Here is a 72,089-nt window from a genome sequence, read left to right as displayed (position 1 = left end):
CAAGCTACACATTTGCCCGTTGGTCACATGATCGTACGAATACTCATTAACAGGTTGAAACACGCGTGTTGCACAGTGTCAGGAGTGAACAGTGATTGTGAGCGATTAACTCGCGGCTGAGAAAAGGATCAGTTACATGTTGCAGATAAACATACGGTGGCTCTGAAGGTCACAAAAGTAACAGCACACTCACAGAAATAGAACAACATCAACTCGAACTGTAGTTGGATTTTTCTTCTCTTTTTTTGCAACAAAACCACTCAATTCTCATCATTTTTACACTGGTTGCTCTTGATTTCAATAATAGATTTTACTTTCAAACAAAAATGTCAAAAGTTCAATTAATCCATCAGCAGCAATAAACACTGACATTGGGCGAATTAAATCAAATATTACCACGGCAAACTTGTAATTTGTGTTTGTGCTTTTCTTCTGTCGTCGTATAAGTCACCTCTGTGTCAAACTCATGGCCCGGGGGCCCTGATCTGGCCGGTTAAGTACTCTTATGTGGCCTGTCAATCAAAGTGTTATGTTGATATTATGATGTAAATACATTTAAATGTCTCTGAGCCCCTCTCCTCCTCTTGGTCTTCCTTCACTGCTGTTTCTTTGGGTGATATTTCGGCACTAGTGAACAAGATGAAACCCTCCTCTTGCTGAGATGACGTCATTCCTTGTCAGGGCCGGGTCTAGACAGGCATGTATGAGGGGGCAGCCACAAATCTTGAGGGGGCATTGTGCTGTTACTTACTTACTCATGTAAGTTTGAGGGGGCACAACATTTATTTGAAGGGGCCAGGCCCCCTCTTGTCCCTGCCTAGACCCGGCCCTGTTCCTTGTAGGCTTTTTATCACAAAAAAAAAGGAAAAGGCTTTAAGAATGGTGTTGAATAAGCATCATGTGTGATTCACACTCTTACCAAAATAGAATTAGGCAGTCTAAAAATGTTTTATTTTAATAATTTTCTATTTCCTGATAACTGTCAAAAGTATAAGCGTGTTTTGGCCACTGACCCCCGGCTCTTGGAGCCAACAATTGTTCATTTCACAATGAGTCCCAGAGTTGAGTCTATGAGCGAGAAGTGAAGTGGAAAGTCTCACCTGAGCCCCAGTACCTGACCAATGAACTTCCCCAGCGATATAAAGGTACCGACCGTGACGCCCACCATCCCCCGCAGCTTAGTGGGCGTGCACTCCACCAGGTACAAGGTGTGGGTGGAGATGGCAACCCCTGCATGGAGAGAATCGGTTTGATCTGATTCTCGGAGAGAGGGATCGACCCGAGTCACACCTGGTTCAGCTCACCTGAGTTGATCCCATAGATGAAGCGACCCGCCAGGATCATCTCAAAAGAGTGCGCAGGTTTGCTGGAGAGCATCAGCGCTGCTCCGAAGATGGCGAAAACGTTGTTCCACAGAAGACAGCGTTTTCTGCGGACAGGTTTACAGACATTTTAATAATACGACGATCCGAACAACGGAATTTAGAAGAATAGTTCATCCAATATATAATTCCACTCATTTTCTACTCACAGTCATGTTGAGTAATCCTCATGTGTGAGGATGACCTAGAGACACGCATAAGGTTTACTCAATGTACTTCTTGTCTGTGTAGCACGTTAGCCTTTTAGCATCTGCTACGAACAAGCTTTGAACATACACTTGTTCGCGACCATCATATGAACATACAAAGAAAGGATTTCTCGGAAAATAATTCCAACCCTCAGTCGACATGAGTAGAAAATGAGTGAAATTTAAACGTGGGTGAAGTATTCCGTTAAGTATCCCAAAGTTCTGTTCACCTTCCGTAACCAGCCAGCCAACCAGCCAACAGACTCCCAACCAACCCTCCGACGGGGAAGATGGAGATCATGAAGGACCAGGTGAGATTGAGCTCCCCCTCAGTCAGAAACACGCCATATCTTTGTATCGCAGTTGAGTTGATCAAGTCCTTAATGAACTGTTGAGAATCAAACTCTTCATTTTATTTGTTCTTTTTATCCCCTAATGGAACGTCGATGTACTCACCCCGGACGGGGCCGTCATGACCGACACACAAAATCCATACTGGAATGTTCCTCCGATGCCAGATATGAAGATGGAAGCGATGATGAGAGGACATTGACGCTGTTGAGGACAAGAATAAAGAATTGTGTTACAGATTAAATGTGTAAATGGTTGTCCAGGATGACACAACACATACAGACTCGTCATCTACTGATCAATTCTTAAGTCAAAACCATTCAATTAGGAATATTACTTGGACCTCTATTATATCATCAGTGTGTTTGTGTTTGTACAAAACTCTCTTTATTGAAATATTTACATTACAAATGATCTTAAGCCCCGCCCACTCGAAAACTTTTTCTGAAAGCTGGCTGTAGGAGTGAAGCCATTATTACGTCATAATGGACTCTCATAACCTCTCGAGTTGGGTTTTCACAGTAGCTGCACTTACAGGAAATAACCTCACAACTTGAACTAAAAATATACACACTAATAATTAGCATTTCGTAATTTGATTAAATGTGAATTATATTTAACGTAATAAAATAAATTAAACTGCATTTTGAAAATTACTTTATATGATTGTTTTTCTTTTACATTTAAAATTTTTTTTTTTACAGATTTGTCTTTTTACACCCAGTGCTGAGAAGCGAGACAGAAGAAGAGGCAGTGGACTGAACAGAACACACTGGTACTGATCATTCAAAGATTTTTATTGTAACCCCATTAAGTGTGAATGATGCAAAGTTTCTGAGGCCTATGGTGCAGTGCGGCTGTAATCTAAAGAATGACAAGTCATCGCTCTCTCTCTCTGAAGTTATATAGGTGCAACTGTAAATTATTATTTGAGCTATCTGTAAGGACTGCACCTCTCTGACTTAAAGATCATATATAATCTATAGCGAAAGTATAGAGTACCATGACCTTCTATTCTATGTTGATCTTTTTATCCATTGTCTTTGTTATTTGTCTTCGATCTATGTTCTTTATCTTTAGACTTGGATTGTGTCATCTTGTACTTTCTTTTATAGAAACTTTGTTCTTATTTTTATGAATTATCGTCTGTATTGCTGTGCATTGCTAATTGGAAAAACAATTTCCCGAAGGAGACCTCTGGAGGGATCAATAAAGTTCTATCCATCTATCTACCTAAATTTAAGTTAATTGTTGACTTTGACTCATCACAGAAGAATCGTTGAAGGTAAACCTTCTTGATCTGAATAAGAAATGATAAATTCCCCACGCGTGGATTATCTGAAGGATAAGAAAAACACCTTTGATGGTTCACTTTCTACCCTTTGATTGTTTCTATAAAAGTTAATCAATACAAGAATCCAATGATTTTATTGTCACTGTGAATGAAACAATAGTCGTTTCTGAAGACAGCAAAAAAGTGGCAGATGAAAAACAAAATAAACAATAATGAAAATGCCCTTCAAAGAGGTAACGTTTTTTGAGTAGACAGATTATTTAAAATGAAGAATACTTGCCAGAAGTTTTAATCTCTGCAACGTACTTAGAGTCTGGTTGTTGTTGATGGCAGCTTCTGTGGGAAAAGTGACACATTAAACTGCTGTGAGAAGTTGAAACAAAACTATACGATCATTAACTTTTTTAAAGAATATTTAGAAAAAAATATGAATCGGGCCGATCAATCACTTAGAAAGCTATTTAGTGTTAAAGAAATGCACAGTGTCATTAGAAATACATTTATATTCTTCTTTTATTTTTTTGTTTTCAATCAGATTTTACTCATTTCAAAAGTATGAAAAACAATTCAACCCCTAAATCAAAAGCGGTTCAGCTCGTTCACCAGAAAACAAAAAAACTAATTGATTTCGATCACAAACTTGAGTTTCATGACACTGACCGTCGGGTAACTTGTGCGTCTTCATCTTCTCTGCAGGTGAAACCACACGAGCTGAAGCCAACAAAATCTCTTTCTGCGTTCCTTCAGATTTATCAGCAGATGTTTGACACCCGAGTCGGGCGAGAGTGCCTTAAACTAGAAAATAAAATTACTCATTTACCAGAACTGTTATCCTCACAGTTTAGTCAGGTTTGCTCTGGATTAGAAAACGGTTTATGAGAGGTTGGAACCGCATTGAATGAAATACTCCGAATACAAATATGCCAAAGCTATTCGTTTAAATAACACGCAAACTTGATTCTAACTTGATTCATAAATAATTACAATTTAAAAAACTTTGAAAAAGACTGTTGCAGTACACTGATGTTACCACCAGATGGTTCTAGATCTAGTTACTGGAAGAACATGATAAAAATTGTTTGTTTTTTTACATGTAAATATTGGTGAAAATATATATAAAAAAATATATATATATATTTGTATCACATGTGCCATTAGAGACCGTGGTCAAAGATTAAAATTCCTCATTCTCTGTTAACTCTTTTTATTTTGTGAAAACTTTCTGTCAGTGTTTCTCTCACTGAATCTTGACATTTTAAAAACATACATTGAAGAATGGATCAGAAAATTACAATTAAATCGTTTTTTAAACAAAGAAACCCCAACAATAATATATTAAATAGTGTAGTTATAGTTTATGTAATTTCTGAGGACTAATGAATAAATTTGGATTCTGTTATGAATTACTTTATTATTTTTGCTTAATACTATCTGTGTTTTAAATCACACATATGATGCCAATCTGACCCAGAACTGTTGATTCTAAAATACAGATTTGTTTTCAATTTCACTGGAAGAAAACCTCAAACTCACCACAATGGTTTCAGTCCCAGGAGGAACAATCTTTTGTGACAGATGTGTCTTGAGTTGAGGACAGGTCTGGCTGGACTCACATCACTAACATCAGAGCGGCGTCCTCCTCAGTGCTAGAATGTTTAACCCCCTTGTGAGCTCCAATCTGAAGAGGAGAAGCCCGTCAGAGGTTTGACCCAAATCAACATCTTTTATGACTTTTTTAGATGTTTATTAGATAGTATTAAGTCCATTCTATTTATTTTTTTTATCTCCTTCCTGTTTCCTTTTATAGAACAAGGATGCATTTTTTTTTTTATTATTGATTATTAATTATGTTATTGCTCCTGTTACAAACAGGCATGTTACAAACAGTTAGAAAGAATATCATGGAATGCCCTAAAAACCCTATTTTTGTCACAATGTAATAAGTTAAGTGGTTGAGAAAACCATGGAAAATCCACTGGTCCTTGTCATACTATCAGTAAATAAAGTCTTCCTTTAGGGAAATCACTCCTATACTATTCCACTGATGCCGCGAGAATAAACCAGAATTGAATGTTCTTAAAGTTTAGTTCACCCGAAATTGTGAGAATTTTCAGAGTAAAAGTTTTATTTCTGTAGTAACAGGCAGAAAAGTATGTCCAGTTAACGGTCGCGAACGGAATTCACTTCTCTTCATTCCAAAAAGACACACCAAAAAAAACATCCAAATATCTCCATACTGCCCGTAATGTCCCTCTTGTATTGAAGTCTCACAATGATTTAAGCTTGTTTGTAGCAGATGATTCCCAGGTTTTCGGCGTCAATTTTGTACACCGACCCCTTCACTGTGTTTTAATAAGGATGCACTTGGAATTGGAGGTGAGACACTTGGGTCTTCCGCTATAAATAAGATTAAGTTAAAGATTTTGTATAGAAGTTTTTTCTGAACAATTCCTCATGTCGAGGCTTCAATACAAGATGGTCGTTACAGACGAGTAATACAGAGGTATTTGGATGTTTTTAAGTGTATTTTTGGATTTAGACAAGTGACCATTGGTTGCTACTTTAAAATTAACATACATTTTTGACTATAACACTAAAAATAATCCCAATCCTTAGTCAAAATGAGGTTGAGTAGAAAATGAGTGAAATTAGAATTGTATTCTCATCATTTTGTCCAAACAAACCTTAATACCTTAAGTTGCACTAAAATCAAGAAGGAATAGAAGAAAACGAGGGCCCGAGGGGGTCCCGCGGACGGACAGATGGAGGAAGTGAAAGGAGGTCAGCGTTGGACTTATTGTCAGTATAATGAGGTCCCAGGTGTCGTCAGACGAAAACCACGAGAGGGAACTTCTGCACCAACATCTGCTGCTCTGGTGTGGCTTTCTCAACACAATTAGTTTTCATCAGCCTCTGAAAAGACTCTCGGAAGTTCCTACAGCGCAAGTTTCAGAACAAAGATATCAGTTACAAAGACCTGCGCTCGCTAACCACTGTTTTATAAACTCAGTCATATTTCCCTTTTATTTCCACTTCACAGGAATCTTTTCAACCACTTTGAGCCTGATATGTTGGATGGTGTGCGTCCACGTGTGTTCTGGATCCAACAAGAGTTGTGTGTTTGACACACACACACACACACACACACACACGTGTCTCATCAAAGGTGTATCTCCCTCAGAGGGCCGACTCTTTGTTTCAGGCCACCAGAGAAACACTTGGCAGCAGGAGCCGAGACTCAATGACTCGTGCCAAAGTGGCGAGGTCCTCCCAAGTAGACGGAGAGTCATGGTAACGCTTTACCACGATGAATAATGAAAACCTCACAGGTTCACTTTACAAGGAGCTTTTTCAGGCTCGGGCTCACACTCGCTTTATTCTCATTACGCCCACATTATTGCGGACACACTCGGGCTTATGTGTTTCGTTCTTTTATCACTTCATTTTTTACCGCGATTAAGAAGGATTGGATGAAGAAAAGGGTTAAGATCGTGATATTTAGATCATTTCATTATTTCTCATATGTTGACCAGTGTAGCATGTGTAGCTTTTCATCCACTCAGGTTGTTTTGGTTCATCTTTTTTTAATGTCATCTTTTGTTGCAGAGCAGTTCAACAAGATGATCACACTCTTCTTCTTCTTCTTGTCTAATAAAGGGTCCGGAGTTGCAGTCTTGTCCCTCAAGGAAAATATACCTTTAAATACTGATTGTCTAAGCGCTTTGTGACCCTGGTTTCGAAAAGCGCTATATAAATAAATATTACTTACTTACTTAAATACGCAAAGACATTGCAAAATGTCATATTAAAAAAAAATCTTCCAAATTCACAGTTTTACAATCACATTTCTGCTTAATATTCAGGGTTTAAGCTGCAGTCAAATTTAACTCCAACTTTAATCTTATCGCACATTTCACAAATTAAGAAAGCTCAGAGCATTAACACACTTCTACTCCCCATGAAACCTTTATGAGTCTGAACACTTACTGCCAGATTAGTCTCAAAGAAAAGTTTTTTACTTACATGTATGTAACCATATTTAACCCTTGTGTTAACTCATATGCAGTGGTGAAGGTAGTTTACCTTGACCCAGAGACAACACAAGGGATACCTCAAACACATTTGTTTTCACGCCTCTGGTCACCTTGACCCAGAGACAACACAAGGGATACCTCAACCACGTTTGTTTTCAGGCCTCCGGGTCACCTTGACCCACAGACAACACAAGGGATACCTCAAACATATTTGTTTTCACGCCTCTGGTCACCTTGAGCCAGAGACAACACAAGGGATACCACAAACACATTTGTTTTCACGCCTCGGGTCACCTTGACCCAGAGATAAGACAAGGGATACCACAAACACATTTGTTTGAGGGCCCTTCGTGTCACCTTGACCCAGAGACAACACAAAGGATACCACAAACACATTTGTTTCCAGACCTCCGGGTCACCTTGACCCAAAGACAGCACACGGGTTAAGGGAACCAGCCGCAACATAGAAGAACAAACCAATCCCATCCATTTATAGGTGTAAGAGATTTCTTAATTCTGTCCATAATAAAGAAATAACCTGCTCTTGGGTTAGAAGTCTACATGTTGAACAACTGTTCACATTGCTTTATTTATTTCAGCTGCATTTTCTTCTTTACGTCTCTTTATTCAAACACCCACTTGTTTTATTTTTTTTAATTATGACTTAATAAACTTCAAATGTTGATCATTGTTTTAAAGAGAAGCATCAGTGAATGTAGGTCAGTCGGACACACTCCTCTAAACTGGCAGCCGTCCCACATTATCGATAAGAAACCGTCTTAAAATGAAATAAACATTCAATGTTTCTTAGAAAAAAACGTGTCTTTGAGTTTGAGGTTCGTGCAAAAGGTCGTAAATAATGTTTTTTACTGGAAAGAAAAAGACAAAGGCATCATAACGGGTGATGAAGTGTTTTAAACGTGCATCAATTCATCCTCGAGGTTCGGCATTTTGACGTCTTGTGATGAATAGTTTGTCATTAAGTTGTAAATTCTTAGGTTGCACGACGATAGCACAAGGAAGTGTTTGTTCGTTTTATCAGATCGGTTGATCTTCTGCCCATTAAGGGCGGAGCAGCTCGGAGAGGTCAAGGTTCGGGAGATATATTGCCGTGTAGAAGTTTGTATGTAGTTTTGTTGATAATACTTGGATGTTCTATTAGTGCAGCCTCGTATCATGCTGGTCTTATAATCACTCTGATACTGTGAAGTTGAAATTTTAATTGATTGATATCAATTGATAATTGATTAATGAATATCTCATTGAAAAATAAGACAAAACACATGATATTAGTAAATGAAAATCTAATAAACAAGTCAAATGCTTATGAGGAACAACCGACTCGCAAGTGTGTATTTGATTCTTTACAGAGTAACTTCAACTTCTTTCACATGTTTCATTTAGACCTTCATTTATAAAGTTTAATTTCATTCATTTTGATTTTGAAGTGCACTAACTATTATGAGTGTGTTTGTGCTCAAGCTCGTCCCCTCGACAGCTCCTTGGGTAACAATAGATCAACAATAAAAAAGTTATGCTTGATTCAAGAAGGAAGAACAATATATTTGTGTTTTTAAAAGTGTTGTCACTCTTTTATATTTAAAGTATTCAAAGCCACAATGGTTGACATTAGATCCAGATCATCAGGTCAAACAACCATCAAATCTTTTATAAATAAACATTATTATTAAGTATTTGGAACAGTAAATAATAAACTGTTTATAAGTATATTCTAGATTAGATATATTGTGGAGCGACAGATCAAAAGTGATCAATTACTAACTATAATTTAGACAACTGATGATTTATTTCAGATGATAATCTGTAAAGTCTTCAAGGATGTAATGAAGGAATACCTGTCACTACGAGGAAGTGCAATATTTACTAGATTATATTTCTGGTCACAGGTAGAACCTGAGATACAAGCAACACAACCACACATCTGCGCTGATGTAGAATTAGCTAAGATGGGGCGAGCGGCCACACATCTCTCCCCTCATGCAGATAAACCTGTAAACCGAGCGTAAAGATCACATGCTGTATATCACGACACCGTGCCCTTGAGCCTGAAGCTGAAACCCATCGCCGGTAAATCTAGCGGCCCAACATAAATAGCTGCTCCGTCGGGTGTGACGCCGCTAAAAGCCCAATGAATCCAGGTATCAGTGACATTAGAGGATGAATTGGAGTGAAAACAAGTGTGAGGCAGGAGCAGGTGGTGTCTAACTCTGCGGCGTGATTTGATTTTCACGCACAGAATCATTCAGCTCTCACAAAGAAGTGTGGATTCAGATTTAAATAAAAGTGGATGGAAAGGATCAGGATTTGTATTTAAGAAATAGAGAAAGAAGAAAAAGAAAATGTATAATTGCATTATTTTGATAATGAAGCAAATGAAATGTAAATTAAATTCTGAATTGATTTTGTATTTACATAGACATAGACATGTGATTGAAGTACTTCAGTGCATTTCAATTCATTCAAAAAGAGTTTCAACAAAAGCTTTAATTTAATGTTTTACTGTCCAACAACAAGAGTTCAGTCTTTAACGTTTTATTGCTCCTCCTAATATCTTAAAGAAACTATTTGCAATATATTTCAAATTCTGTTTTTCATTTTAAATATGTTGCTGTAATTATTTGTTTAATTTGTGTCACATGTAGCGACACAATTTGTTGTTTTACTTCAGTGGGTCGGAGTCAGTGTTTTCTTATGAAGTACTGTAAATGAGTAAATGAGAGACTTGAAAAAAAATACTAGGAAGATAAAAGCAGAAACTGACTCAGTAAGAGACTTAATACTATTTTGTGAACTAAAGCACATGCAGTATAGCAACACAGAGGTTGCCACGCCATTGCAGTTACACGGTTATGCCACCAGAGGGAACCAGAAACAATCACTTCAATCTTACCTATTGTGGCATTAATGTTTACTGACGCTATTAATCACCATAGACGCGTTTAAATGTTCATTGTGAGATTGTTTGACTTTGTTTCTAGTGTGATCTGCAATGATTAACATTATGACTACTTCCCTGTGTGTCTTCAGGAACTATTAGGCATGAGAACAAAGTGCAAAGCAGGAGTTACATGTTATTATACTTTTTGTTTGGGTCCTTCGTGCCTCTGATAGACTTGAATCATTCACCGTTTCATTCATTTGTCCTCTGGTCTCCGAGCTCAAATCAGCAGCAATTTGGAAGTATGGATCCAGGATCTGAGGGAAGAAGTCGATTAATACCCACAACCCCTCAGTGCTCATCAGGGGAGTCGCTCAAATACAAACCAGAGCTACCGTCGCTCTGAACCCATGAGTGAGGGATGAAAGAAAAAAGAGATGAGGAGAGAGAAACACAGACAGAGATTTCACGAGTTCACTCTAAGAAACTATAACATTATGACCACCTATGGTCGCCTCATTTATGTCGTGCACACAAACCTGATGGTCAAGTTTCAGCAGTGGATATTAGGGTTTATATGCATAATTTTTAAATTGTTTGCACTTTATGACTCAAAGTCTTTAGCACTTACGGAAGATGATACAACCTGCATGAAAATACTTTTTGCAGTTATTTTTAATGGATACATATCTGTCATTTAATTTGAGTTTGTTTTTATAGCCACTGAAGGTGTTGAGACGTTTTTATATCATGTTCTCAATCTCTGTGATTTCTTCTTTTTTTTATTTTTTATTTTATTGTTCTTATCCAAAATCTCATCTGTGGCGTCTATCATCCGAGACCAGACAGTTATTAAAAAGAGGTCCCCGAGCTAAGAAGCCTCCATGAATTATGTAACGAAAGCAATTTCTCTCCTCGACATCATGGGACCTTAAGAGGGATCGATGTGCTCCGAGGAACCGGAGTTTCCTCTGATGTTATTGTGCTGGAGTTTTGACACATTGTCAATGTAGTGATGAAAGGAACGGGGGACGGAAGGGTCTCACCGACGCCGCGTCGTCATGGAATGTCCATCAGTGATGATAAAGACCCGATGATGTGCCATGAATCTGGGGAAGGCTTCGGTTCACTTTGAGTCGATCAATCACTTCGCGTCGGGGACAAGTTACTGCTGATGTTAGGAAACACGTTTTTTTTTTTATCAAGTGAAGCTTCTCAAATATAAAATATATAGTACATGGTTTAGCTCAGGAAGACAGATGTGAAGCTTCCTGTTGCCCCTGGACTTTAACCAGTTGAATGATCTGGAATATATGGATTGAAAGATCAAAAGTAAAGATACTTCTCCCTTCTATCTATACCTTCATGCTTCCATCCTGTTAGATTAAAACTTATTATACACTATACATATACGCCATACTTAAATTAATGCTAAAAGATAATCAAAATATAAAGTATAAATGACTAGCTTCATCTAAGAGCTTAAACGTTTGAATACACATTCACAATCAACATTCCACTCAGACTGACACACTGTTTTCAAGACAAGCTTGGAACAGAATTAGAAACGTGACACCGATTATTTAAACGTCTGTTTGTCTGCCCTTTTCACACCTTGGGTCGTGGATGAAAAGAACGAAGCACGGACACATCTGTGAGGGGGGGGGGCTAGGAGACAGGAACCCTCACCCAAGAACATTTGAATGATTAGAAAAGGAAACAAAGTAGGAAGAACTCTCCACAGGAGATCGTGACACAGGGGGTTTGAAGGAACCAATAGGGCGATAGGGGGAGGACCTCTCTGCCCGGAAATTTGCCTTAAATATAGCGATGTTTCTACAGTACGAGACCGTCTTTCCAGGAGCTTTCGACCTGAAGAGCTGCCGGCAGAGAGCGCGGCCGATCTATCGTAAAAGCTTGTATTTTGTTTGACTTGAAGTGGCGAATAAACGACACGTTACACTCTGCATTGACCATTTGTCTCCATAAAGCAAAGTATAAGACCCGGATGTGATGGCGTGTTGGAACTCTCGGAACTGACCCGAGTTCTGACCGTTTTAATCCATAATTGATAACTACAAATCTTAATTATTTGAAACAACTTAACTTTTTCATCATCTAATTAAGAAGTACTGGATTCCAAAACACTGACAGCCGTACGCATATATTTTCACTGTCTATGTGTGTAATATAATAATTGAATTATTGGCTAAACACATTTATTCACTATGTAACTACTTCGATTATTCAGCCAAAACTATGGGTTCAAATGAGGTTAAAGTTAATCTTGAAATGGGTTGTAAAATGAGCTGGCTCTCCACCCAGACTAGCAGCGGCGAAAATCTGCTGCCGAAAATCTGCTGCCGAAAATCTGCTGCCGAAAATAGTAGCTTTGAATGAGCCAGATGACATTTGTATCTTATATTTAACCACAATTACATTTTACAACAGCGGTTTCATCCAGCGATTGCGCAAATAGACGATAGTTTCTGCTTTATAAACATAAAAAAAAGCTTTCGTTTGTTAAAATGATTTTTCTTTTATTATTATATTATTATTATTATTTTCTACATGTGCCCTGTGATGGATTGAAAAAACTGGGAATTAACAAAAATTCAAAATGTTTAACATTGCTCTTTAGTGTCATGTGGCTTAAATAGATATAGATTAATACGTTTAAATGATTTATTAAAGGTCGTTTATAATGCATGAGCGTGGCAAATAAAAGAGATTCATAATTTTACACGTTTCATTCATACTCTGCAGGACAGGGAGGGAGGGGGGAGGGGGGTGAAGAACTTCCGCCTTTAGTGGGAGGGTGTGTCACGTGACCGGCGACGCAGCCAATCAGTAGCAAGTGCGCATTGCGATGCTGTGCGGAGAGTTTGTTCCATTGATGCTGATGCTGGGGATCAATGAGCCGCTGTGGCTGCGAACAGGAGCTGGAAGTTGGTTCCGCGCGAGTTCTCAGAACCAGGGACAGATCCACGAACACACGAAGAAACACTGAATGATGATGCATTTGTTTGAGGTTAAAAAGTGCTTCCGTCAGAACCTCTGACGTGTTGTTGCCGCAGCAGCGGGACACGCGGGTTATTGCTTTATGTTTTTGGTTTATGTCTGCACAGCTTTTTCCATTCTTTCTGGTGTTGGTTGAATTTCCTATGGGTGACATAACTCTTCTTCTCCATTTATAACGCTGCCTTCAGCGCATCACATCAATTTGCAGGGGGGGGGGGGGGGGGGGGGGGTACCTGGCGCTCAGCCAATGAAGAGAATGTGAATGAACGTGTTCTTCCAATGAAGTCGATAAATCGGAAATATGTGAGGATCTATTTGCTGACTCAAACTGGTCTGCGTGGATAATCTTGCCAGGATGGAGTGACGTGCTGGAGGACGATGGACATCAACCCTGAGATGCTCAGAAAATAGTCTTGTAGTTCATGTCAAACCTTCCCATTTCATTAAAGTTTAATGATAAATAAAAGCTGAGTCTGGAAGAAGTTGAGATATTCTGGTCCTTCTTGTTGTCCTTCCGGTGTGTCCGTCCATCCATCTATTTATTTAATCAGATATTACATTACAGTATATTATTTATAAGATTAATTCGAGGATTAAGTTATGCGACTCGAGGATGACGACACGAGCTGTAACAGGATCAGATGAAAAAGACGGAGGCTGGGATTTCCTATGATGGAGATTAAATACAGTGAGCTCTGCTCAGAAGGGAAGGTGATAAGAAGATTACAAGATATAGGACGAGATGACATGAGAGCTCTGAGACAGTTGGAACAAGCTGTAGGAGAAGGTCGACACCTTGAAATGGAAGAAAGCAGAATTTTGACCGGGAGGGTGAAAGAGGGTGAAGCTAAACTCCTCCAAAAACAGGAGCATATTGAAGGTAAACTGCTGTTACCTACAGTGATAGTTCGCGTAGAATTCAAAGTTCACTTACCTTCTACTCACCCTCATGTCGACTAAGGGTTAGTGTTTTCAGAGTCACAAACAGTGACCACTTTATATTTTCTTCTCGTCCAAAAACACACAAAAAACACCCAAATACCTCCATACTGCTCGTCTGTAATGTCCCTCTGTGGTACTGAAGCTTCAACTAATTACATTAAAGTTTGACTTTTTGACGTATTAAAGTGAGCACCGGTCGCGACCGTCATTTGGACAAACATGTCTGAAACTACATGGATTAGTCTGAAAATTATCCCAAGTTCAGTTGAAGTAGAAGTTTGAATTTGGGGGAACTATCCCTTTATATATGAAGTTAATGTTGTTTTGTAGAAAATAAAAACTTTAGCCAAACACTTTCTCTTCCTCAAGATATGTGAGGTGACATACAATTTGAATACATTTTTGAGTTTAATTTATAAAATTGTGTCAAACCTTTTAAGTAAAAATTGTGAGGGACACCCTGGAAAGGGTTGTCACTTCTGGCAAACAGACTGATGCCAATTTTTCACATTACAAAAAGAAAGATGGAGCCACAGATAGACGGATATGATGGTAGAGATTGGAATTAGCCAACGCTTTGAAGCTATACAGACTTTATTTTTAATTGCCAAAATGGTGTTTTGATGCACCTGATTACCTGTTTAGCTTTTAAACTTAGCTAGAAAACCACAAAAAAAAAGGTTAAATGTTGTTGTCATAGCGACTACACAAATACAAAATACACTATCATTAAATGTAACCCTTGTGTTGACTCTGGGTCAAGGTGAACGACCTCACTGGCTTCCAGAAGTACATATGTAATGGGGGGTCGGTCTGAGACAACACCAGGGATACCACAAACACATTTGTGTTCGGGCCACAGAGTCCGCACAAAGGTTAATAATTTTTTATTAAAAAAAGAAGAAAAAAGGAATGAAACAGTTCAGACGAAATTTGGAAAGAAAAACCCCAAGACAATTCAACTAAAAAAGTAAAAATATATTCCAACTTCAAAGTCAAGCGACTTTCAAATAAAGCGAAGGACACACCTTTACCTGAGGCTGATAAACACTAAAAATGACCCTAAAATGTCAAATAAAGACATTTTCTAAACTACCTCACAAGTTCGTTTAAACAACACCCAACATGACCTATGGGGCAGGGCCAACCGTGTTTGAGGGGCGAATTGGGGGGGTCAAAGTTCGAGGTCTCGTGACCTCCGACCAATCGTCAGAACCGGCGCCTAAAAAAAAACAAAACTACCGGAGCCGACAATGGCTCCAGCGAACGCCGCGGTCCGTCAGCGCCCCAGAAAAAAAACGCCCTTCGTCGGGGGGCTCGCCGGGTTGTACCCGACTGCTGCTTTAAACGGCAGCACCTGACATGGAAAGCCCATTACATCTGCAGAAGCATTTCTTTCCGGAGCAGCAGCAGCAGCAGCAGCTGAAGCAGCAGCACTACGGCGGGCGGGAGCAGCTGAAGAAGCAGCAGCACTACGGCGGGCACGACCACCGCTGCACCTGCGACACCTGCAGGAACAACCTCGTCTTCCGCGGGACGGGAACTTTTTTTCGGACCCCCTCGGAGACGACGTCCTCCTCCAGACCCGGCGGCCGGTACAGCGAGTTGAGCCCGTCCCCGAGCCACGATGGTTCGTCCCGGCGGCCGGAGCGGCAGCGGCGCGGCGGCAGCAGGAGCACCAGTAGCCCGGGCAGCGGCAGCAGCGGCGGCGGCGGCGGCGGCCGGAGCAGCGGCGGCGGCCGGAGCCACAGCATCACCATGAGCAGCTGCAGATTCAACGGCGGCGTCATGCGGCCGCTCAGCAACTTGAGCTCGTCCCGCAGAAACATACACGAGTTCGATTCCGAGTCGCAGCCGCTGCAGCCCATCTCCGCCGCGGACGCGTCCGAGTCCCGCGGATCCAAGCCGGAGAACAACTCCAGCACCCTGATGCCGTACGCGTCCGGGGACGGAGGAGGAGGCGGAGGAGGAGGACACGGCGGGGGCAAATCTGGGAAGAAGAAGAACCAGAACATCGGGGAGAAGCTGGGACACCGGAGGGCCTTGTTCGAGAAGAGGAAGCGGCTCAGCGACTATGCTTTAATATTTGGGATGTTTGGGATCGTTGTTATGGTTATAGAGACGGAACTGTCCTGGGGAGCCTACGGAAAGGTGCGTATCTACGCCTCTCGCCCCTCTTTCGGGGTGACCCTGGGAAGCTGGGAAAACTTAAGAGCTGAACCTCTATTTTCTATACAAAAAGTCTTTCAAATATTTCCCTCTCACTCGGGTAAGAGAGTTGCTAAGAGTTTGACTGATCAACTTAAGTATTACATTTTGACTCATACTTGTAGAAAACACTACTTTGTGTGTTTGTTAAAAATAACTTGATAAATATCAAGTTGAGTCTTTGAACTGACTTGTTAAGAAGGAACATTTCACTTTACACTTTATCTTATTGGATAAAACACACATTCTGTACAAACACCAACTTAGATAAGACGGTCATATAAGAAAGGTGCAGTTGACGGATGGGTGAATTAAAAAATATACATTTATGACATTGAGATAGTGTACAAAAAATCCCATTTTTTTCACCAAGCTAAAATATCGAAGGACAGCAGGAGTCGCAGCCTATACAAGTTTGATATTATTATGCTCCCATTATCAAATCCACTGACAATAATCAATTAAAATGTCACTTAAGACAGAGATATTTGAAAGTGTGCGTTACTAAATCTCAATTATACACACAGAAAATTAGATATTTACACTTTAATGAATTAAATATAATGCTAAAATGTATTTCTTTGCATGGAGATGATTCTGGAGATTTATGACTCCTGCTGTAACGCACTGGTATCAAGTAGCCCCTTCTCTCCACATCCCCTGAACTTAGTGTGTGCTATTCCTTTACCACGTTTGTTGTTTGTGTGTTTTTCGTTGTTGTGTGTTGTTTGGCTATAGTGTTGTTGCTCTTTTCCAGGAGTCCCTGTATTCATTAGCTCTAAAATGCCTGATAAGCCTTTCTACAATCATCCTCCTGGGGCTGATTATCATCTACCATGCAAGAGAGATACAGGTAATGTTGTTACTCCGCTCTCACTTTTCTTCTGCTGATGTTACCACAGGGAAGAGGCTGTAAATGTCAAGCTGTCACGCCGGCTTAACGGCGCACATGTGGACAGTTGGTCTGAAAAAATGCAGTACTTTCAATTTATCCGGTGTTGAGTTGGATGAGCACAAAACAATTAGAATACTCTGGACATTTCAAAAATGTAAATGTGTTTTTGTCCTGTTTTAAACAAAGTACAAGAAAAATGAACATGCTTCAATAATGATTGAATTATTATCATTAAAATTAGAATAACGGACATCAGTATCGAGGGGTTGATGGTTGTACATTTTATCTTCAATGAGTTTATTGAGAAATAATGTCAAACACAAGGAGCTTACATTAACCTCCGTATAAATGGATTCAACGACCTCAATTACCCCGTATGTATTTATGGAAGCCGGGGAGGTCGTTCACCTTCACCCAGAGACAACACAAGGGATACCACAAACACATTTGTTCGCAGGCCTTCAGGTCACCTTGACCCTGTAATAAAACGAGGGTTAAAAGTACTGAAATAAATGTTGGCGATACAATAGTTGACACGTACATTTTGTTAACTGTTACTTCTAGCAACTGCTGTCTGTATACAATTAAAAAAACAAACAAATCTTTCCTTCTGTAAATTAGTTTTTTATAATAATTTATAATAATTTATTTATTTAACACCCTTTCCACACTTGTTTCACTTTTTTTAAATTTTCAACAACAGTACACATTTGTCTATCTTGGTGTTTAATGTACACGACTTCATTTGGCGAAGCAAACCTTTTTTCACATTTACATTTACATTCAAATTATCATAAAATTCAGTATTTTCTGAAATATGAATCCAACTTTGTGCCTGCATGTGTGTTTGTGTTGTGGATGTCATTCTAACGCATTGAAGCTAATGTTACATTCCTAGACATGTTTGCAGCATATGTGTTTTAAAAAATAAAACATGGTGAGACAAAATAATAATTAAATGGCATATTAGAGTACAACAGGAGTTCTGCAACACATTAGAAAAATACATTTCTTTAAAGCTATGGTTTGATTTTGTCTCCTCTGGCTAAACCAGTGAATCCAGAGTGTAACTTATAAGTATCATTATATTGTCTATTTCTGTATCTATTCCGGCATCACTTTTCTGTCATTAACATAGCTTTTATGGGTTTTTTAATTCACAATGGAGTATATTTTTCTTCCCCATGGTTTCTATAATCCTCAATCACTGGGGAACTAAATTTAAAATGGTATTACTTTATTCTGACCACAAAATAAAGAACAGTATGCATGCGAACAATATCTGGTAGTGGCTGTAGAATCTTTTTCACCAGCCTGGTTTGATATGTTGGCGCTCTGTTATCTAATCCTCCAAGAAGGTGACTGTTTGTGGAAAAAACTGGATCATTGTATTTCCATAAAACTCCCAGGAAATGTTGAAAGTGAGATTAGATTCAGATGATTGCAGCTTGTTGTTGTTTATGGATTACGATTTGGGGGCCATGGATGTTTTAAAGAGTGGCGTAAATGAGTGGGTCGCCCGAGGTTTGCACTCCCAGAGCGCTTTTAAATTTCTCTCATTTGTCCTCAAACATGACATTGATGTAGTTGTTAAGTAATACTGTCAGTTCTTTTAATCCGACTAATTGATTGACAGCCTACGCAGGCATGTTCATTCTTTCCCCAGTGGCTTTAAAAACCCAGATCATGTCGCCGCTTTAATCCACAAAAAACCAAGATAAATCAATGTGGGGACCCGGGGGGTCCTGAATGTTTTACATAAGCTCGGCTCTGAAACTCTCTGCAGCCTTTTGTGGGCATTAGTGGATCTCGATGTCGCTTAAAGTCGCATTAAGTGTTAATTATGCGTTCTGATAAGATTTAAGGACTCTGAAGGGTTCCCTGAATGGATATAGATCGCGGCCCCCCTGAGACGTCCCAGCGGGGGGCGGGGGGGACAGTTTTATGACCTTGACGGGGAGCATTGTTGCGTTACCTACACTTCTCCTTGAGCTCAGCGGTTTTTTTCGCCCCAAAATGAATGTGAGCTCTCTCTCTGGCGTATATTGATAGAACCTCTCATGTGTCCAGCCTTTTCTTTTCTCTCTAACCAAATCAAGCTCAAAGCAGGAAAACCTCCCTCAATAAAATAAAAAAAAAAAGCCGCGTCCCTGCATTTTCGTGCTCCTTGAATTGTGGCGTGTTTAATCACGTTAATGGTTTTTTTTCTTACTTCACTTTGTCAGCCTTAAGCTGAATTGGATGAGCTCTGCGAGGGGGACTTGTTTGATTCCAGTTTTACAATAGGAAGTATTAGATGTGGATGAAGAGGTAGCATTTGTATTAGCGGTGGTGTTAAATCCGTCAGCCTCTGTACTTATAAACGCCGGGATGGGAAAACCTCTCGCTGCCTTCAGCCTGATTGTAAAACCTGTGTTTATGTCTGAGCTCCGCAGACACAATTACCATATTTCAACACAGAAATGAGTTGTTGTTTCCATTTCCCCCTCTGACGCTCCCCTGTAGCTGTTTAGAAATGGGAAAACATATGTTTGCAGGAACGTATCACATTCATCCCCTCGCGACACCTCCACACCCTTTTCTTCTAATCCTGTGTAAATTATTCAATTCATAAAGCCAGCCTTTTCTCCTCCTCCTGCTTATAGATTACTTGGGACGCTAAATAATGTAAGCTGTTATTTGTGAGTAATATCAAACGCTTGTTCAGCAGCTTCCTCTTGTAATTTCCCTTCTCACTGAGTCATATTAGTGATATTTAACGCTTGATTTCTTCAATTTTCTCACGGTTTATGCTCAATGTCTTTTCTTTGTTTGTTCTTTGGACAGTTATTGGATCGTGTCCCTTTTATTGGGTCATAATTGTTTAAGATGGCTTTTAAAAACAAGGTGGTTTATGTTTTATTTAGTAAAGTTCAGAGGAGTTTTGTATTGTATCAGTAGAAAACTGTGGATCAATATCATAAAAACATTGGAGTGGAAATTATCACCGTTTATTGTTTATATGTTTTTCACTCGTATTGTTTTACTAAAATAGCTGGAGGATGTTTTTTGCAGCAACTATGTGTTTCACTGTCATTGGGGACAGTTTTGTCAACTTCAGTCATTATTTTCTTTTGTCTCTTGCCAATATTTTGCTCATAAAACATAGTCGTACGAGGGATTTAACTCGCCTCTCGAGTCATTAAGGTTTAAAATGTCGAAAAAAACTTTCTTAATAGTAACAAAATGTTATACAACTATGATATTATTAAAATAAAATGTACTTGAAAATGTTTTTTGGTCCATATTGGAGGGTATTAGATGCTAAAAAAAAATCATGAAGCCTACAAAAGCTCTTCGTACATACAGTTGTCAAGTTATTTTAAGTACAGCAAATACTTTATCTCTTTGTTATCGTGACCCACGACAAGAATATATTGTTCAATCATTCTCTTTCTCACAAGATTACAAAGAGCAAACATTAAAGTTTACGAATGAGTTTGATGAATCACAGGAAGAAAAATGTGTTAGTATCAAGGATATTTTTTTTAGTCTTGTCGTAGTAGTCTTTCACTTATTGTCTGTTATTGGACAATGGATACCTCACCACAGGATGTTCACAATACTATTATACCCTGTGACTGTTATTTTAGTTTCTTATCCGTTTGTAGCTGGTGAAGTTTTTAAAACATTTTGACCACTTTTGTGATTGAGTTTGCCGCCCTGATTTACATGTACTTTTGAGTAGAGTGGAAGTTGTCAAGAGGGAAAAGTGAAGAAGAAAAAAAGTTTAATTTGTATATTTTATTCTCCATAAATTAAGCGTCTGAGGGATAAAAGACATGGTTCTGCACGGAGAAGAGAACATCTTTATAGTTGTAAATATTCCATTATCTTTGCCCTGATAATGCAAAGAAAGTGCACTTTTGTGAGCTCCTACTTTCTCTGGAGGGAACGCTTCACTGATGAATTATGTAATTCTTTCCCCCCCTTCGCCTCAGCACATAGATTTATTTTGCTCTCTGCTCAGCATTTTTTCGACTTTATGGGAGATGAGGACGAGAAGTAGTAGTTTTGAAACGGCAAATGTATTCGTCCACTATGTAGATGTCGTCCTGGCAACAGGATTAAGCTTATTAAAAAAAAACATTAGTGCAAACGTGTTGTTCCTGCACAGTGTGTGACAAGGATGGTGCGACTGTTGATGATAATTATTCGAGTGGACGTTCTTAATGATCACAAATCTTCTCGCCGCTGCTTCTCTTTCTCTGACCCGAAGAACCAATCTGACCCAAGAGTTGTTTAACTGAAAGCACCTTTCGCCAGAGAGCTCTTCTGCGTATTGATCGTTTTGCAATCCAATAGTTTATTAATGCACAAGATGAGGACTCATCGTCCTGCCTCTTTAGCTCCGCTCGCGAACTCTGATTCTCTCTTAATGTACTTGAAAGGTGATTCAAGCGTTCGCTCCTCTCATCCCTCTCGGTCTCATTCAGAAGAGAAAAGTCAGTCTCATGTACAATTTGGATTCACCTCTCCTCTGTCTTAAGGATTTAACTTGGACTAGTTCAGGAGCCTCCAGAGCCGTGGACGTTCCTCTATTATGACCTGGTTAGTCTTTGCTGCCGCCTGACACGAGCAGTAATCCGAGTGAGATCAAGTGTGGAGGGAAGCACCAGACCTTAGTGCGTGTCATGAAATTACATCTCTTGACTTCATTTTTATTGTCTCGATCATCGTTGCCTCCCTTTACATTGACAAGATGTTTCAAGTGGTAGTTTCACTAGCTGGACTTCTACGTTTGTGAAAACATGATCCATCAAAGGCAAACCATATGTTATACAAAGAATAAAACTAATTTATAATTTCAATGAAATAAATATAATAGTTAAAATATAAAGGAAATAATAAACAAATGTTGTTTCAATCTTCAGGATCTTGTATGTGAAGATGAAATAATCAGAATCGGGGATTGGCAGCATCTGCTCATTGTCATGAACACCTTCTCATAAATACATAATTTAACCCATAATAATACTGACAGAATTTACATAGAGTGACATTTGAAAGCGAAATTAAGGTGTGTAAACATTTCAGAAACATTTTATTTTTGAATTAAATATATAATTGGGAAACAATTGCATTTAATTTTTACACACAGTTAAACTGCTGTTTCAAAAGTACTATTTTTCCACCTAAACAATACCCATCCTGAATCCAAGATACACACAGTCATATAGAAATGATTAAACAACTGTTTTGTTGATTTTAATGTCTGGAACAACTAAAGCTACATGTTGTTTTAACAAATGCAACGTTAAAAAGAAAAAAAAAGATCATTAAGAGTTTAATTAAAGAGCTTATATATACATTTTTTTCCATGTCTTGCAACAATAGACTTGACATTGTGTTGACAAAAACAGCTTTTTCTGTCTATTAGTCGCATGATACTCACCGGTTTTAGGTCTAATGAAACCCTTTCAAGTGGGTAATGTATGACAGATGTTGTTTATACAAAAGAAAAAAATAACCGTTCCTTTTTTAACGCCCCTCCTTGCAGTGTCTAACTGGCACTTTTCAACCGGAGTGTGACACGACTTTTCCTTTAAGTCATTTGACACCAAACGTCTGTTTTTGACTCGAGGCAGAAGAGACTGGTCTCAGGGGATCATATATTTTAAGGTACCATATATCTGTTAACAAATTAATGTGTTTAAAGCTCTTCAGGGTCCACATAAAATGAAATGGCAGGCTTAGTTTGGCCCCCTAGCCATGAGTGACTACTATATTTAATTTAATTTCTATTACTAAGTAGTTTTAGGCAAGAAACTAAAGCATGGATATAAATGATCTTTACATCTAATAACTATCATATTCCTGCTTCTAAATGCTTTGGACCAACAGGCGTGACTTTCTTCCAGCAAACATCAACACGTACACAGAGAACGCTCAAAGCTTCCCCAGTTTTCACTCCAACATTAACAAAAGATCTTTTACGACCACTGCAATGCAGCTATGACTGTAATCAATGTTCGCGAGTGCAAACAATCTCCAAACAGCTGCAACAATTTCTGCCCACTTGTTGATATTTACATTGATTAAAAGTGATGGAATATGAAAGTGCAAGAGAGTTACCCGGGGATGGTCGGGGTGTTTTCTCCGAGCACTCGGCTCTCCTCCCGCAGTGCAAAAAACAAAACCAGGCGCGCAAGTGTAATTGTCTATAAAAGTGAATGTGAGTGAGTGGTTGTCTCTCTGAGCACGGCGCTAGACTGGCAGGCTGTCAAGGGTAAACCCTTTTTCCCTGATGTCAGTCGGGATTTGCTCCAGCATCCTGCGCCACGCCAGGTGCTGGATACGATGAACGGATGACATGCCCTGCACACTAACCCACCGGACATTTGCAGAGGACAAATTCCATTAATACAACTATTCATTTTTCTTAACAGAAAACTATTTAAAAAAAATATATATGTTTTTCCCACCAAAGCAACAGATTCACAATTAGATATGGAGATGGTTCTGTTGCTCATACTGTACAAACAAAAGGTGATTCAATTAATTTTTCATCTAAGAAACAAAGAGACAAACCAGTGGAGTTTCTCAAACAAACTCCACTGGAAACAACTGATGTTTCTTCAGCAGCAGGACTGTGTGTTTTCTCTGCAGGAGCTTCCACTTTCACACTAAATTTGTGTCGGTTGATGACTGTAGCTGATGATGTTTGTCCTGAAGTGACCTCTTCACTGACTCTCTTCTGCAAACTTCTTAGAATCATCACCATTTATATCTTCATTCATTGGCTTGTTTGTGGGCTCTAAAGTTTAAATTAGTGACACAATACTTTCTATTTTATTTAGTGTTATTGATTGGGTCTGTTTTTTTTTTTTTTTGGTTTTGCACAACTTTAAGGTGGTCGATGAGTGCCTCGTGAGGTATGTTGTCCACCTGCATCATTGATCAGGTGTGAACAGGAGATGGAACCAGTAGAACTAGATAAGCTCTGAGATGGCACAAACCTCTGTCAAGGAGCTCATTTAGAATGTAAAAAAAAAAGAAGCAAATAACTACATTAAGAAGTCAACACTAGGAGCTGGAATTAAACCAGGGCCTGAGAAGGCGAAGGAGTGCGATAGTTTTTATTCCTTTATTTAGATATTTAGTTGTTTTTCTACATACAAATTTGATACACAAGAGAAGCCAATGATTTAAAAAAAAAAGCTGTGCAGATGTTGAATTTCTGTATACCATGTGAACATTACAAGGGTTGTCAAGAATTTGTAAAAGTTGCAACTAAGATTCAAGAGATTCTCTCTGAATATCACCCTTAACAAAGTTACTATATGTGTCAAGATGAAAAAAAATGTAATCTGTTAGGTTCTTCTAGTATTTTTCGTGTATCGAGACTGAAGAAGAAAGTTTTAGCAACAGAATTAGCTGAATGCTACATTTGAACATCTACATATATTTGTCTCAAGTCTGAAAATAGACCAAATACCTTTAATTTAATTTAAATCACTTCAAGTGTATTTTTGTCTCAATAAAATATGACGTATAATCTTTTTTTTGGTCTTTAGTTTTACTTTTCCTCCGAATATAAGGACTAATCTTTCATTTTTAATGAAGCAGTAACTGTCACTTCTGAAGAGAAACGGGTGAATTGTAAAAAGGGTTTTGTTATATTAGGTCTTTTTTCTTTTTTTTTCGCTTATCCTCACTATCCAAATTTACTCCTCTGTCATTTGAGGCCAGAATTAGTGTTGAAATAAACAGTGCTAATGAGTTTTAGTTATTTTACTTTAGGTGTTATTCATAGTAGGAGTATATCTATATTAAAATATTATTGTGCTGTGAACCATGAATGCTGCACGATATAGCTGTATTTGAATAAAACGGTAAAAAATATTTTTGTTAAAGAAATGCAAAATTAACATAGAAATAGTATAACGCCTTATAATTAAAAGACAGTTGTATTGTAATTTAACTAATAAATAATGCGTTACAAATTGACATTGTTGTACACACTAGCAGTTGTTCTGGACTCACATCTCTCGTAGTTCTATCATCAAGAAAGAAATATTTTCTAGTTAAATAGTCGCTGCAGAGAGGAAGCTCATTTCATTCGTATGGAGTCTGGGAACTGCCTCGGAATAATGAGGATGAGGGAGAACGAGAACACGTTTATTGCCAGTGTGGTAAACACTACACAGGAATTTATTTTGGTGGTGTTGACAGTACAGAGAAAAACAGTTTAGCTATACATTAAAATATTTTTTTCTTGGTTTTCTGTCACCAGCAGTTTGTTAGTCTCAGTGACGAAGGCTGTCAAAAAAAAAAAAAGGAATAGTTTTTTTTAATGACGTGCAAATAGTACGATTTGTAAACTCATTAAGAGACACATTTTAAAGCCAAATAAAGTCCCAGTCTTCACGTAGAGAAATCTCTGTGTGATGTATAATTGATGTACGTCTCAGTCTTCCCACAGTCGCCTGTCAGATGCAGAGGTCCAAGTCGCCATCATGAAATATTTCCTTCCACTTTTAAACCCTTAAAACGGATTCACTTGTCAAGAACGGTGAAGATCATGAACTGCCTCCTCAGGAGTCGAGCAGGAAGGTTCTCAGGCAGGTCGTCTCACACACACACACACACACACACACACACACCTGCTGTCGCCCACAGCTGCTGCAACAGCAACACTCCCAGGATTCTTCTCCGTGCAAATGTTTTTGTCATCTGCAATTATTAAAACAACATCCGTCCTGCTGATGTGGAGGTTTTTTTTCCTCGTCTCCTTGACACGACTGATGAAGTCCTGCTGCGCGTTGTTGACAGCTGGAGACCGGCCAGAGGAATTTTTAGACTTTTCATTGGGTTTGAGGTCGACGTGTTGGCAGGCGACGACTTATTGTACTAAACAAGTGGAGATGGAGACACCGGAGTTTGTAGCGTGACTTTGACTCGTCATTGTTCGAGTCGGAGCCAAGAGCCGGGACGTGTTCTGCCGCTGTAGGTGGGGATGGTAGGGATGGACTGATCCCACTTTTACTGTCTTGATACCCATACCTGGGTTTTAAGTATAGACAATCCCAACAACTTTCTTTGCCTACAGTGAGCTAACACTGGTCATGCTTTGATCAAAAACAAAAATGAATACATAAGGAAGTGAAAAGTTAATCTTTTTTTTATTTAAGTGTTCAAACTTTGTTTTGGGAGGAACACAGTGCAACCCATGTAGGGGTATAACACTAATGGTATTTATTATCTACAGTACAGACCATAGGTTTGGACACACCAACTGTTCATGACTATTTAGATTGTAGATTATCACTGAAGGCATTAACACTCTGTACTCGACAAACACATTTGAAATAACTGAAAACGTGTCTTATATTCAAGGTTCTTTAAAGTAGTCGGGTGTATTGCCTGCAGTTGGGGCATGAGTTGTGTTGTTGTCAGGTTGAAACGCAGCGACTGTTAGAATAGAACCGATCGGATCGTAATTAAGAGAAATTTGTGAACGTCATTACTTTAAGAAACAAAGGCCAGACCAGATAATTGCTAAAAACTTTGAATTAGCCCATTAGGTGTGTCCAAACTTTTGGCCTGTACTGTGTATAAACTATATTTATGGAAGGGCAGACAATACTGTGTTTCTAAATAGCCGACAAAACCCCTCATTTCGAACCACTTGAAGTACTGTCCGTCCAACTGAAGCACGTTTTCCATTAGTTTTTACGCTTTCATACGTTCTGAAAGATTCTCTTGTTTCTCCAGAATAGTCGGCGAGTTAACATATTTGTTTTGTATTCTTTGGCGTGATGCTTCTTAAGATGCTTCATTAAGTTGTGGCATGATTTCTCTTCCAAACAGTGCAGTGACTCTGATCATTTTAAAATGTCAGCGCTAACGTAGTTACGTCGCCTAGATCGGATCCCTGGAGTGGAACTTTTTCTTTTTTTTACCGATACAAATTCCTAATTTGGGAGACTGGATCGAAACGATATCTAATTCCAGGATCAGATCGCTTCACCCTAGTATATAGTAAATTCTCTGTACTGTTCTTTCTGCTTGTTCAGCACTTAACACTAGGCCAACATATTTACCCACTGGTGGGAGTAGGCTGTGACGCAGTGTGCCGGCTCATCATAGGGAGGCTTCAATGTCTTGCTTGGTGACACAACAACACAAACAGTGGTTGCTTACTTTCCGAAGCAATAATATATCTTAAGTGCTAATTTAGCTTCAATCCTAATATGGTTAAATTGTTTTAGCTAAAAGCTAGTAATGGTTAAAGGTACTTATTGAGCTCTGATATTGCTGAACGGCTAACTTGGCTCAATCAACCAAAGTAGCCGACTTGCTAATTTAGCTGAAGTGCTAACCAGGCTAAAGTGCTAACTTAGACAAAAGAACTAATTGCCGGTGCTCAGGAGGCTCTGCAATAGTGTTGCTGCAGAGGCTCGTGGTGGAGCTCCGGTCGTGTTTGAAGACTCTGCTCCACTTTTCACGTGAAAGTGCTTCTCGCTCTCAGCGTGTCTTTGTTTGATGCGCGGCGCTGAGATAAAAAGCCCTCGCAGATGTTTCTGGATTCTGCTGAAGCGACGGAATCACAACAGAACTTTGCACCAGACGTCGGCGACGCGTCGCAGGTCTGGTGTTACTGCAGGAGACTGCGTTTGTCACAGTGAAATCTTTTACCTGACACCCCAGACGGGAGTCGGATAACCAGCACTGGCTGCTGACCTCAATGTTTTTGCTGAGCATGCAGGCTTTTAAGGGACACTTTAGCTCCCAGTGAGGCCAGACTTATTGATGCCGTTCACCACAAGGAGGAAACCAAACAAGCGCGAGGTTTTAGCTGATTAAAAGAAAGAGTTATTTTCTTTTATTTGCCGGAGTCCGAGAGTGTTTTATGCGTATGTAAGATTTCCAAACACAAAAGCCAAGTCAAGTCAGCGCAGCTCCAGATTTACTCAGCAAAGTGGCCTCTTAGTGGCTCGCTTTGATATCATAAATAAAGCATTGCATTAATGTCTAATTGGGCTAAACCTCTCAACCTAATTGACTAATGAGATTGAGCGATTTCATTCTCAGTGACAAGATATATGTTCCCATCTCCACATTACACAGATTAAATATTGAGCTGGACTCCATTAGTTATATTGAGCTGGCTGAAACCAGTAACCAACCCAGCTGGCTCCACAGGTGAGCTCCTCGGGGAGCCTTCGCTCTGGACCAGGGTCAGCCGTGGGCAGCAGAGTGAACTCAGGACACGGGTAACAGTGTTCGCTTTTTTTTTCCACGATGAGTCATGGCTATAATTAGAACCTTTTGTTCGCTGAGTCCTGCAGTGGAATTAAAATCAATTACAGAAGTACTTAAAGAAGTCTTTAACGCTAATTGTCTCAAGTTTCAAGGCAAGTTTCACCAAATACGTGTAAAGTCAAAACAATATAGTGTGTTAAGACATTTACTTTGAAAACTTGCAATACAGAGTTACCCACCTCAAGCATAAATCAATATGAATGATTAATCATTATTTTATTGTGTCTAGTGTGTCATTTACATAGAGTTGAGGAATTCATCTTAACGGAGAACGGATAATAAGCGCCTAATTTGATACATAATGAATAGAATATTTCAAAACATTAATTTCAAACATCATAATTAAATATTGGGTTGGATATTTCATTCATAGAATTTAGATTCTTATCTTCAAAATATGAAAATATGCAGTGTAATGGGTTAGTAAAAGCTAAGCTAGTAAGTGTAGCATTTAGCTTTGCTGAATTAGCATTACAGTAAAACAAGGGTTTCTGTTAAGTTATGGTAAATACAGAATATCAAATCATGTGGAATCAGAATCAGAATCCTTTATTTGTCCCGCGAGGGGAAATTCGGTTTAAACAGCAATATACAAAAAATTAAAAACACCCAGAAATAAAAATAAAATGAAAAAAATCTAAATAGAATAGAATAAAAATCTGCCCTATATTAAATATATACACTAACATATTTACAAAAATAACAAGAAGAAAAGGTGCTGTTAAATATTATGTGGAAACCTTGTTGCTTAAGGCCTCGGCTCCTGCAAGGCTTTGAGTCATCTGTTGCTTTAACAAAGTCTTGGTTTTAGCCAGAACATGTTGGCGTTACAAGGTTTAAAACTGTTGGACAAATTATGATTTTTCTGTAAGAAATGGCACTTTAAATTTGTATATATATAGTTAAGGATGAAGATAATTTTTTCTTAATTAAATTTATAAAGATTTGGTTAAAAAAAACAACGAGAATTAAGGATGAATATATTTCTAATTCTATCATGAGAAGATTGTTCTTGTCTTTTCTAAAAATGGACTTCAATGATAATGTTTATTGTGTAATTTGTAACAAATACTTAAAAGTTTTGACCCTTTTTAAATTTTAAACCTTATACAGAAAAAGGAACAGGTTTTGTAAATAACCTAAATAATCATGGATGATCGATGCTAAAATGGAAAGAAACCCAAAAAACTAGTTCATTTTTCTATCTCCCTGTTCGTAGCCTCGACCTATTTCAGTGTTGGACATAAAATTTGTCCAAAAAAGTCTTATTTCAGCCTGTAGCTACAACAAGAGGCGAAGAAAACTGAACTATTAATTCAATTTTTGAAGAAATATGAAGACATTTTTTCCCCAGTATTTCCAGGGCAGCGGCACAACTGTCATCTCGGAGCAGTTTTTTGTAAGTAAAGTGCTGCTTGAATTCTTTAAATTTACATGAGTTTGGCCTTGAAAATGGGCTCTGATTGCCCGACCTTCGGCGTCGAGCAGATGTTGCTCCATTTATGATTTCTCTTAAGAATACTTGATGAGGATATTCTGGCTTGAACAACTTTTTGATTCATCTACTGTATTTGAAGTGAAGAAAATCAACCACATCAATCCAATGATTGTGTTTCGTTTTATTCAAAAAACACGTTTTTTTCTAGGAAACTCTTTCATTCAATTCTTTATCTGAGTGGTTTGCGTTGTAACCGACTCGCACACAAACAGTTAAAGTATTAATCGTCTCACCTCGCTGTCATAACCGTGTTGTTTCTGCCGCCGGCCTGGAATATTTGATGCTGTGAGCTAAAGGGCCCTTGAGTGTTGTATTTCAGGTCATCCATTACCATAATTGCCTTTAGCCAACAAGTGGGCTTTCCTTATGCAGGCTACTTTGAATTTTTTATGACATTGTTTTGAGGTAACAAACTCTGTAAACGCCTCTCACGCCACAGTTTTGCCGCCCCAAATCTCCCTTAAAACACAGTTGGTCGGAGGCAGAGTTGAACTTTTCAGGGAGAAACAAAAAGGGATCAGGTGTGGAGCGTGAAGCAGCAGTTGTGTTACATTACACTCACTTGGAAAGGCGGACAAGACAAGCTGTGGTTAGAGTTACACACTTCCCCGACAGATGTCAGTTCGTTCAAAGAGCTCGGTGTCACTCGATTGATATGAACAATTGCCTCTGAAAATTTAATTTGTGGGCTTGTTCTGCGTTTGTGCGACTTTGATTGTGGCCTTTAACTAAATATAGACGACAGCCTTTGTTGGACGGTTTGCTCGCACACACACCTGTGTTTTCGTTTGTTGTGATGATGTTTCAGACGCGTGACAGTTGATATTTAGAGCTCGAATGAGCGAACGCTGTTTGTTGTTGTTGTTGTTGTTGTTGCGAGCGTTTAGCGCTTTTGTGCGCGGAAGTGAAGCGGTGGTGTCGAGAGGCCGAGGAAGCCGTCAGACGTGGCGGAGCATCCGTGTATGTCGGCGAGCAAAAAAGTGGCGTCTAACCTCTGCCGCATTATTGATTTTCTCTTCGTCCTTGAGAGTGACAAAAATATATACAGAGCCTTCATGTTCAAGTGTGGGACAAGTGTGTGACCCACGGTTTAATTTTAGCCTCTCTGCTAAATTTACAGTCGGGGTCCGTGATCCCATTAGCGCTTCACGTTTTTTTTATTACCATAATGAGAATCTTGAAGTGAATTTGGGGGACCAGTGGGAGGCGGCAAGTCTTGAGGTTGGACCCTCAGGTACGAGTTTAATAATTCAGAAGATGTCATTTCTAACCTTTGCACGTGTTTGAACTTAGTTTTGACTGAAGGAAGGTTTTCATCAATTATGTTCATGTTACGATAAATGACTGTAGGGTCAAGGATATCTTACTAGTATTGTCCCAATACTTGACTCTTGTTGCTGAATTTACCACATGACTCTTGACGAAGTCGTAACTACTTTTGATAGTTTTTAAATCGAAATATCTAAACATCAGCTTTAAAAGCTGCTGGAGTCGACTGTATCCTCTCGTGCTCAGTCGATCATCGATGGGAAAATGGCAGGATGCAAGTGTTCCTTTAGCTGCTGAAGACGTGCACCTGGAGTTTAATTGCGACACAAAAAAATGAACAAACACTGAATAATTACATTTTAGTTGAAGATAAAAAACAATGTTGTATTATATACACACATAATTAAAGTATAAACCATAAACAATATAATGTGCTGTCATTGTTTAATTATAATTGATATAGTTTGGTTGAATATCTATATTGTTGCCCAAAAAATATCTTTATTGAGTGTATCAACATTTTCTTACTCCCCTAGTAAATGACTCTTTATCAAATTAAATGATTTGAGAATATTGGTTTGTGATATTAATAATCAATGAATATGTTCAGGATTTCAATGTAAGTAGTGAATAATACCACACACATAAAGAATGATGAGCCAGACTGATTACATTTAGTTCAGGTCTGAGTTATAATGGCTTCACTCCTCCTCCAGCCAGCTTTAATCCATGCTTTGTTTATACAATGAGCCCCTTGGAGGTGGAGACTTCCAGCATTGATGATATGAAGATCATTTTCATCAAACTACAAGAAAAGACACCAGAATAAGGCAGTGACACTAGAGGTATTATTGTGTCTTACTTTTATTTATTTTTTATCATTTTATTTTATATATGTACACATTGTTCTTGTTTTTTGAAAAAAAAAACAATAAAACATTGCTGTGACACTGCTGCTATAACGCCTGCATCTTTACATCGGTTGTACCTGTACCACACCAACATTTTCTTGTATTGCTATTAATGAAGGTGCAACATCTATTTAAGACGCACATAAACCAACACATCTGTACATACTCCCATCAGTATGTGTGAATGGCTGTCAAAGCGCTTTGTGACCCTGGTCTAGAAAGGTGCTATATAAATAGAGATTATTATTATTATTATTATTATTATTTAAGTATTATTGATGCATCAGTGTTGCCCTGTCCAGACGAGGGCGCCAGAGAGGTCAGACTGTAGAATTGTTCATTTATCAGCTCTCTGAAGAAAGTGCTTGTTTATTAGTTGATCTTTTTTATTTTTTAATTGCCCTTATTGGACGATCTGTTCATGAAATGTCTCACTCCCTGACTCACTCTTCTATTCCATTTTTTATGCTTCTCATCCCAGCTGTGTTTGACTTTCGAGTCAAGTTCTCACTTGTCAAATCCACTCTATCATTTTATATCAAGTCAGGGGTGCAAAGTTAAGAGCAGCAGAAAATGTTCAACGTTTCTTCGAGATGGTTCTAGTTCTAACCCTGACACTGTGAGAGGAAAAATGTCATCTTAATCACATTAATGCAAAATGTGTTGGATAATTAATATCTAACAGATATTTAGTTGATGATGTAATGGAAGGCAACCTGCAGTTATGTCGGGTCACACTTTTAAATTGACTTCTTCTCAGCTAATATTTGGTTTTGAATAGTATTAACAAAGAAAAGATTTCTCTTTATCTTCATCATTTTATCATATTATTGTTTCCGTATTTGCATAAATAACAAAGGCAGTGTTAATGTAAATTAGGTTTAATCTCAACTGCTAATATTTTTTCTGAAATTGTTCAATTTATTTTCAGTACTATTTTTCATACTTTTAATTTCTCCAACGCACAACTTCTTTTATAGCTTCAGTCGGCAGTTTCAACAGAAGCTGCTGATAAGTTCAGAGACGAGTATCTCCCTTTTATTTGATTGTTTAATGTTGAGACAAGTGCCCTTTTACTGCCCTTGATAGAATCAAATGAGATGAATAAAAACGCAAAAGTATGACCAGTATATTAATATCTAACTTTTATAATGTAGTTTCCAACAATACATTCTGTAGATTCCCACAAGCTTCTTGGATCAGAGATAAAAACAAATATACTGACTGTTCGAGGAACATGACCTGACTGAGTGAGAGAGAGTGTTCGTGAACATGTAACAATAAAACTTCATTTATATGGTATCAGGAAGCTGACCCCATGTTGTTTTACATGCCTCACAGAAACCTAGACAAGAACATGAGAAGAGTGTAGGATGCACATGTAGGTAATACATAAGAAGCTGTGCAGCTGTCAAGGAAAGACAAGAGCATAAAGTAACCGTACACGGGTCGACATGCGAGCACATGCATGTTTTTATGTATGTGCAGTGATAGCAGAAGTAGGTGCGACACCTTGCATTTACATTAATGTATTTATGAGATGCTTTTTTCAAAGTGACCTATAACCATTTTTAACCATTTACACACCTAATCACACTCTGATGGCAGTAGGCAGCGACGCAGTGCACCAGCTCACTTTGAGGTCTTGCTCAAGGACACAACTATGTCGCCGATCCACATAAAGGCTAATATAAAGATAAAACACAAAAAAATAAGTGCAAGTCTCAGTTTTTTAAAAGAATTTGAAGTCAAATTAAAAGTAATATTATAGATAAAATTCCCCCAGACAGGTGGCGCAAAGTCCTTGAAACAAAAGGTTCTCTCGCCTTTCGTGAGATTCACACCATCAATGGATTTTGGCATCTTAACGCTTCTCTCCTTGTTTGATGATTTGCTTTCTTCCACCTACAAATAATTTAGATTCACCACAGTCACTAGTTATTGCACTAGTTAGCGTAAAAGCTAACTTAAAAGCTAATGGAAATTAATAAGTGGATTTCAAAGCTCACCAGAAACAATCTTTTTTATTTGGTTTCAACCACTTGCCTCCAGGAAAGATCCTTCCTGTTACAATCCCAATATAACAGGTATTTTGGGTAGAAAATAACAGCAACTATAAGTTGGCTATGATGTCGATAATTGATGTAGTTCTGATGAAGTCAGATGACGCTGGTGTCCACTACTTTCGACATGTTTGACGTGAACCACACTTACGACAGATTCAAGTTTCTTCTTTGGTATGTACTTTTTTACCTGGATATGTCACCTTTTAGGTAAGGTTAGGTAGAACTTTATTGAGAAATTGTAATTGTTTTTTTCCATAAAAAAAAAAATAATAAGAACAAGAACAAAGAGAAATAAAGAGAAAGAACAAGATGATACAATCTAAGTCTAAAGATAAAGATAAAGAACATAGATCAAAGAAAAATAAAAAAGACAAAGGATACAAAGATTAACATAGAACAGAACATCCAGATATTTTTACTCCACTCTTGCCCCCGAACTCAGAATTGTACAATTTAATAACCCGAGGAATGAATGAGTCCTTGAGTCTATTTGTTTTGCACCTGGGAAGGAGCATTCGTTCACTCATTCTGCTTCTCTGCTCACTGATGACAGTGTTCAGAGGATGACTGTCATCATCCATGATGGACAGTAGTTTGTTCAGTGATCTCCTCTCAGCAACTGTCACCAGTGAGTCCAGCTTCAACCACAGAGCCAGCCCTCCTGATCAACCTGTTGACACTCCTTTTGGACACATTCTCACCCCAACACACCACAGCATAGAACACTGGCCACCACAGACTGGTAGGACATGCAGGGGAGTTTCCTGCAGATGTTAAATGATCGGAGCCTCCTCAGAAAGTACAGTCTACTCTGAACCTTCTTATACACATGGTCTGTGTTGCAGGACCAGTTTACTGTCCAGCCACACACCGAGGTTCTTATAGTTGTGACCTCCACCAAAATACCTCTGATGGACACTATACGTGGCTTTGTCCTGGACCTCCCGCAGTCCAAGACCAGCTCCTTGGTCTCTGAGGTGTTCAGCTGCAGGTGGTTCCTCTCACTCCAGTCCACAAAGTCCCGTATCATACTCCTGTACTCGTCCTCGCTGTTGTCCCTGATGCATCCAACAATGGCAGTGTCGTCACTTCTGGACAAGACTCAGCTCTGAGTGAGTTGTAGCAGAAGTCTGAAGTATATATGGTGAAGATGAGAGTGGCCAGTACTGTCCCCTGAGGTGCTCCTGTACTGCACACCACGCCACAGTGTCAGACGTTTGGGGGACTGTCTGACCTGTCCAGGGTAGTTTATGAAGTTTTGAGTTTACCTAGCATTGTAATTACCGTACATGTTCAGTGTTTCATCTAGGAAGAGTTCAACACTGAACCCCAAAACATATATTCATTCATTATAAAAAGTGGCCTGGATTGAAGAGACTTTTATCACTTAAGTAAATCAGTGGCAAACAAAGCATCTAATGACCTAAATTAACACTTTAAATCACAGAACATCTGTGTAAGAACTCTTCTACAAGAAAAATACAGGTTAAACAAAACACTACCTCTTTTCCTTAAACTCAGTGTTGAGCTATTATGTATATTTGTTGCATTAATCGTTAAAAAATACTAAACATTGAGAAATAGGCTACTGATCATCTTTTCTCTTTTGGTTTAAGCATTACTTATATACTTAAGATTTGTTAGATTAGAAGAGAAATATTAGATTGTATTTTGTTGAATATCTATGTAGAATTATTACAGACCATCATTTTGTTGAAGATATATTCTTTGATGATAATTCTATTATGAAATGCCTCAGATAAATGAATTTAATTTTTAAGTAAGTAAAGGTATCTTGGGACTGCTGTGTTTGTCACTGTGTTGCTTTAAACGTTTTTAAATGTGTATATATTTTTAACTGTGTATTGTGACCATGGTCTGTGAAATGCGCTTTACAAATACAGCTTACATTGTGCAAAAGAGTTAACTGTAAAAATCAATCAAATCCACTTCCAAGACGCAAGTATGTTCTGCTAGATACATGTAAAGCAGGGGCCTCAAACTCATGTGGCTGGGGGGCCACAATAGGTCAATTCTTGTGGAGACTTGGCCGAATGACAAAATCTGATTCTATTATTTATTTAAATGGATATTTGTGTAGTTTCACTGTGAATTCTATGTGTTATTGTATTTAAGAAATCAGTTTAACCTATGACTATATAATCAAAACTATATAGATGATAACATTTGTTGTTATATTTTTATTTTTTTAACCATCTGATGTTGAGTCAAAATTAATGGAGGGCCGGGAAATATCATGTCACAGGCCACAGTTGGGCTGCAGGCCAAAGGTTTGAAGCTCCTAATGACCTTTAAAAATACATATATATATATATATCGACTGTGTGTAAATGTGTAAAATCCTCAGAAAGATGAAATGTTGCTTTCTAAGGTATTTCTTCACAACAAGTCACTCTGGACATTTTTCTGGTCGTACGTGAAACTGCTGTGAAGGTTGTTTGTTTTTTTTATCTCCTCGTCATGGCTCAGCGAGATCGTATCTCCGGACAGTTGTACTGGTTTTGATGACGGCTCTATGCCTGTCTCGAAAAGCAATAAACTCGCCGGTGGTCCCGCAACATCTTTTGTTTTCCGCTAACTACGACACAATCCCTGCTCATGGGCGACGAGGTTCACGACAAGAGCCTCCATAAAGCCAGGAGAGATAAATCCATGAGCACAAACAAAGAAGCGATTGTATAATTCATGAGTGAAGCGTGTTAAAGACCCTCTCGAGATGGCCGGATCAATTCCTCTTTTTTCCCCTCATTGCTCCGGTGGGTAAAACATCCCACCTGGAAGTCCCACGTGCATTCGCTGAGAACGTGAAATATTTCCCCGGCATCATGGCTGCCGAACCTGTGGTGATGGAGTGTGAGGGAACATCTGTGTGTGGGACAGAAAAAAAGAAGAGAACGTGACAGATTTAGGAAAAAAGGAAATAGGGTTTGGTGGCGGCGAACAGGAAACCCTGGCACAGACAGCATAGCGACGATGTGATTAGAGATCACGGAGAAAGAGGCGAGTCGTTAGTTCCGGGTGAACACACGGCGCCGTCAATCTTCAGAGGTAACTGTAAATTGGATTGAAAGTGATGAAGAAGAGTCGGGGGGGAGGAGGTGAGGGAGAAGAGTTTATGAGGAGGCAACAGTATATGACAGAGACGCTGGAGGTAAGAGTGATGAGCGCTGTCGAAATCCGCCCACTGGAGTCTCCGGTGGAATGGACTACCTTCTGGTGGAGGTGGCCAGCCGATCAGAACCCAGCGCTAATGTGGAGCCACAGATGTTGCTCAGAGGCTGCATCACTACTCCAAACTGATAAACTCTTTTGCTTCCGAAACCTGAACCATTTAAATAATATTCCCAACACTGTTTATATATAGACTGGGTTCTGGCACTTAAATGTGCATCATAAAAGATGTGAAGACTTTAAAAGCAAAATAAGTCTAGAAAATACACTTATATACTCCTCTCTTAATACTTATTTGAACATTTAAGTCTGAGAACAAAGTGTCTTTAGCTGTTTGAGATGTTAAAATATAAAATACACAATTAAATAATACAGATATGTGTGTTTTCTGCACTAAAATAGTTGAACCAGGCCATGATGAGATATTTCTAGCTCAGTTCTGGAATTAAAAAGTAGATTTGGAAAGTAAAAAGTGCACATAAAACTGCATCTGGTGGCTCCTGAAGTTCAGGACAAGTTAATCCAAAACATTACATCATTTAAACATTATGTTTTTGAAAACTAATATTATATCAAGATATTTCTTGTATATGTTTAGTTTAGATAGTTTCAGTGTATATGATGTGTATAGTACAGTTATTTTATATCAGTTATTAGTTTGAGAAATGTTTGTTCATATTTTATCAGCATAGTTTGGTTTCTTCTTTGTTGTTTTCCATCATAATTTTGGTTTCTCGCTCCTTTTGTAGCTTATTGGCCCCTCACAACAGTCACCATATATCGTGTGGCCCCTGAACACATTTAATTGGCCACCTCTGAAAATATATATATGCAGTCGTAGTATAACCAAACGGAGAAAAACTCTGAGAAAAGTGTTCTACTTGACAATATTTTGGGAAAAAAATCAAAATGTCCTTTACTTCCTGTTTTTATGAGCACATTTTCGAAAACGCACATAAATAACTCGGGTGCTGAACGTCAAGGTGATGAATGAGACGGAATGTGACCAAAACATGTAGAGACTGTGAATAATGAGACTTGGAATGTGATTTAATGACTCAGGGCTATTTGTGACGTATAGTTTAATGGCTTTAATGATTTCCTGTAGTTGGCCGTGCAGCCCAGATGAAAACGTTAGCTGCCTGTGACTCTCCATCTTCTCATGTGCCCTTTCCTCGCAGTTATTTATGGTGGACAACGCGGCCGACGACTGGAGGATAGCCATGACGTACGAGCGCATATTCTTCATCTGCCTGGAGATCCTGGTGTGCGCCATCCACCCCATCCCAGGGAACTACACCTTCACGTGGACGGCGCGCCTGGCCTTCACCTACGTGCAGTCCAAGACGGATGCGGACGTGGACATCATCCTCTCCATCCCCATGTTCCTGCGGCTGTACCTCATCGCTCGCGTCATGCTGCTGCACAGCAAGCTCTTCACGGACGCCTCGTCCCGCAGCATCGGCGCACTCAACAAGATTAACTTTAACACGCGCTTCGTGATGAAGACTCTCATGACCATCTGTCCGGGCACCGTGCTGCTGGTCTTCACCATCTCGCTATGGATCATCGCAGCGTGGACTGTGAGAGCCTGCGAGAGGTGCCTGGATGACTTTCTTCTTTTTTTTTTCCTACGCGCCGTTGCCCCGTGCAGCATGAAACATAGATAGGGCAGAAAATAGATAACATACACACATGCCTGGGAGCTGCGTCAGCAACAAGATAAACACACGAGGTGCTGCACTGGAGGTTTTCGCTTCAGCAGTCCAGCGCCCGTGCAAGGGTTTTAGGACCACCTCCAGATGGGGTAGCGGAGGGGAAATGCAATGTCAGCATTTAGGAAATCGCCACAATGAGTGCTCACAGAGTTTCTCATTTAGTGTTTTACATCGTGCGGTTAATTCTCACCACAGAACTTTTTTCACGACCTCTAAAGCAGACATTTCATATTGACATTTCAACGTTTAAAGAACTGCTGTGAAACTATATCGGTGCCATCTTTTTTTTTTTTTTACCATTTAACTGTTGTTTTATTTAATGATCCACATTAAAACGTAGAATTACTTTTTTTTATAATTTAATGGGAAAATAAATTTGCACATAGAATTTGATATTTTCATTCCAAAACATTCAAAAACAAATCATCAAAAGTATTTTTTTTCAATCTGTGGCCTTTTAAATTCAATGTTAAAATAGTTCCCTCAGACTGAATTTAAAAATTACAAATTATTTGAAATAAAATATCAAACTTTTTACGTAAAAAAAAGGCACATATTTCAATGTAATTATTAAAGAAAACAACTTCAACCCTTCAATGTCCCTTATGTTATCTCAGGGTCAAGGTGACCCGGAGGCTTAAAAAACAAATGTGTTTTCGTTCACCTTGAGCCACAGGCACACAAGGGATATACAATTACTATTAACCGTTTAATGTTTTGATGGCACTGATTTACTTTTATAAACTACCACAGCTAAGCTAAGTCCCACAATGCACTGCAACAGTTCAAGCCAGACACCTGGACGTATAGAATTATGCATTACAATTAGGTGGTTTACCCTTTTTATTTCAATTTAATTTCATAATTTGTTGATTGGAACAATTTGAAGGTGATGTGTCAATCAAACTGACATCATCCCTGCTCCCTCTCAGTCTCAAAGTAACAAGAAAAGATTCTGGTGACCTTGTGACGTCACGGCGAGTATGAAGAAAGAGTTGAATTCAAATTGCAGCTTAGCTTAGATCACCTAGCCTACCTTTGAGACCAGATGGGTCATAGTTGGGACTATTCACTTGTCACCAACATCACCAGTCAAAGAGTATTAAGAATAGGTAACCTATTCTTAATACTCTTTGACTGGTGATGTTGGCGACTCTGAACCATGTCTAAAACCTGGTGGTTTTGGTGTGTTTTGGGCTGTAACGCTCCTCTAAGTCCATCAGTTTACAGAATCAGAATCAGCTTTATTTGCCAATGATGTAAGAACAACAGGGATGTGGAAAAAGCAAGGCAATCACGAAGCGTCCATTTATATTCGGCGCCATACTTGTCCTTCACTTGGTCCCATGAGGAAGGTAGAGACCTCAAGGGGGCGCAGGGCATGGACAGATACGACATGTGAGACGAATAGGAGGGGTGGGAGGGGTGGACCCAGCCCAGTTATGGGATGGTTCTACATGTTGGTGGTCCTAAACCTTTGCTTTTAGACTCTTTTCATTCAGACTAGTCACAACCATTAACATGCATGGGGTCGACTGGTCATAACCAGCTCCGGTGGTCTTCAAACCCCTGATAACAATCAGAGTAGTCAGTATGGTTCTCCAGCTGTTATCATTCCTTTACATGTGCCATTGTTTGCAGGTACCATGACAACCAGGACATAAGCAGCAACTTTCTAGGAGCCATGTGGTTGATCTCAATCACGTTTCTCACCATCGGGTACGGAGACATGGTCCCCAACACCTACTGTGGGAAAGGAGTTTGTCTCCTTACTGGCATTATGGTGAGAGAACATCTGTGAACCAATATGTCAAGACCTTCAGGAAGAAAGTGAGATTAGATGCATGGGTGGATAGATACTGTAGAAAGATGGATACCTTAATTACTGTGGATTGATAGATACTGTAGATTTATTGATAGTTACTGTAGATAGATAGATATACCTTAGATCATGTAGATAGATATACCTTAGATAATGTAGATAGATATACCTTAGATAATGTAGATATATATATACCTTAGATAATGTACTGTAGATTCATAGAAATACTTTGATTGATAGATACTGTAGATTTATAGATAGTTACTGTAGATAGATAGATATACCTTCTTTTTTTTCTTTTTTTTTTTAGAATCCCTTATTAGTCCCGCGAGGGGAAATTCAGCCACGATAATGTACTTTAGATTTATAGATAGTTACTGTAGATATATACTATAGATAATGAAGATAGATATATACTTTAGATAATATATATATATATACCTTAGATAATATAGATAGATATATACCTTAGATAATGTAGATAGATATATACCTTAGATAATGTACTGTAGATTTATAGAAATACTTTGATTTATACTGTAGATTTATAGATAGTTACAGTTGATATATACCTTGGATAATGTAGATAGATATATACCTTAGATAATGTACTGTAGATTTATAGATTGTTACTGTAGATAGATATATACCTTAGATAAGGTACTGTAGATTTATAGATTGTTACTGTAGATAGATATATACCTTAGATAATGTACTGTAGATTTAAAGAAATACTTTGATTGATAGATACTGTAGATTTATAGATAGTTACTGTAGATAGATAGATATACGTTAGATAATGTACTGTAGATTTATAGAAATACTTTGATTGATGGATACTGTAGATTGAAAGATGGATAATGTAGATAGATATATACCTTAGATAATATAGATAAATAGATTCCATAGATACTGTAGATAGATGTATACCTTAGATAATGTACTGTAGATTTATAGAAATACTTTGATTGATAGATACTGTAGATTGAAAGATGGATAATGTAGATAGATATGTACCTTAGATAATAAAGATAGATAGATACCTTAGAGAATGTAGATAGATATATAATATAGATAGATATATACATTAGATAATATAGATAGATAGATACCTTAGAGAATGTAGATAGATGGATACCATAGATAATATAGATAGATAGATACCTTAAATAATATAGATAGATATATACGTTAGATAATGTAGATAGATATATAACTTAGATAATGTAGATAGATATATACCATAGATAATATAGATAGATAGATAACTTAAATAATATAGATAGATATATACCTTAGAGAATGTAGATAGATATATACCTTAGAGAATGTAGATAGATAGATACCTTAGAGAATGTGGATTGATAGATACCTTAGAGAATGTGGATTGATAGAAATACCCTGTAGATATTAGATTGATAGATACTGTAAATTGATTGATAGACAATGTAGATTAATAGATACTGTGGATGGATAGAAATATAGGGTAGATATGTAGATCCTGTAGATCTGATAAATAGAAAGGTACATACATAAATGTTTGTTGATTACACCACATGAAGAAGTTAAAAAAGAGTCAGAGATATACATCTCTCGTCCATCACAAAAACTAAAAAAAACACTGGACTTTCCTAATTCTGGATTCATTCACTCAGGCGTGACAGTATGAGGCCAAGGAGGTGTAGGTGACTTCAGACCCCGTCTAGAACAGATCTCATATCCTTTATTGAGACCATCAACAATATTAGTTTCAGTTGACCTACTACACCAGCTAAGACACCTGAAAACTGCACATATGAATAATACAATTCAAAAGGTTTGTTCTTTTTAACGTGTCAAATAGTTCAACGTTTAAAATAATTGTCTCAGTTTGCTTATTTTATAAATTCAGAGTCACAACCATGATTTGAAGTGATTACACAGTAAAGACACTTTTGAAAATGTAATAAGGGACAAAGACAGCATTAAATAACGTGTAGAAGTAAACAGGTTAATAAATGTTTTAAATTAAATTGTCTAATCCTTTAAAAATAATGTATCAATGATTTTAAATTGAAGTAATACATTTTTGAAGGTATGATGTACCTTTTTAATATTTGTTTGTATAAAAAAGTTCTCTTTACTTGTAATTGTGTTATAAACCTTTTTTTAAAAATCATATTAATATAAATATTATATGTCTCTCACTTTTAAAATTTGTATCATTTCAACAAGTTGTCTATTTTATTAGATGTTCAGCCTTTAAGGTCCGCAAATAAGATTTTCCGTGTTGCCTTTGGGGAAATCGTTCGTGCAGAAATTGACGTATCAGCAGTTATTGTTGCTCTTCAGATGCATTTGGAGGAAGTTTAATGCACCCATTTGTAGCCAAGTTAAAAAAAACAGCATTCTTCATTTTTGGGTCGATTTGCTGCGTTTTATGAGAGCAACATTTGGAAACAGCACCGTGTGTCATTTAAACGCAGCACGACTGACACCTTCGCTCACATTAACGCCGCGTCGTGCTTCTCTGGACAATCGCTGCCCAAACCTCCTCTTTTTTAGTTTGGCAGCTCTGCACCATCTCCGCTGAAAGAAAACTGGCAAATGAACAGAAAATGGAGCAGGTCTTGAAAATCAAGTGTGAAAAGTCATCGATTCTCAGCTGCCTTTCCTCCCTCCTCCTGCAGGGTTGCAATTACTGCTATATATCAGGTGGCAAACTTCTTTGAAGAGATCACAAAATCCTAGAGGGAATAAAACACAATTTAAAGTACATTTTTGATGACATTTTTAAGTATAACTTTTGAGGAAAGAATACGACAAACAATACATTTTAAAGTATAATTTGTGATGAGAAAAAACTGTGAATGAGATATTTTTAAGTATATTTTTGGTTGAAAATATACTATAAAAAAAAGTATCATTTATGTGCAGTAGAAGTCAGAGCTTCGTTTGTGGGAACTTTAAACCGGACTTCTTCCTTCAGGGTGCTGGCTGCACGGCCCTGGTGGTGGCTGTGGTAGCAAAGAAGCTGGAACTAACCAAAGCTGAAAAACACGTCCACAATTTTATGATGGACACCCAGCTAACAAAAAGAGTAAGTAGACCCTCTCCCTCAGCATCTTCCGAGGCGCCCGTCGACGATGATTCTTCTCGTTCTCAGGTGAAAAACACAGCTGCGAACGTTCTCAGGGAGACGTGGCTCATCTACAAAAACACCAAGCTCGTGAGGAAGATGGACCACGCCAGAGTCAGGAAGCATCAGAGGAAGTTCCTGCAAGCCATTCACCAGTAGGTGTCGCACTTTTAACCTAGACAAACGAGGCTGTTTTGATGCGTTAACGACGGCTGTTTTTCTTGAACTCTGAATTGTTTGACACCTGTAGCAAACACAAAGTCCACGACTAACATCAAGAACTTTATCCACAGCAGCTTTGACATGTTTTCGATATAATCGTGTTTTTATTGATGATCGTGACTGTATTTCTGGTCTGAAGACAGTTTAGTCTTGACTAGTGCTGGGTGGCTGCGCACAAACACAACTGAATGAAGTATTTTGTTAGTAAAACGTCATTGATCTAGCTCTAGAGTATTCTCCTGCAGTAAGGACGTGGTTCAGATCAGCAGCACGCCTCCTGCAGGTGAGCACACAGAATACACCTTCCTCTGAAGTACAGTAGGAAGTTTTTTTTAAATCTTTATTGTTATTATAAATCGATGCTAATATGCTTTAATCGCTGCCTTAATTGTTATCATGTTCATCATTATTATTGTCATTGATTATCTTTTGAAAAAAATGAGATAATGTATCATAAGTAATAATTTTCAATACAGTTTAATAATAGATTATATAGTTTGTGAAGAAACATTTCATAGTCTGAACTTTCAAAATGCAATAAATAATGAGAAGTTATTTTATGTAAAACTTTTATTGCCAGTGTTTTAAACACGACATGGAGAGTTGTTATTTTGTTTGTCAGTACAGAATTAAATAATAAAATAAGATAACACACAGAAATTTAAAAAAAAATGGCATTAATAAACAGAACCAAGCAACGTTTTGGTTGTTTGTTTAATATAAAAAGTCATACACTTTATGACACAATGAATAGACTATTTCAGAGTATTTCTTATTTTAATTAATATTATTTATTTTTGGTAAAAGCCTCTCCTTTTCACTCAAGGATTTATTTTCTAATAAATGTATATTTAAGTTACTACCAAAGTTAAGGTAAGTGCAAAGAAACTAATGGATCAACTCAAATGTATAGTTGAAGCAACAACATTTTAAAAAGAATCTGGCCCTTTTAAACCTTAAAACATACATTTTCAACTCAAGTAATTAATAATTAAGTCATTTTTTATTTATATAGCGCTTTTCCACACCAGGGTCACAAAGCGCTTAAACAATCAAAACAATATTCAATAAAAATATACTTTAAAGGGGAAGATACGATAAGACAACCAGGTTATTCAATTCTATAAAGAGAACAAATACATTTATTCTGCAATACATAAAACTGCTGCTTTTCAATCTAATTTAGAAGAAAAATCATTTCAAAGGATTGAATGCAGCAGTTTTTATGAAATTCTTTATCCACATTTATCAATTGTATTATCATTAAAATGAATCATTAATTCAGGACACTAACCAACAAAATTCACTGATGTCAAAACTTGTGTTGACCATGAATGAATTATAATAATGAATAAGTTATAACGCAACGAGTATTGTTGTTGAAGTCTTAAATAGATTTAAATAAGAATGAAAAGCGGTTGAATAATTCATGCTAATAGAGTCCCGCTCGTGTGCCGCCCAGCACTGGTTCCACCTTGAAGAGTAGAGGATCCACAGCAGGCTGATCGATCAGATCCTCACCTCCTGCTGCCAGACTCTTCCTGAGCCGTGAGATCAGACCGATGCATCTGCATTTGGACTTTGTTACCTGCTGGTCAGACGCCGTTTTCATCAGCTGGTCTTTTAGCGTCTCCCCGGGGACCCCACCCCCCCAAGCTCTCTAGCTCCAGCTCCAGCAAACACAATAAACTCCAGGGCTGAGTAGTTTATGGTCTCGGCTTCTATAGAGACTCAGAATCCCCCTCTTTCTGTGTGTGTAGAAGTCTCATGTCGCCGTGTCTTTGCTTTGCTCATGAACGCCCCACATTTGTGTGTTTAAAGACTTTGAATCCAGTGCAGAGACATTTGTCTGCGGCTGCTGCAACCCACGTCCAGACTCGTAGCTTCGACTAGCCTTAAGACACGAAGGTTCCTCCGCGGAGTCGTTGCGAGGCTGCTGTCGTGTTGAGGTGATTTGCACCGGTGACGATACAACATCTCCTGCTCGCCGACACAAAAAAAAAAAGTTTGGTCTCTAAATCTCTATCCGATCTACGGTCGCGGGTCCGAGGACAACAACTCAGCGTCAACACGCCAGAGTCACACTTCATTAGGATTCTGTGCGTTCCAGCGTGTTATCTCTGGAGCGCTGCAGGCCTGGATGAGGGATGGAGAAACGGCCTGACAGCGAGCAAATCACTAAAGTGCAGGGTGAGAAAATTGTCTTTGACCCGACGCAAGGTGCTGGTAAACATCCAATCATACACTTTAATGATCAGGAGTGACGCTCACACAACAGTGTGTGCAGGACAGCTGCTTCTCCTGACGTGCAGATGGATTGGACCGTGTTTTTCGGCTCCTGCTCAAATTACCAGAAAAACACCCATAAGGATTATTACTGGATGCCATTATCGCGTAGCATTTCACGTCAGACTCGTCTCGTATTTAAGAGCGATTGCGAGGCGGTTGCTCTGCTGCAGCACTTCTGGACCGAGCAGGTAACTCAATATCTAATAACACGGTGAGCAAGAGACGCCACGTGACGAGCAGCATATTCATGTTCAGGTGTCGAGCAGAACCTGCTGCAGTGGAATAAAAAATCGGGTCACTCTAGGAAAATGGTGCCTTTTATTTTACCGTCCAATTTCTTGAGACGTTCAATTGTTTCTAGATGTGGTGTGAATAGTATGAGGATTTTAAAATGATATTTTATTACATTTTAGCCATTTCCCTCATGTACAGGGAGTTCCATGTCAATCCATGTTCCATCTAAAATATTTATTAAATTAAATTATCCTACCTATTTTTCCCCGGCCTGCAGTTTATATTCTATCCTTTAAACACCAGCTAATGTCAAACACATCTCCTCTGACTCACTCACATGTTACAAAAGTTAAAGTCTTCCTCTCCAAGATATAAGTCTCTCATCATGACCATGTTTTTAAGTTATTACTTTATAAAGTTCTCCCCCCATCTGAAATCTCGGCGAACGAGAGGTTACGGTAGCAGAGCCCATTATGACGTATTCATGGTTTCACTCCTCCTCCAGCCAGCTGTAATCACACCCCGCATTTGTTTATACAACGAGTCCCTTGGAGTTGGAGACATCCAGGGTTGGTGACGCATTGTGACAAACCTTGACGTTTGACCAATCACAGCATAGTGGGTGTGGTTATGGTGAACAAGATTTTAGCTTGAGAAAAACAAAGCATTTCAGTGGAAAATCCTCGCCCAATGTTTTTGTACAAACAGACACTGATGAGAACAATAGAGTCACATATATTTAAGATACACCTAAATCAAGACAAAGGTCTTCATTTCTGACACAATTTAAATATGATTTACTTCTCATTTTGATAGTAAGTTAATTCAAATCTTACCCTCATTATTGTTTTTATATTCCAAACCGTAGCAAGAAAATCTTAGAATAGATGGTATACTTGCTACTTGCTAGCTTAGCTAACGGAACACTTTAAAGTACATATTATACATTTCTTCAACTGAGGACATGTTGTTTGTTACTGGAGAGTAGAGTTTAGTTCGTCTGCTCTGTCGTGATAAAAGGTTTGATCTGCGGAGGAAACTTATGTATTGTGAATGTCTTAAAAATGTATTTTTGCAAAAATGGAAATGGCTCCGGTTTTCGCAGAAAGACAGGAAAAGTTGCTTTACTGCCTCACATGACATGATAACTATTTACCCTTGAAAACGAATTATTATGTATTATAATTAATGATTTATTTCTGCGTTAAAATGTTTTATATTTACTTTTTTTTATTACATTTTATCAAACATATAGACATCAAAGATATTATCAGCATAAGAATTTCTAGAACATCAATACTTTTGAAAAATAATAATAAAATTAAATAAAAATAATTAAGAAACAAACTTGAAGTAACTTAAAATGGAACAACCATTATACATCTATATTCAGCCAGTTTTCTTGTTTCCAAGGTCTTTCTCTACACAATGTTGTTCAAACCTCCATTTATTTGTGAGTCAACAGTGTTAATACATTTCCTCACTTCAGGTCCTTCAACCAACTCTTAGTTATTTAAGATTTTCACCAAATTCTGATCCTGTTTTTGAAAAAGAAAAAGATACATGTGCAAGGGGTTCTGATATCTCAACACCAATACGTATGAACTATTATTATTATTATCATTATTCCAGACAAGCGGTATTTTTGGACAATCCCGAAAGATGTGTGTGTGATCTGAGATACTTTCCTTGCAAAATCTCCAACATAGTAGTCGTTCGTTTAGCTGTTTACTTTTCTATTTAGCCTTGAAGTGTGGCGACAAAGAGAGATTGTGGAATTATACCGTCGACAAGAGTAGCTGAACTGAGGGTTGCAGCAGCCGGGAAAAAAAAAAGCCGCTTTGACCATCTTTATTCCTGATGTAATGATGATTCATTTGTCTACTTCATGTTTCTTTTTTTCCCCTGTTTGTGTCGACCCAATGCAATAGAGCTCGGAAGTAAGTTCTTCGCCTCACGTTTAGATCCTGACCTGTTGTGTGCATGTCAAGCAGAGCCTTGAACCTTCAACCTGACGATGCCACCTCAAGAAACCGATGACACTCCCTCAGTTGATAAGTGAAATTCATGCCCTCGCTCCGTTAATTTCCTCTCAATGGATCCCGCTGAGTCAATTCGATCACCTCAACAATAATGTCACTTTTCCCATTTAGCCTTGACATTTGTGTGACAGCGACACACTAACACTCGCCCCCCCGCCGGGACCACTCGCTGCACGACCACGACACGCCTGCCGATGAATTTCAATTATCAGTGACGGAGGGAGTTCTTTCCATTCCTGCATGGGTGTGATGAGAGTTTGATCTTTGATCAGACAGAAACTGATCCACTTTGCTTTCACGTACCCCAGGATGACATCTGGAGCTCCACACGCCTCGGGGTTGTACGACGCTTGAACCCTCCACAGAGGTCGTGACCCCGCAGACGAGGGCTCAGGGTCATCTTTGGGTGTGTGGAACCATCGTTTTCCGCCTCTTGCTGCCACATGTCTCCGAGATATTGTGGACCAAGAGTCAGTTAGCTAAATGACTTTGGTGTTTTCTATCCTCTCAAATGTTTGTTTTTTTCTACTTCTATGCTCCGAGTTATGCTTGTCATCTGCAGTTCAGTTGTCACAGGCGCCGCGAGAGGGGGAGGGGCTTGGATCGCAGAGGAATTATAGGGGCCCAGAGGAAGAAAAAACAACTTTTAAAGATTACTGTAGCATCCCAGCCATGAATGAATGATGGCCGATGATTATGGTTCTAATCTTTATTTTGCTGCATGAACCGAGCTCACAGGCACCACTTAAGAGCTGAAGATAAAAGAAAAGAAACACATTCTCAAGACACTTTCATTCAATTAAATTACGTTTTTCGTGGCTAACACGTGTCTCGCTACCTTTAGTAAAACTTAGTGTTACACAGGGCCGGGTCTAGGCAGGGGCAAGAGGGGGCCTGGCACAATGCCCCCTCAAGATTTGTGGCTGCCCCCTCATACATGCCTGTCTAGACCCGGCCCTGGTGTTACAACGTGACCGATATTAACACAATTAAAATTAAATAAACAACAAAATGTATCTCTGCTCCGTAAATGTAATTCCTTGTTGTCAGTAGCCTGCAACAACTCTTAAAGGCTGTAACTTTCTCTCAATTTTGTGAAACATTACATTATAAATCGCGGAACCGGAACCGGACATTTTCCTTTCAAAATAAAAGCACTCGACAAATTATTAAACGGGCAAAAACTGTGGAAAACAAACACACATGACTGGATTAAATTACAATTCAAATTATTTTCAACGAAAAAATGTGGTTCATTTACAATTCACAGTCACAGTGAAGATTATTTATAATTTCTTAAGTTGGTTACTTTATATTGAATTATATTGAATTAAAACAAAGTAAAATAATATCAATAATTTAGAAAATGTATTATTGAGTTACTTGAAAATATTTCGTTTTTTTTTTTTTAAACCCAACAATTAAACCTTTTACTATATAAATTGTTCAATAAATTAAAAAAAAATAAAACATTTCAATATACAAATTATTAAATTTAATTTTTCAATAGAAACATATGCAACCTTTCGAAATAAAAATGATTTAATTCATTATTTAAAAAATAATAATAATAATAATAATCAAATGCATAAAAATAATTAATAAAAAACCTTTAAATGTTAAATACAACCAACAATATACTGATGCTAATTATATACTTTCATAGTTGTTCCTGTAAATTATTAACCAACACCCCACAACAGAATTTGATAAAAAACTTCAATGGTGACTACAGAATACTTGAATAAATAACATTAGCTTGTACAAGAGAAACAATAGAAACAATAGAGGAACAGAAAACACTTGTTAAAGTAGATGATAAAGAAAAAAACATCAAAGTGGGTGTTGCTGCATCTGCCTGATGCTGTCGAGCAACGTGTTTGTGCAAAGACAACTGAAGATAAAGTATTGATCTCCTCAAGCTTGTATTGATACAGCTGCTCCCCAGAAGAACACGTTTTTGTTTAAAGGCGTGAAGCTGAATCTAAAAGATAATTGAGAAAGAATAGCAAGAAAATGAAAGTAATATTCCATAAAACCACGTTATTGTTGTTATTTTTCTATAGATTTCTACGATTATTTCAAAGCAATAATTGTGACGACGCTCACCTAGAAAACTCCTCGTCTTACCAGGCGTGCCGGGGACCGTCCTCACATCCATTAACCTCCATGTTTGACAGTGGCCCTTCAAATGAGCGATGTCACTTTACATTCCCAAGGTCGAAGTGGACATCACAGCGAGGACGGCCGGCGTGTTTGAACAGTAGATTGGACGTCAGCGTCGTGACCTGCTCGCAAGGTCAGAGCGAAGCCCGCGAGCAAATGAGCGACAGAGCGAGGCAGTGAGACGGAGGAGGAGGAGGTTCACACGTGAAGTGGACGATAGAGCCGTGACTGAGATGCTTGTTACAGGCGTAGTCGTGCAGAGAACATCTTTGCTTGGGTCCGTTCACTATGAATAACAAGCAGTTTTAAAGTGGCCATTCAGAAGCGTAGCTGCCCACGATGAGTGATTGGCGGAGGAGGAGGGGTGACACGGGGAATATATAAACGCCGGGACACACTGGCCTTCACGCCCTGACCTCCACGCGCCCTTTATCTTGACCCTCCCTGACAGCTACTGGCCAATCCTGCGACACATTAGTCAACCGTCCACGTTTTCCTGTACGCTATACGTCGTTCATAGTTTAGAAAATAAGTGTCTCCCGCAAAATAAATCCTTAAAATTTGCAGCAATGAATAAATTAATAAGCGTTTAACTACTCAAGCTTTTAACTTCAGCGCCCTCTGCTGGTCAAATTAACACCTGCCAACAAACAAAATAATCTTTCCTTTTATGTACTCTTCCTTGGTACTTATCGCGGTGAAAGAAAAGAATAGTGTATTTGTTTTATATTTGATCAAAATCTGAGTAAAATAATTAATGTTGTCTCTAAATGACTTCCGTTTTCAAATCGCAAATTAAACAAAACAAATTATTAGATTATGTAGTGACATTTCTTGTTTTTTTATTTAATTTAAGTAATTTTGTTGTTCAGTATTTTAAAATACCTATATATATATATATATATATATATATATATATATATATATATATATATATATATAGGTTTTAACAGAACGCACACGAGCCATGTATGTGGTTCCTTTATGGCCCCAATGTTTGACTTTATTGTGATTGATTCAGTTTTCAATTGCTGTTTCTAATGAGGTATTTATTCATGTTTACAGGGGCATAGGACATAGGCAGCAATGGTCATAGTGGTATAAATGGTGTAATATATAGATTAAGATGCATCGTGCAAAAATAACTTTTGTGCGTTTGTGTAACATATAGCAAATATTAAGTACATTGAGTGAAAGCTCAGTTAATAGAGTATGTTTTTGAGATTTTTGATTTTCTAAAATGACAACAACTATTAACTAAACAACAGTTAGTGTGTTCCACAGTCTTGATCTTCCCCTTCCTCTCTTGTGGTCTCTCCACCTGCATGCAGCTCTATAGACCAGACCCTGCATCGTCAAACACATCCTGTGCATGTGGGACTGCTCTCTCTCTCTCTCTCCCTCTCTCTCTCCCTCTCTCTGTGAATGCCTTGTGTGTCCACGATGATGACCGTCCTGAGAGGACGAACGTGAATTTATTTGGGTTCTTGAATGGTCTTGTGTTCAGATTGAGAAGTGTTAAAATGGAGCAACGCAAGCTGAATGACCAAGCAAACTCACTAGTGGACCTTGCAAAGGTAAGCGACATCCGGCTGCGTCGCGGCGACGCACACGCATGTGACCTTTGATCCCTACCATCAAAGTCTACAGGTGTCAAATGAACAGACATGTCGGGTGATGTGTGAACCCAAAAAAACAGTGTCTGTGTAAAAAAAAAAAAACTATACCCTGATGTTTGTGTGGCGGCGTGTGAGACGAGGTGCAGGAACAGTCACTCTCTGTGGCGTCGGCCTCCAGATGCACTAAACACAAGTTGACAAACCTGAGGGCAGGAGCAGGCAGCCTGCCAGCCTGACACAGCACAAACAGTAACCTGGGAAGAGACACAGTGTGATGTGATGATTCAGCCGGTAAAGTCAAAGCTGCGAATGAGAGGACGGAGGGAAGAACCGCCTGAAGCCAGTTTTCCATGAAGGGTGTTCTCTGTTACTCCCAAATCCATTCTATGTAACAGCAGAAATGTCATTTGATTGGATAAGCTGTAGTTTCATAGAATGGGCGCTAGGTGGTGGTGTGGCCTCAGCTTCATCTGAGTGGCTGATTCATCACTGCAGCACTTTGAGGCTCGAACCAAAGCCTTGTTCTTCCTCTGATCGGATGAGTTTGAATATGTTCTGCAGACCCAGAGGGATCCACACGCTTTTATAGTCATACCTCTGGCAAGGAGCCTCTTCCTCCCGCCACAGCAACACTCTTGTCATAAAGTTGAGATTATTGCTCGTGTGAAGGATTTATTTCTCCCTAAAAGGTTCTGGGCTCTTCCTTTCTTGAGGTTGTAACAATTAATGTCCAAATCAATTCATCTGTCCCGTCACGTGGAGGCGCATGTGAGCAGAGAGGAGATTTTATTTGGACCACACTTCTGACTGTGGTCAGAGAGAGTCGCTGTATTGATCCGTGCACAGAAGGACACTGGCTGACTTGAAACATTAGATGATCATTTTATTAAAAACGGAAGCGTTTAGATTCAAGAAGACGGATGAAGGAAGTGTGATGGAGACTTGAATTTGTTGGGTTGAACCTTTCGCCTCATGTATGAACACAACTCACACAATCTTTGTAGAGATGTCTAAGCCATTTGTTTGAAATTAAGATGAGGCGATGAATGGAAATATATCAGTGACATAAAATTGAATTCAGTGTTTTCTATATTGAAATTGTTTTCTTTTATCGTATATTGTTAAATTAATTTTGTTTTATAGCCTTTTTGAATTTAAATTAAATATAAACGTTGCCACCATTATATAGTATAGAACAATTATACTGAATTGAATAGGAAAACCACTTAAAATGCAGATTTAGAAAATTAACTTTTAAATGATTGGAATTAGAATACCAAACTGTCTTCAAAAATGCAATTCAAAATAGTCAATAAAAAATATTTCAATGTGGGCATTAGTATAGTAACATGCTTATATTGAATCTAAAATTTAAAAAAAATTGAATTAGAAAATATTTTATTAGATGGTAATTGTTATTTTTCTACACGTGGATATTTTTGAAACATTTGATTTAAAACACCAACATATTCAATCTTTTAATAAACAAATGACTGGATCAAGTTTTTGGAAAAACAGCCACCACAAAATTTGAAAAAAGAACAACAAAGTTTTGAAAATAAAATGAGTAAAATTCAACCATTTTTAATGGCACTAATATAGTTCCATATGGATGTCAGCAAAAGACTTCTACAGCAGCAACTAAATGAAAGGTTAAAACTTGTCATCCAAATAATAGAAAGTTTTTTTATGTACGAAAAAAATTCTGTAGTTTCTTTCGATATTTAAATTTTCTATAAAGAAGTAATTAAGATAATGATAGACAATATTGAATGACATTATTTATTTCTAGGTATTGTACCCATTAGGTCTTTAAAAAATAAATAAAACAAAGCACAAAATACACAAATTGGACTTTTGAAAGATACAATTATGAGTTTTACAACTGACTGATCCGTGTCAGCTGGCACTCAATGTGTCTAAGGAAGACCTTTTTTGGTGTTGAGTTTTTTTATATTATGTCAATTAACGTAAACGACAACTATTCGTAGTAAACTATGTATTCATTAACATACTAATTCATAATATTTGTATGTTATGAAGTATAAATTGTTATACTTTCTGTGCCGCTCCTGACATCATTCGTTACATTTGTGACTCTGACGAGAAAAGTCCAGGTTAACCAGTTGAAACCAGTTTTCCAGGCGACACTGAGGTGGTGGAAATGATGTTAAAATAGCTGCGTTTCACACATTTGTTCTCCACTTTCCTCCGTGTAAGCAACTGAATCTAAATTTAGCTGAGAAGGAGGTAAGTGATGGATGCGTCGCCTGCAGGCTTCCCAGGATTATGAGTGTGTTGATCTGAGACACCGGCAGCTGGAGCAGATACTTATCACAGCGATGGGAGACGTTCAGATGTAGAATCCACGGTCATTACGCAGCATCTGCAGTGACAGCGAGAACTCTGCTGTTTTTTTTTTTTTGTGCTGGAATTGAAGCAGAGAAAAAAAAAAGGCTTTCAATGGAATTCAGCAGAGACCTTTTCTGTCTGCTCAAGGCCGACTTGTAATGTACTCTGCTCTGCATGGAAATGTGCCGCCTTTTAACCGGTTAACCACATAAAATATGTCCTTTCCAAAAGCTGCACTCGCTGGAGAGGCTGTAAAGAGTAAAAATGACGGATTATTCGGGGTCGCGACTCCACTCAGGCTTCCCTTAACCTTGTAAAATGTTAAATTAGCTGAGTTTTAAATCCAGACTTTGCTGTAGGTCAGTACAGCTTCACTGTTGTGCACACAGCTCGATAGAGTGTGTTTGCATTTTACTTTCTGGCAGCTGCGGAGACAAACGATGTACTCGCGTCTTGTTTAAACAATCGACTGTGTGTTTGATAGACATTTGACACATGTAAACAAGTTTTTTAAACTATTACTCATATATTATTCTGTGAGGCTTAGTATTACTCCACGAAGCTCTGTAGTATAACTCTAGTAGGCTTCATAGTATTACTCCACGAGGCTCTGTAGTATAACTCTAGGAGGCTTCATAGTATTACTCCACAAGGCTCTGTAGTATTGCTTCACGTACTAGGTAGTTATGCTAAACTCTGTAGTAAAACTACTGGAGGCTACGTATAACTCTGCAAGGCCCTGTAGTATTACTCTGGTAAGCTTCATAATTTAACTCCGACAGGCTCTGTAGTATTACTGCGTGAGGCTCCATAGTATTACTCCGGGAGGCTCTGTAGTATTACTGCGTGAGGCACCATAGTATTACTCCGGGAGACGCTGTAGTATTACTGCGTGAGGCTCCATAGTATTACTCCAAAAGGCGCTGTAGTATTACTGCGTGAGGCTTCATAGTATAACTCTGGGAGATGCTGTAGTATTATTGCATGAGGATCCATAGTATTACTGTGTGAGGCTCCATAGTATTACTCCAGGAGGCGCTGTAGTATTACTGTGTGAGGATCCATAGTATTACTCCATGAGGCCCTGTAGAATTACTGCGTGAGGCTTCATAGTATAACTGGGAGGCGCTGTAGTATTACTGTGTGAGGCTTCATAGTATAACTCCGGGTGGCGCTGTAGTATAACTGTGTGAGGCTTCATAGTATAACTCCGGGAGGCACTGTAGTATTACTGTGTGAGGATCCATAGTATTACTCCAGGAGGCGCTGTAGTATTACTGCGTGAGGCTCTATAGTATTACTCCGGGAGGCGCTGTTGTATTACTGTGTGAGTCTCCATAGTATTACTCCGGCATGTGCTGTAGTATTACTGCGTGAGGCTCCATAGTATTACTCCAGAAGGTGCTGTAGTATTACTGCGTGAGGCTCTGTAGTATTACTCCAGAAGGTGCTGTAGTATTACTGCGTGAGGCTCCATAGTATTACTCCAGAAGGTGCTGTAGTATTACTGCGTGAGGCTCCATAGTATTACTCCAGAAGGTGCTGTAGTATTACTGCGTGAGGCTCTGTAGTATTACTCCAGAAGGTGCTGTAGTATTACTGCGTGAGGCTCTGTAGTATCACTGCAGCAGTCTACGTAGTATTACTCCACAAGGCTTTGCCACATCTTGAGGCATCATAGTCAGGAGCCTCCCAGAGTAATACTACAAAGATGCACTGCGCCATCAGTCAACACTATTAGTCACGTAGTAGAAGAAAACACAACTTATAATCAAGTACGGAAACCATCCAGCGGGACACGTTAAATGACTGAAATGATGATGATGACTTATGTGCTTTAAGCAATTTCATGATCATGTGACTGATGTGTTGACCTTTGCACTGAACAACTTGTGTATTTTCCTCCGTGTTAAGGAACTAAACAACAATGTTCTAGACAGTACTTGAAGAGTGTATGACTGCTACATTACAAATAACTGTTACTCACTAACTTACAATGTGGACAATGATGTGGTGTCTTTTGTCGTCTGCCCCGTTCCAGACTCAGAACATCATGTACGACATGATATCGGACTTGAACGAGCGAGGCGAGGACATGGAGAAGAGGATCGCGCTGCTGGAGACGAAGCTGGAGACGCTCCTGAGCAACTTGCAGGCTCTCCCGGGACTCATCAGTCAGGTCATCAGCCAACAGCACAGGGACTTCCTCGAGGTTCAGCTCCAGCCTTACGACAAACACAGTCCTGAGCGCTCGCAGTCCGTGTCCAGGCGGAGGTCGTCGTCCACAGCACCACACACCTCGTCCGAGAGCAGCTAGAGACCACGGGGAATGACTTTTGCCATCATATGGCCAAGTTGCATTTATCTCAAAGCCTTATGGTTTCAATAAGTATTATCCAAATTCTGATGACAGAATCCAAGCTACTATGGACAATGCGTTTAAATGGATAGCTAACATGCTGTTACTTGTTTTTTATTACCTCAGACATTGTTGTTGACACATTGTTGTCCTTGCCTGGTCGACAGGGGGCACGGATACCGGCGCTTCCTTCCGTTGAAACCACCAAAAAAATGGGGCTATCATTCGAACTGTTGTTATGCAGCCAGGTTTGAGCGGCAAAGGTTAGACCACGTGTGCACTAAAGTAGTGCTTCTCACAGACTCGTCCATGTGGGTCAGGAGGAGACCAATAAAGATGAATGCTTTGTAACAAGGTTTAAATTAGGAAAACTAGTATCTATCGTATGAACATCATCAAAGAATAGCAGCTTTTTTTTATTTTCTCTGCCCCGTCTTGTTTCGGAGCGAACATCGACAATAATTTAAGTTAAAAGAAATGCATCCGAAATCTGTACTTGCACTTACTTTTTATGGATGCACTTCGATGCCGTCCGGTGTGTGATGATATGAAGATGCATTTAAGAACAGTCCAGATGTTCGGGGCATGGGTTTATTGTCGTCAATTCCAAAAAGTAATCGTGAGTATAAATGAATCCATTTTGTTTTTACGTGCAGTACAAAGATGGACAGAAGGTCTGCCCGTCGCTTTCGCCTCATCCGCTGTATCCTTCCTTCCTGTGCGACTCATGCCGACACCTCACTCGGACAACGACGAATGCAGAGCAACAGTTTGCTGTAACTGTATCTACCTTTAAGAAATATGAATACTATTTTTATATGTTTTGATGAGAACAAGCACACATCCTTACAGCTATACAGTTCTCACCGGAGAGCAAGGAGACGACAGATCCAGCATGTGATTCACTCACGGTGCATTCGTTACAACTGGGTTTTAAACTTTATCTTCAATCGTTCTAACAGAAGAGTTATTTTGCTGAGATGGAAGCTCAATTTTAATAGTGAATGTGGTGATTTTATTGCAAGGCTTTCCTGTTCAGATCATTAGAAATTTGCTGAAATGTCCCCCTTTTTTTTGTTACGTATCCTCTTTACTTTCAACAGATGTAATTTGACGACACATTTTTGCAAGATCCATACCATAAACCAGAGCACATAAGATCTGGTAGTCATTCATCAAAACAGCAGCACTGGTCTTCCAATCTTAAGAGTAAGATATAAGCAAATAATAATAATAACAATAATACATTTTAACAAACCAATGAGAGATATTGTATGCGACTTTAACAATAAAAAATATACAATTGTAAAGACTGTGGGTGTTTTATTGTGCAAATAACTGAGAAGGAAATGCACTTGATGGATCTACTGACTCTTTCAAGAAACATCTTAAGACGTTTTTATTTGTTCAGGCTTTGCCTTGATTTTCTGGAACTCCTGTTGTGTAATCAGTTTTATCTTGATCTTTAAAGTATATACTTTATTGAATTTTGTTTTGATTGTTTAAGCGCTTTGTGACCCTGGTCTGGAAAAGCGCTATATCAATACAAATGACTTACTTACTTACTTACTTACTTGCAGGCTTTTCCCTGATTTTCTGGGACTGTTTTTTTTTAGTATATATTTCTGGAGGATTTTTTTATTATTGTTTAAGCGCTTTGTGACCCTGGTCTAGAAAAGTGCTGTATAAATATAAATTACTTACTACTTACTTACTTGAGTTGACTTTTATGTTGCGTGACTTTAATGCTGTAATTTTTGACTTTAATGTTTAAAGATAACACTTATTTTATCATAGCTTTTGCTAAGATTTGTCGTTTTATTCAAGCAATACTTTTGGATCCCCATTTATATTTTATCAGTTGACGTGGATTTTATCAACACAAAAAAAGAAGGAGGGCAGGCAAAGTCTCGCGAGATCACCGAGGAGGAAGCGCGCAACTACGCTTGCGTGGTGTGGACCGGTGTGGCTGCCCTTATGTCTTAACAATTTACTTCACTAACTTTCTCGTCCAGACTCACAGAAAACCTTTATTCTACTCGAGCGTTCACACAAATCCTCGCAACCATGAGTATTCTCGCCAAAATCGCGGAGATCGAAAGTGAGGTGAGTCACGCGCTCAACTGTGGCACAGACACGTTGCTAATGCTAACGGCTAATGCTAGCAGCTAATGCTACACAGTGTCGCTACGTCAGGCCTTTAACTTGTAAATAGTATTTTTAAATATCAGTGGATCGACTGAACTGTTTCCTTCCATTAACTTCTCTGGCTCTGTGTAAAATGTAGTTTAGAATATGTGCCGATGTCAAACATGTGCAGATAACATATGCCGGTTGATATCAGGTTATTGAAGGATTTGTGCCAATATTAAACAATCCTGTCAGTAAATACCATCTTACTTGGATATTAAAGATTTATATTCACAATATACGCCAGCAGTGTTTATGAATTTATTTATATGAATCTAAATCAGAAACTTGTATTAATGCTAGTGTTGTAAACACAACATAAGGATTTTTTTGTGTAATTACAGAGTCAAATAATGTGAATTGTTAAATATACAATTATGGAACAAATAAAGCCAATATTGTCGGTATATATGTGTAAAATTCAAAAATATAAATTGATTTCTGTGATAGTTTTATCAGAAAAGTCTTGTAAAGAGATTCCAGTGATATAAGTATCATTTTCCTGTGACAAATATTGAGTAAGTAATACATTATTAAAACTGTTAAGATGCACTAATTTCTGGTCAACATCCTTAATACTTGGTCAATATTGTTCATTATTTTAGGTCTTACGTTGCCTAATATTTAACACATTTAAAAATGGTTGGTATCATTGGAAAGCTTGCTAAACAAAGAGATTTGATTATGTTATAATGATCATTTTAATCAATTATTAACATTAAATTAGAAAACGTGGCCTCTTAAAATGCACATAGAAAAAGAAAAAAGAGTAGCCCAGATTGAACAAACTCACCATTAGTTGTTTAAATATACATTAATGTAAACGTAAGGTTCGGTTACAGTGTATTTTTTTTATTGATTAAATTCATGAAATGAATGTTGGAAGTGACGGAAAGTAAACACATCTGGTCGTACTCCGCAGGTCCAAAAACTCAGTGCAAATCAATTATTTTAAAAGATATTTGGCAAACGCACAGATAAATGTATAACTTATAATATGATCGGGATAACGATTAATATTTTACTCACCTCAGATGTTTTGCGAGATAGATTTGTCGAGTGAAAACTTGGGAAATATTGTCAGAGATTTGTGGTATATGTAGTTGGTCAATCCAAAAATGGCGATAATCTTGAACTAGCACGTGTTCTACATCATCAGTATTGTTGTATAGTGTTGACCAAAACAACAAACGCGGTTAAATGTGGAATACAACGATCGTTTTTTGGTTTACTTGATCAAACCTGAGACACATTGACACAGACTAATTGACAAGTGATGAGATCCAGGAAGTGATAAAAGCATACATGCATAATACAGTTTTCTACACTTCTTTATTTGTACTGTAAACATGTTCGTCACAAAACGTCTGCTACGCTACAGGATTTTGAACAGTATTTATTGCAGACCTTCAAGTTGTGTGTTGCTGTTGTGGTAGATGGCCAGGACGCAGAAGAACAAGGCGACGGCTCACCACTTGGGTCTGCTCAAAGCACGTCTGGCCAAACTGAGAAGGGAACTGATCACTCCGAAAGGAGGCGCTGGTGCAGCCACAGGAGAAGGTAACAGACGGCATTTTCAGATCCGTATATATAAATATATTTGAATTCAATGAGATGAGCCGGAATCCAGTACATTTTGACATATTTAGTTCTGCCTCTGCAGCGCTGATGTTCACATGTTAAATGACATTTTTAAAACGTGCATATTCATGAGATGTTGATGATGTCGCAGGAGAGATTGAAAAGATACGACTGGTGTTTAAAAGCTCTGACCTTCACTATTATTTATTACCAATCTGATGGATTTATTATCATCCGGATCTTTCAGTTGAAGAATCATGTTGTAAATTAGGCGAATATCACTAAAAGGTTTCCGTGAATGTCTTTGTAAGGGTTCGACGTTGCCAAAACCGGAGACGCTCGTATCGGCTTCGTGGGTTTTCCTTCGGTGGGTAAATCGACTCTGCTCAGTAACCTGGCAGGTGTTTACTCCGAGGTGGCTGCTTACGAGTTCACCACCCTCACCACTGTCCCCGGAGTCATCCGCTACAAGGGAGCAAAGATTCAGGTACACAAAGTTTAATTTTTGTTACATACAGGAGGGTTTTTGGTTGTTTTTTTTACGTGATTGAGATGTTCTCTCTTCATACCTGCAGCTTCTGGATCTTCCTGGAATCATTGAGGGAGCCAAGGATGGCAAAGGAAGAGGAAGACAAGTTATTGCAGGTACATTTTGTTGATGAATGTGATTAAAACGGCTTTATCTTCATCATATGAGGGCTCAAAGAAAACTGTGTACACTTTCAAAATGTCTTATTCCATATTTAACAGCACAGTATCATTTTCCATTTCGTTTGTTCTTCAGCTTTCAAGTCATATTTTATTTTTTAATTCATTTTATGGTTTATATTTCAATAAAGTTCAAAATAAAGTAATTTACTGATTTACTTTTGAAAAAATGTACAATTAACATGTCAATATTTGCAGTAATTGTTCATTCTTGTGTTGCAATTAAACTTCCGGCCGCTAGATGGCAGTAGTCATTACGTTCACAAGATTCCGCCGATGACTGAGGTCGAGAGGATACAGTCGACCCCAGCAGCTTAAAAGTTGATGTTTGACTCTGGTGTCAAGTACTCAGGCAATACTAAATATGTACCTTTGATCCTACATTATTGCAATATATCCTAATGTTGCCCCTGTATCATGATACGCATTGTATCTCCAGATTATTACCAATACACACTCCTACTTCATACCTTCTTGTATATCTGTAAGTTCATACATTCATTGTTTCAGGTGTTGGACAGTGAATATAATGGATATTTTACAAAGTTACCGGCATTACTGCATCATGAAAGTAAAAAAAAAAAAGATTTACTGTACTTATTGATTTAATTCTCTCGTCTCAGTGGCCCGGACCTGCAACCTCATCCTGATCGTTCTGGATGTTCTGAAGCCTCTGGGACACAAGAAGCTAATCGAGCACGAACTGGAGGGATTTGGCATCAGACTAAACAAGAAACCTCCCAATATTGGCTACAAGAAAAAGGACAAAGGAGGCATCAACTTCACCGCCACGGTCAGTGGACTGAACAAGAAATCCTAATAGAGACGTACTTTTTTTTTTAAGGTTACCACAGAAACGATGATCATCTTCATAAGAACTTGTGCTTCTTCCTTCACTAACATTCTTTGTTCAACATCTTTCTCCTCTCAAAGTTGTCAAACCTTTTTAAGTGTGACTTATACAATATGTTTACATGTGTTGTTTATATTTGAATAATGTTTTCATAAAAATATGATTCAGTTTTTTCACTTCGCCGATGCAGAAGTCTACCATCAATCATCCTACCGATTTCCCTAGCAACAGTATCTCTTGCATCTTAAAATGGCTCCCTCTCGTGGACATCCGCTGAACTCCCCCCCCCCCCCCCAAGAGCCTCGCCGTTTGATTGGAAACTTGGTTATTGATTAGTGTCTTTTCCTGTCGTCCTCTCGCTGTAGTGCGCACAAACCGAGCTGGATTCCGAGACCGTCAAGACCATCCTGGCTGAATACAAAATCCACAACGCCGACATCACTCTGCGCAGTGACTGCACGGCTGATGACCTCATCGATGTGGTGGAGGGAAACCGGTGAGCTAGTCCCAGAGCGAGGGTGTGGTCTGCTGCACTCCAGAAGAAGAAAGAGATCCGTCTCTATAGAAGTGTGGAGATTAACAAGCATGAAATGATTCAATGAAGGTTTAATCAAATAAGGAACCTGTATAACTCTAATCATTTAAGTCGATGATCTTTGATCACCTGAGCTTTAAAATCTGCTTTCGCTTGTGCTTTAATAAGACCCGTCTCCTTTGCATCAGGGTCTACATCCCGTGCATCTACGTGCTCAACAAAATCGACCAGATCTCCATCGAGGAGCTGGACATCATCTACAAGGTGCCCCACTGCGTCCCCATCTCGGCCCACCACCACTGGAACTTCGACGACCTCCTGGAGAAGCTGTGGGACTACCTGAAGCTCGTGCGCATGTAAGGCTCGAGTCACGCGACCACGTCTGTCGTCGAGAACCTCCGTCTGAACCCGCTCGTGTTCTTCCTGCAGCTACACCAAACCCAAAGGACAACTTCCCGACTACACGTCTCCCGTGGTTCTGCCCGACGATCACACCGCCGTCGAGGATTTCTGCTTGAAAATCCACAAGAATCTCATCAAAGAATTCAAATAGTAAGTTGATCTTAACTCGATCCGGTCTGAACCAGCAGTGGTTGTTCGAGGAAATCCAAACTATGGTTAACATGAAGATGCAGATTAAATGATGGCCTGAAATCATGGTATGATTAAAAAAAAAAAAAAAAAGATTTAATAGTCCATAACTAGTCATAAGCAATTATGTGCTTCAGTGATGAAACCTGCGGAATGAAAGTCGACTACAGTGGAAGATGATTCATGAGATGAAAGTATTGATTTTAATATTTAAATAGAATCTTAGAAAACGACCTCTTCCCGTCGTCTTTTGCCATTTAATATATATTCGTCATATTTATTTGTAAGTATGAATTTTATTTTGGTTTTATTGTCTATTTTCCTTTTGCCTGAACTGAAGCTACACCATCATTTTCAACGACAACTTTAAATCCTTAAATTTAGGGTTCTGCTCTTAGGTTTTTTTACTTTTAATATTTACATTCTATTGTGTTTTATGATTAAGTATTGAGATGGTCTCTGGTGTTATCACCAGTGTTATCATTTAACAATATATTTGAACAATGTCTTCTAACATTATATAATATAATTATATATAACATAAGTTAGTTATGTTAGAATACATTATTGCTATACCAAGTTTCTAACTTATAAACAATCAATAAAGTTCTACCTAACCTAACCATTATAGTAAATGTACTTTTTTTTCTTCTTAAAATCTCGCTGCACTTAATCCTGTGGTCTATGTTCATGTAAAAAATAAGAACATTTAATTATCTTTTAATATATACAGACAAAACCTGACTCACCGACACATATTTGCATTTATTTATCTTTCAAACAAGATCAAATTAACAATATTTAAGATTATAGTTAAAACACACAGTTCTCTTGGGGAAGAGAATAAACTAATTAAAAAGAAAATTAATAAATTTTAGAAGTCAGCTGTTCTGAATGAAACTAAATGGAGGAATATTGTTAGACGTTGGTCTGGAGCATGTTTCCATCCCAGCAGATGCTCCTTGAACGATCCGTCACCGAATAAGGTTTTTGGATTGAAGTCGTCGCTGATGTTGCAGCTCTTGTCTCTAAATGGACGTGAACGTTCAGTCACTGCCTTAGTGCTGCTGAGCATTAACTGTCCTCCGGGGACCTGACGGGTCAAACGCTGACCCCTGGTGACCGGAGATAATTTGAGGAGCAGGAAGTGATGTCGCTCGTTGTGATGAACCTTCCGCGAGAGTCTGTTCACTGACGCCGCTGTTCTCTTCTTGCAGCGCTCTGGTGTGGGGGGCCTCGGTCAAGCACAACCCCCAGAAGGTGGGCAAAGACCACGTGATGGAGGACGAAGACGTGATCCAGCTGGTGAAGAAGTAGAAGCGTCCGACGGCGCCTGCATGCTCGAGGTCATCGGTGTCATCCATCGTTACGCTGTAATCACACAAGTATTGACAAGAGAGCTCGTCACAAACAAACACCATGAATAGTTCATATTGAATATTGGTAAAAGCTTTCATGAGAAATAAATATCTGTACAAACAAACCTCTTTTCTAACTTGTCGTTTTGTTCCCTGCAGGTCAAACTCAATTGACATGATTTGGATTTAAACGAGTTCTGACTTATTTCAATCACCCAGAGTACACAGAGGAAATACACAAACATATTGATTTATAACTGACATGTATGTGTTTTCAATTCACCTTTTACAACCAAACCTGGACATTTTACGTTAATGACAATCTGCTGTTTTGTTATTCAACAAATGAACAATAAAAATAAAATTGAGAATTGCGAACCAGTCAATAAACTCAATTGCACTAAAACTATTAATTTGATACAATTATATTTAGAGATACACTGTCCGCTCGTTTTATTGAGATCCGTTACCGAGATCATTTATTTGGCCTTGTTTATGTTTTGATACTAAATGTACTTATTTATATTCATAATAAAAGTACAAGGAAATTGTATTACATCTCAACGCATTCAAGTAAATACAAATACAATAACTTGAAAAGGGTTCAAGTGTTATTTCTTTATCAGAAAAAGATGATCATGAAACTAAAACTTATAATGCATTGATGTAAAAAAAACATTTTAAAATGGTTTATTCGTAAAAAGAAGTAAATCATTGTTTCTTAACAAAATAAAGATAAGACTAATTAATTTCTGTAACATAAAAATAAGCAAGTTTAACCTAACATTGGTTGAGAACTGCATACAAAGTGTTAAAGGTAGAATTCAAATGAGTGTTGATTTAAAACATAAATAATGTGAACTAGAACTAGAATCACATTTATAACAGGTTTAATTATATGAAACTGAAGAGTATATTTTAAACTATTTGTGTTTAACCATCATTTATGATTTCATGAATAATAAACCAAAAACGGTTGTAAAGTTAGAATAATCACAAAATGTTGAATCGAAATGAAAACCATTTACAAATGCTTTAATATACAATATATGATTTAATTCAATGAACATTGGCGTCGACCTGGTTTGAGGAGGAACCATGAAAATAAAATCTTACTAAATCCCATAATAATCCCTCATTAGTTTTGTGTTTCACCTGAAGATGAAAGTCGAGGCTTCACTGGTTGCAGTGAGACGTTGTGCAGTCGCAGCTTTTTCTTCAATGCAGCATCAGTTGCTGCTCGTGCAACAGCAGGACGTTCATGGGTGTGGGACGGGGGGCCGGGGGGACGGGGGGCCGGGGGGGGGAGGCGGAGAGAAAAAAGTCCAGCAAAGTGATTTATGTTGCATTGATGATGGCGGCAGTTATTCAGACGGGTGGTCGCGGGGGGGGCGGTGGTAGAGACGGCCACTCAGGTTAATCAGTTCATTCACTCACGCACAGTTTGGGGACACGGCAGCTGTTCTCCACTAACAAGACTCCAGAGGGAGTCGAGCGAAGCATTTCATCAGAGCCGAGAGCACTTCCCCAAAATGTCTGTCCGTGCTCCGTCCTGGAGGAGCCATTTTGTGCAGCTGATCCCGTCGAGGAGTCGCCATGTTTGATCCGGAGAGAGTTTGGATCCAGAACCAGATCGTACGAGATATGAAACCATGACCATCGAGATTAAACTTTATCATCTCAACGTGTTCTTTTCTAAAAAAAAACACTGCTGGGACAAAACACGAGAGAAATGACCTTCATTCAAAAAATAATAAATCAATTTACTTGATTATTTTTCCCACATTGTTGAAAGTAAAAGCCTTTTCTCGATCGTATGGAAGTCAATCGGTGCCAGAATATGCTTGAATTACACATTTCATTAAAACACTTTATTGTTTAAAGCATGAAAAGAAATGGTTAAGGGAAGGGGTTTGATTTTTTCTTGTTATTTGAAGGAAAAAGAAAAATATAGCCACATTGATATGACTGTGTTATAATCTAACTGTTGCATTATCAACAAAATTTGTTGACAAACAAAAAAAGCATGAAATATATCTCACTTATTTTCATATTGAACGTGTGAATTTGTTTGTTGAATAAAACAAGGTGAATATTTTCAAAATGAATATTTTTTAACACACAGATAATACTGAATTTAGAAGATTATTTTGGACGATTAGGAATTGAAATATCAAACGTCGAAAATGGTAGAGAATTTTAATTATTAATTAATTAATTAACGTTTTCAACCTTTTAATATGGAAATTATTAAAAAAAAAAAAATTTGAATAAGTCATTTGATATGTTAAATTTAACCATTTAATGTTATGACGGCACTGATCTACTTCCATACAAAAGCACCAGCAGGATGAGGGTCGTAGACGTTGTAAAGGTTATTATTTTTATCAACAATAAAACACACAAACATGTGTCCACTGCTGTTTAAATCTAAAATCACACTGAGCCAGTGGTGCAGTTTATTTATGCTCCATAAATACACAACCCTATTTATTAATAATTCCAAGCGACTTTTAGTGTTTCATCAAAAATCACAGGTTTCAGAAGAAAAGTGAAACTGCAGACCAGACAAAGATATGATCTATTTATTGAATGAGACAAAAATGAACATAAAGTGCTTTAAATTAAATCTACTGTCAGACTTCAAACAAATATATCTTAAGATGTAGCATGAAGCTAAAATCACTTCTTCAGTCTCAATACAGTGAAACTCCTTGAATCACTTAATAAAGTTACTTCTTTGTCTGCAACACATGAATAAACTTCAGAGAGAAGGTTCTTGAATCTTAGTTTTATCAACGTTTATGCAGCTTTTTTTCCTCCTACAACAACTTACACGGTGGATTTTTATAATAAAAAACTATATTTTAAATCAATGTCATGTTTTTAATGAACCACAACAACTAAGCTTAAACTTGCTATCTATGGAAAACTATGGATACACAACAAGAACTGCACCAGAAAACAACACACTGGGACTTTTCTTGTGTTATCAGTTTTATCTTGATCTTTAAAATGTATACTTTATTGAATATTGTTTTGATTGTTTAAGCGCTTTGTGACCCTGGTCTGGAAAAGCGCTATACAAATAAAGATTACTTACTTACTTACTTACTTTTGTAAATATTGTAATTTTGGTATATACTGTATATTTGTGTATTAACAAGTCTTTAGATTCAGAATTATATTGTATTAATTTAAGTATTTTATTCAATTCATTGTATTTTTTCCCCCAACGGTGCTGCTGTAAACTAAAATTTCCCCTTGTGGGACTAATAAAGGAATAATCTAATCTAATCTAACACCTCACAACAGGTTGAACACAATACTTTTTCCCTGTGATTGTAATTTTGTTTTGTCTGTCAATGGTGAAGGTACGTTCATAAATAAATGTAATAATAATACATTTAAAAAAAAAATGTTAAAATGAAAATATATATCATAATAAATAAATAAAATTCAATGTATGCACATGTACCAAGTCAAATATAAATAAAAAATAATGTGTTAAGTCTTGCACTGCTGCATCAAAGCTAATAGTATGACTTTACTTTAAGTTACTTTCATAATTCTAGTGGTAATTGTTAATGAGGTTTTCATGATACAGTATTTTCCTCTCGCTTTAAAACGGATGTTTATATATTGAATTATTGAGATGTTATCATCACCTACTCGAACTACACGAGACCTGATGATTCCAAGACTGGACGACAGAGTTCTGACAGGAAGACACTGGTTCTGTCATCATCGCTGGTGAACCGACGCTGATTCCTGCTCTTTGTTTCAGTGTCAAGCTCACGGCGAGCAGGTCGTCTGATGCAGTCGAGACATGTTTCTACGGCATCATGGCGTGAACTCGAGCTGCTGCAGCACAGGGACGAGCTGCAGAGACGACACGTGCAGGAGGGAGACGTCCATGAAGACGCCTCCTGGGTTAGAAGAGGACACTCCACATGTTTGACTTCATGTTTCATAAACTCAGACTTCTTTTGACTTCTTGACACACATGGAATATCTTCACCTGAGACGAGAAGATCTAAATATCTTGTTATCTCACATCGACTTCAGCTCCTGGTCCATGATCTCCTGCTCTATGTTCTCTTCTGTCACATGATATTATCATTTCCTTTGACATAGCTTTATTAATATGTCTCTTCTATCTTAATGTCTTTCATTTAATGAGAAGCTTTTTCTAGATTCAAGATTGTCTTTTATGGCTTCTTTTAAGCATATATCAAATATGGTACATTTTAGTTTAGACAAATATTTTTATTCTCTTATTATTTAATACTATACAATTTTCTTTTGTCGTCCTCTTTCCTGGTCGTCATAAACATTAAGGATTGAATCCATTTCTTAGAGACCAGCATGATTTATGTTTGTCCTCAGTGACAGTTACGCACAAAAATGTCCTTTTTAAATGTTACTTTGACAAAAAGGGCCTTTTTTTCTTTGTGTTTAGTTATCCGTGTGTATATGTGTAAGTGTGTGTGTGTGTTAGTTTGTGTGTGTCAATGGGTGTGTGTGTGTGTGCGTGCGTGTGTGAGTGTGTGTGAGCGTGTGTGTGTGCGAGTGTGAGCATGTGAGTTTGTGTGAGTGTTTGTGTGTGTGCTTGTGTGTCTGTGTGTGTGTGTAGGTGTGAGTATGTGTGTGTGTTCGTGTGTGTGTCTGTGTGTTCGTGCATGTGTGTGTGAATAAGATTCTTTTTGCTGTTTGGGAGTAAAAATTCCTTTGTCTTTCAGGATCATCTTTTTATTTTGTAAAAGTTATTGTTTTAATTTTTTCTTTTCATTAAATAAGAGCAAAAACATAATAATGACCCTTTTATTTATTTGTATTTTTTGTCATAATCCTCACTAAACATGCAGGTCTAAGTGAAAGAATCTGATATTTGTCCCGTAATAACATGTCATGGTGGGACATGGTGTTGACATTATTAGTAAATGTCTTTGGTCTGTTGTGTTAAAATAAAGATTAGATTTTGATTTTCATCCATTTCCATCCTCACACTCGTTCATCCGTCGACGTTCGACTCGAACCGTTTCGCTCCACGAGTCGTGGTTGGCGAGACTCGTCTCTCCGACACAAAGACGGTCAACGTTCAAGAGTTAAAACTGCAGAGTCTTTGAAAAGCATTATTCCGACGCAAAAGTCAGGAATTTCGTAAAAAGCTGCAGTGGTCGAGGGTCCGGCCTGTCAAGCAGCAGCGGCAGCAGACCCCCCCCCCCCCCCCTCCCCGCCTCAGACGCCTGGTCCCCTCCCCCTTTAGCCTGTAAATTATAGCAGCACTTTAGCTAATGAAAGAGTTGAAGACTGGCCACTAATAAAAGCCATTAAGTGAATAAAGCACTTCCCCCTCTAACAAAATTAAAGAATCTACCCATTTAGAGAGGGAGGACTCTGTATTAATATTTATGAAATGCGGAACAGGACCCCCCCAGTCCAAAAAAAAAAAAAACTCCACCACGAACCCTCCAATCCCAGCCTGACCAAGTCCTGGTTGCCCGTGCACCTATCCCAGGAGAACATGGCCCACCCCTCGGAGCTGGAAGGAGGGGCAGGAGATGTGGACTTGAAGGGTGCTGAGGACGCTGCCGGGACAGTCCGTCTCCAGTAGAGCAGGCAGGAAGACCCCTCCTCGAAGACTCCCCGGCGCCAACGGTCTTCGTCGCCGACCCATCGATGGAGAGGTGGGTTTCTTGTTAGAGCAGCGCTTGTTTGACTTTTTTGTCTTCTTGACTTTTGTGTCATTTTTCAGACGGAGGTAAGAATCAACCACCATGTTCTAATCACCATCTCCAACCATCATCCAACCATCATTTCCACCCTCTCCGTCCAACGCCAACCGTCTTCGAACGCCATCCCATTTCATCCGCCGCTCTAACCCGATTACGCGGCACTCACGATTTAAAGTCGGTCGTCCCAAGAGAGACGCTAACAAGGTTGCCGAACCTTTAGTCCGATGACATCATGACCGTTAACTATGTTACCGTCAAGATGTCCGGAGCGGTTGAAGATAAAGTGAGGGTCTTCAAATGGACTGTCGCGAGCGGTCAAAGTGGTTCGCGGTGTCCATTTAAGACGATAGCTAGTCCGTACAGAACCTGCCATGTTGGTTCAGATTTATTAAGATCCGTCTACGAGTTTAAGCGTCTTACTTATAATTTTAAAAAAGTTAGACAGTTCAAGAAACGTGAACATGTCACTCATGGTCTCACTAGCTAACGCGGTTCATCTTAAACAGTAGCCATTAGCTTCAAAGTTTTCTTTTTAAACCCAACATACGGGACAGTTTCATTGTTTGGCTTAAATTTACTCCAAATTCTTAAGACTCAACGATCGGTTGAGTTCGTCAGGGTGGGGTTTGTCGCAGTTTTGGCGCAGGGAGGGTGTCGCCCCTTTTTTTCCGCAGTGACAGTAACCCTTGACTTCTTTTAATCGTTCGGCAGATCTTTCCTTCATCTTTGGTGTTAAACAATGTCATTTATAAGAACAAAATCTGAGTTATTTTGTATTTTGTCTTGAACTTTCAAAGCAGATATTCTTACGATAAGATCTTTACATTTATACACACTTTTTTCCTATATTTATAAAATATTTTGATGAACAAATACTTGGTTCACTGCAGCATATACAGGTAGAACAGGAAGAAACAAGACTTTTATAGAAGCTTAAATGACAAAGTTGTAAGTAAGTAAGTAAGCAAGTAATTTTTAGTTGTATAGCGCTTTTCCAGGGTCACACAGCGCTTTAACAATCAAAACAATATTCAAAAGTATATATTTTAAATATCAAGATAAAACTGATAACACAACAGGAGTTCCAGAAAATCAAGGAAAAGCCTGAACAAATTGTCTGTTCAAAAATACATTTTA

General features: G+C 38.4%; 3 protein-coding genes across 5 annotated transcripts in view; 2 read left to right on the top strand and 1 right to left on the bottom strand.

Moving 5' to 3' along the window:
- The window catches only part of LOC148079616 (solute carrier family 2, facilitated glucose transporter member 9-like), a 9,395-nt gene extending 7,296 nt beyond the window's left edge, over positions 1–2,099 (bottom strand). Inside the window, exons 1-4 of the mRNA XM_087792509.1 lie at positions 2,027–2,099; positions 1,801–1,958; positions 1,305–1,429; positions 1,101–1,230 (exon numbers count right to left, since the gene is read on the bottom strand). Coding sequence (XP_087648635.1) covers positions 1,101–1,230; positions 1,305–1,429; positions 1,801–1,958; positions 2,027–2,044 — 431 coding nt within the window. The 5' untranslated portion in view covers positions 2,045–2,099. The remainder of the gene's footprint in view (positions 1–1,100; positions 1,231–1,304; positions 1,430–1,800; positions 1,959–2,026) is intronic.
- A 13,315-nt stretch (positions 2,100–15,414) lies between these two features.
- kcnn2 (potassium calcium-activated channel subfamily N member 2) lies at positions 15,415–58,687 on the top strand. Of its 3 annotated transcripts, none has more exons than XM_087791254.1 (8): positions 15,415–16,262; positions 17,077–17,172; positions 38,639–39,057; positions 40,817–40,958; positions 43,966–44,076; positions 44,143–44,270; positions 52,576–52,645; positions 57,081–58,687. In XM_087791254.1, the coding sequence occupies exons 1-8, from the start codon at positions 15,474–15,476 to the stop codon at positions 57,354–57,356; spliced, it is 2,031 nt and encodes a 676-aa protein (XP_087647380.1). In that variant the 5' UTR covers positions 15,415–15,473; the 3' UTR covers positions 57,357–58,687. The 3 variants fall into 3 exon arrangements, with proteins under 3 accessions (XP_087647380.1, XP_087647381.1, XP_087647382.1); XM_087791255.1 differs by having other exon boundaries at positions 15,874–16,262; positions 17,080–17,172; XM_087791256.1 differs by lacking the exon at positions 17,077–17,172 and having other exon boundaries at positions 15,874–16,262.
- A 641-nt stretch (positions 58,688–59,328) lies between these two features.
- On the top strand, positions 59,329–65,339 carry drg1 (developmentally regulated GTP binding protein 1). The gene is made up of 9 exons (XM_087791238.1): positions 59,329–59,504; positions 61,025–61,148; positions 61,481–61,656; positions 61,745–61,814; positions 62,501–62,670; positions 63,096–63,226; positions 63,454–63,621; positions 63,695–63,817; positions 65,074–65,339. Exons 1-9 carry the CDS (start codon positions 59,466–59,468, stop codon positions 65,171–65,173), a joined length of 1,101 nt encoding a protein of 366 aa, XP_087647364.1. The 5' UTR covers positions 59,329–59,465; the 3' UTR covers positions 65,174–65,339.
- The last annotated feature ends 6,750 nt before the right edge of the window (positions 65,340–72,089 follow it).

The sequence above is a fragment of the Callionymus lyra genome, chromosome 5 (genome assembly GCF_982586985.1).
Source record: "Callionymus lyra chromosome 5, fCalLyr1.hap1.1, whole genome shotgun sequence".
Lineage (NCBI taxonomy): Eukaryota > Metazoa > Chordata > Actinopteri > Syngnathiformes > Callionymidae > Callionymus > Callionymus lyra.
This window is presented reverse-complemented; position numbering and strand designations above follow the sequence as displayed.

Coding starts and splice junctions, on each gene's coding strand:
- kcnn2 (XM_087791254.1), top strand. CDS start 15,474: ATGGAAAGCCCATTACATCTGCAGAAGCATTTCTTTCCGGAGCAGCAG. Junction 16,263..17,076: donor CCTGGGGAGCCTACGGAAAG/GTGCGTATCTAC, acceptor GCTCTTTTCCAG/GAGTCCCTGTATTCATTAGC. Junction 44,077..44,142: donor ACACCCAGCTAACAAAAAGA/GTAAGTAGACCC, acceptor TCTCGTTCTCAG/GTGAAAAACACAGCTGCGAA.
- drg1 (XM_087791238.1), top strand. CDS start 59,466: ATGAGTATTCTCGCCAAAATCGCGGAGATCGAAAGTGAG. Junction 61,815..62,500: donor AGGAAGACAAGTTATTGCAG/GTACATTTTGTT, acceptor CTCTCGTCTCAG/TGGCCCGGACCTGCAACCTC. Junction 63,227..63,453: donor GATGTGGTGGAGGGAAACCG/GTGAGCTAGTCC, acceptor CCTTTGCATCAG/GGTCTACATCCCGTGCATCT.